Raw genomic sequence first — 72089 nt, 5'->3', positions numbered from 1 at the left:
AAAGAATCTAAAGAATCTAAAAAATCTAAAGAATTTAAAGAATCTAAAGAATCTAAAAAATCTAAAGAATCTAAAGAATCTAAAGAATCTAAAGAATCTAAAGAATCCAAAGAATCTAAAGAATCTAAAGGATCTAAAGAATCTAAAGAATCTAAACAATCTAAAGAATCTAAAGAATCTAAAGAATCTAAAGAATCTAAAGAATCTAAAGAATCTAAAGAATCTAAAGAATCTAAAGAATCTAAAGAATCTAAAGAATCTAAATAATCTAAAGAATCTAAAGAATCTAAAGAATCGAAAGAATCTAAAGAATCTAAAGAATCTAAAGAATCTAAAGAATCAAAAGAATCTAAAGAATCTAAAGAATCTAAAGAATCTAAAGAATCTAAAAAATCTAAAATATCTAAAGAATCTAAAGAATCTAAAAATTCTTAAGAATCTAAAGAATCTAAAGAATCTAAAGAATCTAAAGAATCTAAAGAATCTAAAGAATCTAAAGAATCTAAAGAATCTAAAGAATCTAAAGAATCTAAAGAATCTAAAGAATCTAAAGAATCTAAAGAATCTAAAGAATCTAAAGGATCTAAAGAATCTAAAGAATCTAAAGAATCTAAAGAATCTAAAGAATCTAAAGAATCTAAAGAATCTAAAGAATCTAAAGAATCTAAAGAATCTAAAGAATCTAAAGAATCTAAAGAATCTAAAGAATCTAAAGAATCTAAAGAATCTGAAGAATTTAAAGAATCTAAAGAATCTAAAAAATCTAAAGAATCTAAAGAATCTAAAGAATCTAAAGAATCTAAAGAATCTAAAGAATCTAAAGAATCTAAAGAATCTAAAGAATCTAAAGAATCTAAAGAATCTAAAGAATCTAAAGAATCTAAAGAATCTAAAGAATCTAAAGAATCTAAAGAATCTAAAGAATCTAAAGAATCTAAAGAATCTAAAGAATCTAAAGAATCTAAAGAATCTAAAGAATCTAAAGAATCTAAAGAATCTAAAAAATCTAAAGAATCTAAAGAATCTAAAGAATCTAAAAAATCTAAAGAATCTAAAGAATCTAAAGAATCTAAAGAATCTAAAGAATCCAAAGAATCTAAAGAATCTAAAGAATCTAAAGAATCTAAACAATCTAAAGAATCTAAAGAATCTAAAGAATCTAAAGAATCTAAAGAATCTAAAGAATCTAAAGAATCTAAAGAATCTAAAGAATCTAAAGAATCTAAAGAATCTAAAGAATCTAAAGAATCTAAAGAATCTAAAGAATCTAAAGAATCTAAAGAATCTAAAGAATCTAAAGAATCTAAAGAATCTAAAGAATCTAAAGAATCTAAAGAATCTAAATAATCTAAAGTATCTAAATAATCAAAAGAATCTAAATAATCTAAATAATCTAAAGAATCTAAAGAATCTAAAGAATCTAAAGAATCTACAAAATCTAAAGAATCTAAAGAATCTAAAGAATCTAAAGAATCTAAAGAATCTAAAGAATCTAAAGAATCTAAAGAATCTAAAGAATCTAAAGAATCTAAAGAATCTAAAGAATCTAAAGAATCTAAAGAATCTAAAGAATCTAAAGAATCTAAAGAACCTAAAGAATCTAAAGAATCTAAAGAATCTAAAGAATCTAAAGAATCTAAAGAATCTAAAGTATCTAAAGAATCTAAAGAATCTAAAGAATTTAAAGAATCTAAAGAATCTAAAGAATCTAAAGAATCTAAAGAATCTAAAGAATCTAAAGAACCTAAAGAATCTAAAGAATCTAAAGAATCTAAAGAATCTAAAGAATCTAAAGAATCTAAAGAATCTAAAGAATCTAAAGAATCTAGAGAATCTAAAGAATCTAAAGAATCTAAAGAATCTAAAGAATCTAAAGAATCTAAAGAATCTAAAGAATCTAAAGAATCTAAAGAATCTAAAGAATCTAAAGAATCTAAAGAATCTAAAAAATCTAAAGAATCTAAATAATCTAAATAATCTAAAGAATCTAAATAATCTAAATAATCTAAAGAATCTAAAGAATCTAAAGAATCTAAAGAATCTAAAGAATCTAAAGAATCTAAAGAATCTAGAGAATCTAAAGAATCTAAAGAATCTAAAGAATCTAAAGAATCTAAAGAATCTAAAGAATCTAAAGAATCTAAAGAATCTAAAGAATCTAAAGAATCTAAAGAATCTAAAGAATCTAAAGAATATAAAGAATCTAAAGAATCTAAAGAATCTAAAGAATCTAAAGATTCTAAAGAATCTAAAGAATCTAAAGAATCTCAAGAATCTAAAGAATCTAAAGAATCTAAAGAATCTAAAGAATCTAAAGAATCTAAAGAATCTAAAGAATCTAAAGAATCTAAAGAATCTAAAGAATCTAAAGAATCTAAAGAATCTAAAGAATCTAAAGAATCTAAAGAATCTAAAGAATCTAAGGAATCTAAAGAATCTAAAGAATCTAAAGGATCTAAAGGATCTAAAGAATCTAAAGAATCTAAAGAATCTAAAGAATCTAAAGAATCTAAAGAATCTAAAGAATCTAAAGAATCTAAAGAATCTAAAGAATCTGAAGAATTTAAAGAATCTAAAGAATCTAAAAAATCTAAAGAATCTAAAGAATCTAAAGAATCTAAAGAATCTAAAGAATCTAAAGAATCTAAAGAATCTAAAGAATCTAAAGAATCTAAAGAATCTAAAGAATCTAAAGAATCTAAAGAATCTAAAGAATCTAAAGAATCTAAAGAATCTAAAGAATCTAAAGAATCTAAAGAATCTAAAGAATCTAAAGAATCTAAAGAATCTAAAAAATCTAAAGAATCTAAAGAATCTAAAGAATCTAAAAAATCTAAAGAATCTAAAGAATCTAAAGAATCTAAAGAATCTAAAGAATCCAAAGAATCTAAAGAATCTAAAGAATCTAAAGAATCTAAACAATCTAAAGAATCTAAAGAATCTAAAGAATCTAAAGAATCTAAAGAATCTAAAGAATCTAAAGAATCTAAAGAATCTAAAGAATCTAAAGAATCTAAAGAATCTAAAGAATCTAAAGAATCTAAAGAATCTAAAGAATCTAAAGAATCTAAAGAATCTAAAGAATCTAAAGAATCTAAAGAATCTAAAGAATCTAAAGAATCTAAAGAATCTAAAGAATCAAAGAATCTAAAGAATCTAAATAATCTAAAGTATCTAAATAATCAAAAGAATCTAAATAATCTAAATAATCTAAAGAATCTAAAGAATCTAAAGAATCTAAAGAATCTACAAAATCTAAAGAATCTAAAGAATCTAAAGAATCTAAAGAATCTAAAGAATCTAAAGAATCTAAAGAATCTAAAGAATCTAAAGAATCTAAAGAATCTAAAGAATCTAAAGAATCTAAAGAATCTAAAGAATCTAAAGAACCTAAAGAATCTAAAGAATCTAAAGAATCTAAAGAATCTAAAGAATCTAAAGAATCTAAAGTATCTAAAGAATCTAAAGAATCTAAAGAATTTAAAGAATCTAAAGAATCTAAAGAATCTAAAGAATCTAAAGAATCTAAAGAATCTAAAGAACCTAAAGAATCTAAAGAATCTAAAGAATCTAAAGAATCTAAAGAATCTAAAGAATCTAAAGTATCTAAAGAATCTAAAGAATCTAAAGAATTTAAAGAATCTAAAGAATCTAAATAATCTAAATAATCTAAAGAATCTAAAGAATCTAAAGAATCTAAAAAATCTAAAGAATCTAAAGAATCTAAAGAATCTAAAGAATCTAAAGAATCTAAAGAATCTAAAGAATCTAAAGAATCTAAAGAATCTAAAGAATCTAAAGAATCTAAAGAATCTAAAGAATCTAAAGAATCTAAAGAATCTAAAGAATCTAAAGAATCTAAAAAATCTAAAGAATCTAAATAATCTAAATAATCTAAAGAATCTAAATAATCTAAATAATCTAAAGAATCTAAAGAATCTAAAGAATCTAAAGAATCTAAAGAATCTAAAGAATCTAAAGAATCTAAAGAATCTAGAGAATCTAAAGAATCTAAAGAATCTAAAGAATCTAAAGAATCTAAAGAATCTAAAGAATCTAAAGAATCTAAAGAATCTAAAGAATCTAAAGAATCTAAAGAATCTAAAGAATCTAAAGAATATAAAGAATCTAAAGAATCTAAAGAATCTAAAGATTCTAAAGGATCTAAAGAATCTAAAGAATCTCAAGAATCTAAAGAATCTAAAGAATCTAAAGAATCTAAAGAATCTAAAGAATCTAAAGAATCTAAAGAATCTAAAGAATCTAAAGAATCTAAAGAATCTAAAGAATCTAAAGAATCTAAAGAATCTAAAGAATCTAAGGAATCTAAAGAATCTAAAGAATCTAAAGGATCTAAAGGATCTAAAGAATCTAAAGAATCTAAAGATTCTAAAGTATCTAAAGAATCTAAAGAATCTAAAGAATCTAAAGAATCTAAAGAATCTAAAGAATCTAAAGAATCTAAAAAATCCAAAGAATCTAAAGAATCTAAAGAATCTAAAGAATCTAAAGAATCTAAAGAATCTAAAGAATCTAAAGAATCTAAAGAATCTAAAGAATCTAAAGAATCCAAAGAATCTAAAGAATCTAAAGAATCTAAAGAATCTAAAGAATCTAAAGAATCTAAAGAATCTAAAGGATCTAAAGAATCTAAAGGATCTGAAGAATCTGAAGAATCTAAAGAATCTAAAGAATCTAAAGAATCTAAATAATCTAAAGAATCTAAATAATCTAAAGAATCTAAAGAATCTAAAGAATCTAAAGAATCAAAAGAATCTAAAGAATCAAAAGAATCTAAAGAATCTAAAGAATCTAAAGAATCTAAAGAATCTAAAAAATCTAAAATATCTAAAGAATCTAAAGAATCTAAAGAATCTAAAAATTCTTAAGAATCTAAAGAACCTAAAGAATCTAAAGAATCTAAAGAAACTAAAGAATCTAAAGAATCTAAAGAATCTAAAGAATCTAAAGAATCTAAAGAATCTAAAGAATCTAAAGAATCTAAAGAATCTAAAGAATCTAAAGAATCTAAAGAATCTAAAGAATCTAAAGAATCTAAAGAATCTAAAGAATCTAAAGAATCTAAAGAATCTAAAGAATCTAAAGAATCTAAAGAATCTAAAGAATCTAAAGAATCTAAAGAATCTAAAGAATCTAAAGAATCCAAAGAATCTAAAGAATCTAAAGAATCTAAAGAATCTAAAGAATCTAAAGAATCTAAAGAATCTAAAGGATCTAAAGAATCTAAAGGATCTGAAGAATCTGAAGAATCTAAAGAATCTAAATAATCTAAAGAATCTAAATAATCTAAAGAATCTAAATAATCTAAAGAATCTAAAGAATCTAAAGAATCTAAAGAATCAAAAGAATCTAAAGAATCAAAAGAATCTAAAGAATCTAAAGAATCTAAAGAATCTAAAGAATCTAAAAAATCTAAAATATCTAAAGAATCTAAAGAATCTAAAGAATCTAAAAATTCTTAAGAATCTAAAGAACCTAAAGAATCTAAAGAATCTAAAGAAACTAAAGAATCTAAAGAATCTAAAGAATCTAAAGAATCTAAAGAATCTAAAGAATCTAAAGAATCTAAAGAATCTAAAGAATCTAAAGAATCTAAAGAATCTAAAGAATCTAAAGAATCTAAAGAATCTAAAGAATCTAAAGAATCTAAAGAATCTAAACAATCTAAAGAATCTAAAGAATCTAAAGAATCTAAAGAATCTAAAGAATCTAAAGAATCTAAAGAATCTAAAGAATCTAAAGAATCTAAAGAATCTAAAGAATCTAAAGAATCTAAAGAATCTAAAGAATCTAAAGAATCTAAAGAATCTAAAGAATCTAAAGAATCTAAAGAATCAAAGAATCTAAAGAATCTAAATAATCTAAAGTATCTAAATAATCAAAAAATCTAAATAATCTAAATAATCTAAAGAATCTAAAGAATCTAAAGTATCTAAAGAATCCACAAAATCTAAAGAATCTGAAGAATCTAAAGAATCTAAAGAATCTAAAGAATCTAAAGAATCTAAAGAATCTAAAGAATCTAAAGAATCTAAAGAATCTAAAGAATCTAAAGAATCTAAAGAATCTAAAGAATCTAAAGAATCTAAAGAATCTAAAGAACCTAAAGAATCTAAAGAATCTAAAGAATCTAAAGAATCTAAAGAATCTAAAGAATCTAAAGTATCTAAAGAATCTAAAGAATCTAAAGAATCTAAAGAATCTAAAGAATCTAAAGAATCTAAAGAATCTAAAGAATCTAAAGAATCTAAAGAATCTAAAGAATCTAAAGAATCTAAAGAATCTAAAGAATCTAAAGAATCTAAAGAATCTAAAGAATCTAAAGAATCTAAAGAATCTAAAGAATCTAAAGAATCTAAAGAATCTAAAGAATCTAAAGAATCTAAAGAATCTAAAGAATCTAAAGAATCTAAAGAATCTAAAGAATCTAAAGAATCTAAAGAATCTAAAGAATCTAAAGAATCTAAAGAATCTAAAGAATCTAAAGAATCTAAAGAATCTAAAGAATCTAAAGAATCTAAAGAATCTAAAGAATCTAAAGAATCTAAAGAATCAAAGAATCTAAAGAATCTAAATAATCTAAAGTATCTAAATAATCAAAAGAATCTAAATAATCTAAATAATCTAAAGAATCTAAAGAATCTAAAGAATCTAAAGAATCTACAAAATCTAAAGAATCTAAAGAATCTAAAGAATCTAAAGAATCTAAAGAATCTAAAGAATCTAAAGAATCTAAAGAATCTAAAGAATCTAAAGAATCTAAAGAATCTAAAGAATCTAAAGAATCTAAAGAATCTAAAGAATCTAAAGAATCTAAAGAATCTAAAGAATCTAAAGAATCTAAAGAATCTAAAGAATCTAAAAAATCTAAAGAATCTAAATAATCTAAATAATCTAAAGAATCTAAATAATCTAAATAATCTAAAGAATCTAAAGAATCGAAAGAATCTAAAGAATCTAAAGAATCTAAAGAATCTAAAGAATCTAAAGAATCTAAAGAATCTAAAGAATCTAAAGAATCTAAAGAATCTAAAGAATCTAAAGAATCTAAAGAATCTAAAGAATCTAAAGAATCTAAAGAATCTAAAGAATATAAAGAATCTAAAGAATCTAAAGAAACTAAAGATTCTAAAGAATCTAAAGAATCTAAAGAATCTCAAGAATCTAAAGAATCTAAAGAATCTAAAGAATCTAAAGAATCTAAAGAATCTAAAGAATCTAAAGAATCTAAAGAATCTAAAGAATCTAAAGAATCTAAAGAATCTAAAGAATCTAAAGAATCTAAGGAATCTAAAGAATCTAAAGAATCTAAAGGATCTAAAGGATCTAAAGAATCTAAAGAATCTAAAGATTCTAAAGTATCTAAAGAATCTAAAGAATCTAAAGAATCTAAAGAATCTAAAGAATCTAAAGAATCTAAAGAATCTAAAGAATCTAAAGAATCTAAAAAATCCAAAGAATCTAAAGAATCTAAAGAATCTAAAGAATCTAAAGAATCTAAAGAATCTAAAGAATCTAAAGAATCTAAAGAATCCAAAGAATCTAAAGAATCTAAAGAATCTAAAGAATCTAAAGAATCTAAAGAATCTAAAGAATCTAAAGGATCTAAAGAATCTAAAGGATCTGAAGAATCTGAAGAATCTAAAGAATCTAAAGAATCTAAAGAATCTAAATAATCTAAAGAATCTAAATAATCTAAAGAATCTAAAGAATCTAAAGAATCTAAAGAATCTAAAGAATCTAAAGAATCAAAAGAATCTAAAGAATCTAAAGAATCTAAAGAATCTAAAGAATCTAAAAAATCTAAAATATCTAAAGAATCTAAAGAATCTAAAGAATCTAAAAATTCTTAAGAATCTAAAGAATCTAAAGAATCTAAAGAATCTAAAGAATCTAAAGAATCTAAAGAATCTAAAGAATCTAAAGAATCTAAAGAATCTAAAGAATCTAAAGAATCTAAAGAATCTAAAGAATCTAAAGAATCTAAAGAATCTAAAGAATCTAAAGAATCTAAAGAATCTAAAGAATCTAAAGAATCTAAAGAATCTAAAGAATCTAAAGAATCTAAAGAATCTAAAGAATCTAAAGAATCTAAAGAATCTAAAGAATCTGAAGAATTTAAAGAATCTAAAGAATCTAAAAAATCAAAAGAATCTAAAGAATCTAAAGAATCTAAAGAATCTAAAGAATCTAAAGAATCTAAAGAATCTAAAGAATCTAAAGAATCTAAAGAATCTAAAGAATCTAAAGAATCTAAAGAATCTAAAGAATCTAAAGAATCTAAAGAATCTAAAGAATCTAAAGAATCTAAAGAATCTAAAGAATCTAAAGAATCTGAAGAATTTAAAGAATCTAAAGAATCTAAAAAATCAAAAGAATCTAAAGAATCTAAAGAATCTAAAGAATCTAAAGAATCTGAAGAATTTAAAGAATCTAAAGAATCTAAAAAATCAAAAGAATCTAAAGAATCTAAAGAATCTAAAGAATCTAAAGAATCTAAAGAATCTAAAGAATCTAAAGAATCTAAAGAATCTAAAGAATCTAAAGAATCTAAAGAATCTAAAGAATCTAAAGAATCTAAAGAATCTAAAGAATCTAAAGAATCTAAAGAATCTAAAGAATCTAAAGAATCTAAAGAATCTAAAGAATCTAAAGAATCTAAAGAATCTAAAGAATCTAAAGAATCTAAAGAATCTAAAGAATCTAAAAAATCTAAAGAATCTAAAGAGTCAAAGAATCTAAAGAATCTAAATAATCTAAAGTATCTAAATAATCAAAAGAATCTAAATAATCTAAATAATCTAAAGAATCTAAAGAATCTAAAGAATCTAAAGAATCTACAAAATCTAAAGAATCTAAAGAATCTAAAGAATCTAAAGAATCTAAAGAATCTAAAGAATCTAAAGAATCTAAAGAATCTAAAGAATCTAAAGAATCTAAAGAATCTAAAGAATCTAAAGAATCTAAAGAATCTAAAGAATCTAAAGAATCTAAAGAATCTAAAGAACCTAAAGAATCTAAAGAATCTAAAGAATCTAAAGAATCTAAAGAATCTAAAGAATCTAAAGAATCTAAAGTATCTAAAGAATCTAAAGAATCTAAAGAATCTAAAGAATCTAAAGAATCTAAAGAATCTAAAGAATCTAAAGAATCTAAAGAATCTAAAGAATCTAAAGAATCTAAAGAACCTAAAGAATCTAAAGAATCTAAAGAATCTAAAGAATCTAAAGAATCTAAAGAATCTAAAGAATCTAAAGAATCTAAAGAATCTAAAGAATCTAAAGAATCTAAAAAATCTAAAGAATTTAAAGAATCTAAAGAATCTAAAAAATCTAAAGAATCTAAAGAATCTAAAGAATCTAAAGAATCTAAAGAATCCAAAGAATCTAAAGAATCTAAAGGATCTAAAGAATCTAAAGAATCTAAACAATCTAAAGAATCTAAAGAATCTAAAGAATCTAAAGAATCTAAAGAATCTAAAGAATCTAAAGAATCTAAAGAATCTAAAAAATCTAAATAATCTAAAGAATCTAAAGAATCTAAAGAATCTAAAGAATCTAAAGAATCTAAAGAATCTAAAGAATCTAAAGAATCTAAAGAATCAAATGAATCTAAAGAATCTAAAGAATCTAAAGAATCTAAAGAATCTAAAGAATCTAAAAAATCTAAAATATCTAAAGAATCTAAAGAATCTAAAGAATCTAAAAATTCTTAAGAATCTAAAGAATCTAAAGAATCTAAAGAATCTAAAGAATCTAAAAATCTAAAGAATCTAAAGAATCTAAAGAATCTAAAGAATCTAAAGAATCTAAAGAATCTAAAGAATCTAAAGAATCTAAAGAATCTAAAGAATCTAAAGAATCTAAAGAATCTAAAGAATCTAAAGAATCTAAAGAATCTAAAGAATCTAAAGAATCTAAAGAATCTAAAGAATCTAAAGAATCTAAAGAATCTAAAGAATCTAAAGAATCTAAAGAATCTAAAGAATCTAAAGAATCTAAAGAATCTAAAGAATCTGAAGAATTTAAAGAATCTAAAGAATCTAAAAAATCTAAAGAATCTAAAGAATCTAAAGAATCTAAAGAATCTAAAGAATCTAAAGAATCTAAAGAATCTAAAGAATCTAAAGAATCTAAAGAATCTAAAGAATCTAAAGAATCTAAAGAATCTAAAGAATCTAAAGAATCTAAAGAATCTAAAGAATCTAAAGAATCTAAAGAATCTAAAGAATCTAAAGAATCTAAAGAATCTAAAGAATCTAAAGAATCTAAAGAATCTAAAGAATCTAAAGAATCTAAAGAATCTAAAGAATCTAAAGAATCTAAAGAATCTAAAAAATCTAAAGAATCTAAAGAATCTAAAGAATCTAAAAAATCTAAAGAATCTAAAGAATCTAAAGAATCTAAAGAATCTAAAGAATCCAAAGAATCTAAAGAATCTAAAGAATCTAAAGAATCTAAAGAATCTAAAGAATCTAAACAATCTAAAGAATCTAAAGAATCTAAAGAATCTAAAGAATCTAAAGAATCTAAAGAATCTAAAGAATCTAAAGAATCTAAAGAATCTAAAGAATTTAAAGAATCTAAAGAATCTAAAGAATCTAAAGAATCTAAAGAATCTAAAGAATCTAAAGAATCTAAAGAATCTAAAGAATCTAAAGAATCTAAAGAATCTAAAGAATCTAAAGAATCAAAGAATCTAAAGAATCTAAATAATCTAAAGTATCTAAATAATCAAAAGAATCTAAATAATCTAAATAATCTAAAGAATCTAAAGAATCTAAAGAATCTAAAGAATCTACAAAATCTAAAGAATCTAAAGAATCTAAAGAATCTAAAGAATCTAAAGAATCTAAAGAATCTAAAGAATCTAAAGAATCTAAAGAATCTAAAGAATCTAAAGAATCTAAAGAATCTAAAGAACCTAAAGAATCTAAAGAATCTAAAGAATCTAAAGAATCTAAAGAATCTAAAGAATCTAAAGAATCTAAAGAATCTAAAGAATCTAAAGTATCTAAAGAATCTAAAGAATCTAAAGAATCTAAAGAATCTAAAGAATCTAAATAATCTAAATAATCTAAAGAATCTAAAGAATCTAAAGAATCTAAAAAATCTAAAGAATCTAAAGAATCTAAAGAATCTAAAAAATCTAAAGAATCTAAAGAATCTAAAGAATCTAAAGAATCTAAAGAATCTAAAGAATCTAAAGAATCTAAAGAATCTAAAGAATCTAAAGAATCTAAAGAATCTAAAAAATCTAAAGAATCTAAATAATCTAAATAATCTAAAGAATCTAAAAATCTAAATAATCTAAAGAATCTAAAGAATCTAAAGAATCTAAAGAATCTAAAGAATCTAAAGAATCTAAAGAATCTAAAGAATCTAAAGAATCTAAAGAATCTAAAGAATCTAAAGAATCTAAAGAATCTAAAGAATCTAAAGAATCTAAAGAATCTAAAGAATCTAAAGAATCTAAAGAATCTAAAGAATCTAAAGAATCTAAAGAATCTAAAGAATCTAAAGAATCTAAAGAATCTAAAGAATCTAAAGAATCTAAAGAATCTAAAGAATCTAAAGAATCTAAAAAATCTAAAGAATTTAAAGAATCTAAAGAATCTAAAAAATCTAAAGAATCTAAAGAATCTAAAGAATCTAAAGAATCTAAAGAATCCAAAGAATCTAAAGAATCTAAAGGATCTAAAGAATCTAAAGAATCTAAACAATCTAAAGAATCTAAAGAATCTAAAGAATCTAAAGAATCTAAAGAATCTAAAGAATCTAAAGAATCTAAAGAATCTAAAAAATCTAAATAATCTAAAGAATCTAAAGAATCTAAAGAATCTAAAGAATCTAAAGAATCTAAAGAATCTAAAGAATCTAAAGAATCAAATGAATCTAAAGAATCTAAAGAATCTAAAGAATCTAAAGAATCTAAAGAATCTAAAGAATCTAAAGAATCTAAAGAATCTAAAGAATCTAAAGAATCTAAAGAATCTAAAGAATCTAAAGAATCTAAAAAATCTAAAGAATCTAAAGAATCTAAAGAATCTAAACAATCTAAAGAATCTAAAGAATCTAAAGAATCTAAAGAATCTAAAGAATCTAAAGAATCTAAAGAATCTAAAGAATCTAAAGAATCTAAAGAATCTAAAGAATCTAAAGAATCTAAAGAATCTAAAGAATCTAAAGAATCTAAAGAATCTAAAGAATCTAAAGAATCTAAAGAATCTAAAGAATCTAAAGAATCTAAAGAATCTAAAGAATCTAAAGAATCTAAAGAATCTAAAGAATCTAAAGAATCTAAAAAATCTAAAGAATCTAAAGAATCTAAAGAATCTAAAAAATCTAAAGAATCTAAAGAATCTAAAGAATCTAAAGAATCTAAAGAATCCAAAGAATCTAAAGAATCTAAAGAATCTAAAGAATCTAAAGAATCTAAAGAATCTAAACAATCTAAAGAATCTAAAGAATCTAAAGAATCTAAAGAATCTAAAGAATCTAAAGAATCTAAAGAATCTAAAGAATCTAAAGAATCTAAAGAATCTAAAGAATTTAAAGAATCTAAAGAATCTAAAGAATCTAAAGAATCTAAAGAATCTAAAGAATCTAAAGAATCTAAAGAATCTAAAGAATCTAAAGAATCTAAAGAATCTAAAGAATCTAAAGAATCAAAGAATCTAAAGAATCTAAATAATCTAAAGTATCTAAATAATCAAAAGAATCTAAATAATCTAAATAATCTAAAGAATCTAAAGAATCTAAAGAATCTAAAGAATCTACAAAATCTAAAGAATCTAAAGAATCTAAAGAATCTAAAGAATCTAAAGAATCTAAAGAATCTAAAGAATCTAAAGAATCTAAAGAATCTAAAGAATCTAAAGAATCTAAAGAATCTAAAGAACCTAAAGAATCTAAAGAATCTAAAGAATCTAAAGAATCTAAAGAATCTAAAGAATCTAAAGAATCTAAAGAATCTAAAGTATCTAAAGAATCTAAAGAATCTAAAGAATCTAAAGAATCTAAAGAATCTAAATAATCTAAATAATCTAAAGAATCTAAAGAATCTAAAGAATCTAAAAAATCTAAAGAATCTAAAGAATCTAAAGAATCTAAAGAATCTAAAGAATCTAAAGAATCTAAAGAATCTAAAGAATCTAAAGAATCTAAAGAATCTAAAGAATCTAAAGAATCTAAAGAATCTAAAGAATCTAAAAAATCTAAAGAATCTAAATAATCTAAATAATCTAAAGAATCTAAAAATCTAAATAATCTAAAGAATCTAAAGAATCTAAAGAATCTAAAGAATCTAAAGAATCTAAAGAATCTAAAGAATCTAAAGAATCTAAAGAATCTAAAGAATCCAAAGAATCTAAAGAATCTAAAGGATCTAAAGAATCTAAAGAATCTAAACAATCTAAAGAATCTAAAGAATCTAAAGAATCTAAAGAATCTAAAGAATCTAAAGAATCTAAAGAATCTAAAGAATCTAAAAAATCTAAATAATCTAAAGAATCTAAAGAATCTAAAGAATCTAAAGAATCTAAAGAATCTAAAGAATCTAAAGAATCTAAAGAATCAAATGAATCTAAAGAATCTAAAGAATCTAAAGAATCTAAAGAATCTAAAGAATCTAAAAAATCTAAAATATCTAAAGAATCTAAAGAATCTAAAGAATCTAAAAATTCTTAAGAATCTAAAGAATCTAAAGAATCTAAAGAATCTAAAGAATCTAAAGAATCTAAAGAATCTAAAGAATCTAAAGAATCTAAAGAATCTAAAGAATCTAAAGAATCTAAAGAATCTAAAGAATCTAAAGAATCTAAAGAATCTAAAGAATCTAAAGAATCTAAAGAATCTAAAGAATCTAAAGAATCTAAAGAATCTAAAGAATCTAAAGAATCTAAAGAATCTAAAGAATCTAAAGAATCTAAAGAATCTAAAGAATCTAAAGAATCTAAAGAATCTGAAGAATTTAAAGAATCTAAAGAATCTAAAAAATCTAAAGAATCTAAAGAATCTAAAGAATCTAAAGAATCTAAAGAATCTAAAGAATCTAAAGAATCTAAAGAATCTAAAGAATCTAAAGAATCTAAAGAATCTAAAGAATCTAAAGAATCTAAAGAATCTAAAGAATCTAAAGAATCTAAAGAATCTAAAGAATCTAAAGAATCTAAAGAATCTAAAGAATCTAAAGAATCTAAAGAATCTAAAGAATCTAAAGAATCTAAAGAATCTAAAGAATCTAAAGAATCTAAAGAATCTAAAAAATCTAAAGAATCTAAAGAATCTAAAGAATCTAAAAAATCTAAAGAATCTAAAGAATCTAAAGAATCTAAAGAATCTAAAGAATCCAAAGAATCTAAAGAATCTAAAGAATCTAAAGAATCTAAAGAATCTAAAGAATCTAAACAATCTAAAGAATCTAAAGAATCTAAAGAATCTAAAGAATCTAAAGAATCTAAAGAATCTAAAGAATCTAAAGAATCTAAAGAATCTAAAGAATCTAAAGAATCTAAAGAATTTAAAGAATCTAAAGAATCTAAAGAATCTAAAGAATCTAAAGAATCTAAAGAATCTAAAGAATCTAAAGAATCTAAAGAATCTAAAGAATCTAAAGAATCTAAAGAATCTAAAGAATCTAAAGAATCTAAAGAATCAAAGAATCTAAAGAATCTAAATAATCTAAAGTATCTAAATAATCAAAAGAATCTAAATAATCTAAATAATCTAAAGAATCTAAAGAATCTAAAGAATCTAAAGAATCTACAAAATCTAAAGAATCTAAAGAATCTAAAGAATCTAAAGAATCTAAAGAATCTAAAGAATCTAAAGAATCTAAAGAATCTAAAGAATCTAAAGAATCTAAAGAATCTAAAGAATCTAAAGAACCTAAAGAATCTAAAGAATCTAAAGAATCTAAAGAATCTAAAGAATCTAAAGAATCTAAAGAATCTAAAGAATCTAAAGAATCTAAAGTATCTAAAGAATCTAAAGAATCTAAAGAATCTAAAGAATCTAAAGAATCTAAATAATCTAAATAATCTAAAGAATCTAAAGAATCTAAAGAATCTAAAAAATCTAAAGAATCTAAAGAATCTAAAGAATCTAAAGAATCTAAAGAATCTAAAGAATCTAAAGAATCTAAAGAATCTAAAGAATCTAAAGAATCTAAAGAATCTAAAGAATCTAAAGAATCTAAAGAATCTAAAGAATCTAAAAAATCTAAAGAATCTAAATAATCTAAATAATCTAAAGAATCTAAAAATCTAAATAATCTAAAGAATCTAAAGAATCTAAAGAATCTAAAGAATCTAAAGAATCTAAAGAATCTAAAGAATCTAAAGAATCTAAAGAATCTAAAGAATCTAAAGAATCTAAAGAATCTAAAGAATCTAAAGAATCTAAAGAATCTAAAGAATCTAAAGAATATAAAGAATCTAAAGAATCTAAAGAATCTAAAGATTCTAAAGAATCTAAAGAATCTAAAGAATCTCAAGAATCTAAAGAATCTAAAGAATCTAAAGAATCTAAAGAATCTAAAGAATCTAAAGAATCTAAAGAATCTAAAGAATCTAAAGAATCTAAAGAATCTAAAGAATCTAAGGAATCTAAAGAATCTAAAGAATCTAAAGGATCTAAAGGATCTAAAGAATCTAAAGAATCTAAAGATTCTAAAGTATCTAAAGAATCTAAAGAATCTAAAGAATCTAAAGAATCTAAAGAATCTAAAAAATCCAAAGAATCTAAAGAATCTAAAGAATCTAAAGAATCTAAAGAATCTAAAGAATCTAAAGAATCCAAAGAATCTAAAGAATCTAAAGAATCTAAAGAATCTAAAGAATCTAAAGAATCTAAAGAATCTAAAGAATCTAAAGGATCTAAAGAATCTAAAGGATCTGAAGAATCTGAAGAATCTAAAGAATCTAAAGAATCTAAAGAATCTAAATAATCTAAAGAATCTAAATAATCTAAAGAATCTAAAGAATCTAAAGAATCTAAAGAATCTAAAGAATCTAAAGAATCAAAAGAATCTAAAGAATCTAAAGAATCTAAAGAATCTAAAAAATCTAAAGAATCTAAAAAATCTAAAATATCTAAAGAATCTAAAGAATCTAAAGAATCTAAAAATTCTTAAGAATCTAAAGAATCTAAAGAATCTAAAGAATCTAAAGAATCTAAAGAATCTAAAGAATCTAAAGAATCTAAAGAATCTAAAGAATCTAAAGAATCTAAAGAATCTAAAGAATCTAAAGCATCTAAAGAATCTAAAGAATCTAAAGAATCTAAAGAATCTAAAGAATCTAAAGAATCTAAAGAATCTAAAGAATCTAAAGAATCTAAAGAATCTAAAGAATCTGAAGAATTTAAAGAATCTAAAGAATCTAAAAAATCAAAAGAATCTAAAGAATCTAAAGAATCTAAAGAATCTAAAGAATCTAAAGAATCTAAAGAATCTAAAGAATCTAAAGAATCTAAAGAATCTAAAGAATCTAAAGAATCTAAAGAATCTAAAGAATCTAAAGAATCTAAAGAATCTAAAGAATCTAAAGAATCTAAAGAATCTAAAGAATCTAAAGAATCTAAAGAATCTAAAGAATCTAAAGAATCTAAAGAATCTAAAAAATCTAAAGAATCTAAAGAATCTAAAGAATCTAAAAAATCTAAAGAATCTAAAGAATCTAAAGAATCTAAAGAATCTAAAGAATCCAAAGAATCTAAAGAATCTAAAGAATCTAAAGAATCTAAAGAATCTAAACAATCTAAAGAATCTAAAGAATCTAAAGAATCTAAAGAATCTAAAGAATCTAAAGAATCTAAAGAATCTAAAGAATCTAAAGAATCTAAAGAATCTAAAGAATCTAAAGAATCTAAAGAATCTAAAGAATCTAAAGAATCTAAAGAATCTAAAGAATCTAAAGAATCTAAAGAATCTAAAGAATCAAAGAATCTAAAGAATCTAAATAATCTAAAGTATCTAAATAATCAAAAGAATCTAAATAATCTAAATAATCTAAAGAATCTAAAGAATCTAAAGAATCTAAAGAATCTACAAAATCTAAAGAATCTAAAGAATCTAAAGAATCTAAAGAATCTAAAGAATCTAAAGAATCTAAAGAATCTAAAGAATCTAAAGAATCTAAAGAATCTAAAGAATCTAAAGAATCTAAAGAATCTAAAGAATCTAAAGAATCTAAAGAACCTAAAGAATCTAAAGAATCTAAAGAATCTAAAGAATCTAAAGAATCTAAAGAATCTAAAGAATCTAAAGTATCTAAAGAATCTAAAGAATCTAAAGAATCTAAAGAATCTAAAGAATCTAAAGAATCTAAAGAATCTAAAGAATCTAAAGAATCTAAAGAATCTAAAGAATCTAAAGAATCTAAAGAATCTAAAGAATCTAAAGAATCTAAAGAATCTAAAGAATCTAAAGAATCTAAAGAATCTAAAGAATCTAAAGAATCTAAAGAATCTAAAGAATCTAAAGAATCTAAAGAATCTAAAAAATCTAAAGAATTTAAAGAATCTAAAGAATCTAAAAAATCTAAAGAATCTAAAGAATCTAAAGAATCTAAAGAATCTAAAGAATCCAAAGAATCTAAAGAATCTAAAGGATCTAAAGAATCTAAAGAATCTAAACAATCTAAAGAATCTAAAGAATCTAAAGAATCTAAAGAATCTAAAGAATCTAAAGAATCTAAAGAATCTAAAGAATCTAAAGAATCTAAAGAATCTAAAGAATCAAAGAATCTAAAGAATCTAAATAATCTAAAGTATCTAAATAATCAAAAGAATCTAAATAATCTAAATAATCTAAAGAATCTAAAGAATCTAAAGAATCTAAAGAATCTAAAAAATCTAAACAATCTAAAGAATCTAAAGAATCTAAAGAATCTAAAGAATCTAAAGAATCTAAAGGATCTAAGGAATCTAAAGAATCTAAAGAATCTAAAGAATCTAAAGAATCTAAAGAATCTAAAGAATCTAAAGAATCTAAAGAATCTAAAGAATCTAAAGAATCTAAAGAATCTAAAGAATCTAAAGAATCTAAAGAATCTAAAGAATCTAAAGGATCTAAAGAATCTAAAAAATCTAAAGTATCTAAAGAATCTAAAAAATCTAATGAATCTAAAGAATCTAAAGAATCTAAAGAATCTAAAGAATCTAAAGAATCTAAAGAATCTAAAGAAACTAAAGAATCTAAAGAATCTAAAGAATCCAAAGAATCTAAAGAATCTAAAGAATCTAAAGAATCTAAAGAATCTAAAGAATCTAAAGAATCTAAAGAATCTAAAGAATCTAAAGAATCTAAAGAATCTAAAGAATCTAAAGAATCTAAAGAATCTAAAGAATCTAAAGAATCTAAAGTATCTAAAGAATCTAAAGAATCAAAAGAATCTAAAGAATCTAAAGAATCTAAAGAAACTAAAGAATCTAAAGAATCTAAAGAATCTAAAGTATCTGAAGAATCTACAGGATCTAAAGAATCTAAAGAATCTAAATAATCTAAATAATCTAAAGAATCTAACAAATCTAAATAATCTAAAGAATCTAAAAAATCTAAAGAATTTAAATAATCTAAAGAATCTAAATAAACTAAATAATCTAAAGAATCTAAAGAATCTAAAGAATCTAAAGAATCTAAAGAATCTAAAGAATCTAAAGAATCTAAAGAACCTAAAGAATCTAAAGAATCCAAAGAATCTAAAGAATCTAAAGAACCTAAAGAATCTAAAGAATCTAAATAATCTAAAGAATCTAAAGAATCTAAAGAATCTAAAGAATCTAAAGAATCTAAAGAGTCTAAAGAATCTAAAGAATCTAAATAATCTAAATAAACTAAATAATCTAAAGAATCTAAAGAATCTAAAGAATCTAAAGAATCTAAAGAATCTAAAGAATCTAAAGAATCTAAAGAATCTAAAGAATCTAAAGAGTCTAAAGAATCTAAAGAATCTAAATAATCTAAATAATCTAAATAATCTAAATAATCTAAATAATCTAAAGAATCTAAAGAATCTAAAGAATCTAAAGAATCTAAAGAATCTAAAGAATCTAAAGAATCTAAAGAATCTAAAGAATCTAAAGAATCTAAAGAATCTAAAGAACCTAAAGAATCTAAAGAATCTAAAGAACCTAAAGAATCTAAAGAATCTAAAGAATCTAAAGAATCTAAAGAATCTAAAGAATCTAAAGAATCTAAAAAATCCAAAGAATCTAAAAAATCTAAAGAATCTAAAGAATCTAAGGAATCTAAAGAATCTAAAGAATCTAAAGAATCCAAAGAATCTAAAGAATCTAAAGAATCTAAAGAATCTAAAGAACCTAAAGAATCTAAAGAATCCAAAGAATCTAAAGAATCTAAAGAACCTAAAGAATCTAAAGAATCTAAATAATCTAAAGAATCTAAAGAATCTAAAGAATCTAAAGAATCTAAAGAATCTAAAGAATCAAAGAATGTAAAGAATCTAAATAATCTAAAGTATCTAAATAATCTAAAGAATCTAAAAAATCTAAAGAATCTAAATAATCTAAAGAATCTAAATAAACTAAATAATCTAAAGAATCTAAAGAATCTAAAGAATCTAAAGAATCTAAAGAATCTAAAGAATCTAAAGAATCTAAAGAATCTAAAGAATCTAAAGAATCTAAAGAATCTAAAGAATCTAAAGAATCTAAAGAATCTAAAGAATCTAAAGAATCCAAAGAATCTAAAGAATTTAAAGAATCTAAAGAATCTAAAGAATCTAAAAAATCTAAAGAATCTAACGAATCTAAAGAACCTAAAGAATCTAAAGAATCTAAAGAATCTAAAGAATCTAAAGAATCTAAAGAATCTAAAGAATCTAAAGAAGCTAAAGAATCCAAAGAATCTAAAGAATCTAAAGAATCTAAAGAATCTAAAGAATCTAAAAAATCTAAAGAATCTAAAGAATCTAAAGAACCTAAAGAATCTAAAGAATCTAAAGAATCTAAAGAATCTAAAGAATCTAAAGAATCTAAAGAATCTAAAGAATCTAAAGAATCTAAAGAATCTAAAGAATCAAAGAATCTAAAGAATCTAAATAATCTAAAGTATCTAAATAATCTAAAGAATCTAAAAAATCTAAAGAATCTAATTAATCTAAAGAATCTAAATAAACTAAATAATCTAAAGAATCTAAAGAATCTAAAGAATCTAAAGAATCTAAAGAATCTAAAGAATCTAAAGAATCTAAAGAATCTAAAAAATCTAAAGAATCTAAAGAATCTAAAGAATCTAAAAAATCTAAAGAATCTAAAGAATCTAAAGAATCTAAAGAATCTAAAGAATCTAAAGAATCTAAAGAATCCAAAGAATCTAAAGAATCTAAAGAATCTAAAGAATCTAAAGAATCTAAAGAATCTAAAGAATCTAAAGAATCTAAAGAATCTAAAGAATCTAAAGAATCTAAAGAATCTAAAGAATCTAAAGAATCTAAAGAATCTAAAGAATCTAAAGAATCTAAAGAATCTAAAGAATCTAAAGAATCTAAAGAATCTAAAGAATCTAAAGAATCTAAAGAATCTAAAGAATCTAAAGAATCTAAAGAATCAAAGAATCTAAAGAATCTAAATAATCTAAAGTATCTAAATAATCAAAAGAATCTAAATAATCTAAATAATCTAAAGAATCTAAAGAATCCAAAGAATCTAAAGAATCTAAAAAATCTAAAGAATCTAAAGAATCTAAAGAATCTAAAGAATCTAAAGAATCTAAAGAATCTAAAGAATCTAAAGAATCTAAAGAATCTAAAGAATCTAAAGAATCTAAAGGATCTAAAGAATCTAAAGAATCTAAAGAATCTAAAGAATCTAAAGAATCTAAAGAATCTAAAAAATCTAAAGAATCTAAAGAATCTAAAGAATCTAAAGAATCTAAAGAATCTAAAGAATCTAAAGAATCTAAAGAATCTAAAGAATTTAAAGAATTTAAAGAATCTAAAGAATCTAAAGAATCTAAAGAATCTAAAGAATCTAAAGAATCTAAAGAATCTAAAGAATCTAAAGAATCTAAAGAATCTAAAGAATCTAAAGAATCTAAAGAATCTAAAGAATCTAAAGAATCTAAAGAATCTAAAGAATCTAAAGAATCTAAAGAATCTAAAGAATCTAAAGAATCTAAAGAATCTAAAGAATCTAAAGAATCTAAAGAATCTAAAGAATCTAAAGAATCTAAAGAATCTAAAGAATCTAAAGAATCTAAAGAATCTAAAGAATCTAAAGAATCTAAAGAATATAAAGAATCTAAAAAATCTAAAGAATCTAAAGAATCTAAAGAATCTAAAGAATCTAAAGAATCTAAAGAATCTAAAGAATCTAAAGAATCTAAAGAATCTAAAAAATCTAAAGAATCTAAAGAATCTAAAGAATCTAAAGAATCTAAAGAATCTAAAGAATCTAAAGAATCTAAAGAATCTAAAGAATCTAAAGAATCTAAAGAATCTAAAGAATCTAAAGAATCTAAAGAATCTAAAGAATCTAAAGAATCTAAAGAATTTAAAGAATCTAAAGAATCTAAAGAATCTAAAGAATCTAAAGAATCTAAAGAATCTAAAGAATCTAAAGAATCTAAAGAATCTAAAGAATCTAAAGAATCTAAAGAATCAAAGTATCGAAAGAATCTAAATAATCTAAAGTATCTAAATAATCTAAAGAATCTAAATAATCTAAATAATCTAAAGAATCTAAAGAATCTAAAGAATCTAAAAAATCTAAAGAATCTAAATAATCTAAAGAATCTAAATAATCTAAATAATCTAAAGAATCTAAAGAATCTAAAAAATCTAAAGAATCTAAAAAATCTAAAGAATCTAAAGAATCTAAAAAATCTAAAGAATCTAAAAAATCTAAAGAATCTAAAGAATCTAAAGAATCTAAAGAATCTAAAGAATCTAAAGAATCTAAAGAATCTAAAGAATCTAAAGAATCTAAAGAATCTAAAGAATCTAAAGAATCTAAAGAATCTAAAGAATCTAAAGAATCTAAAGAATCTAAAGAATCTAAAGAATCTAAAGAATCTAAAGAATCTAAAGAATCTAAAGAATCTAAAGAATCTAAAGAATCTAAAGAATCTAAAGAATCTAAAGAATCTAAAGAATCTAAAGAATCTAAAGAATCTAAAGAATCTAAAGAATCTAAAGAATCTAAAGAATCTAAAGAATATAAAGAATCTAAAGAATCTAAAGAATCTAAAGAATCTCAAGAATCTAAAGAATCTAAAGAATCTCAAGAATCTAAAGAATCTAAAGAATCTAAAGAATCTAAAGAATCTAAAGAATCTAAAGAATCTAAAGAATCTAAAGAATCTAAAGAATCTAAAGAATCTAAGGAATCTAAAGAATCTAAAGAATCTAAAGGATCTAAAGGATCTAAAGAATCTAAAGAAACTAAAGATTCTAAAGTATCTAAAGAATCTAAAGAATCTAAAGAATCTAAAGAATCTAAAGAATCTAAAGAATCTAAAGAATCTAAAAAATCCAAAGAATCTAAAGAATCTAAAGAATCTAAAGAATCTAAAGAATCTAAAGAATCTAAAGAATCTAAAGAATCTAAAGAATCTAAAGAATCTAAAGAATCTAAAGAATCTAAAGAATCTAAAGAATCTAAAGAATCCAAAGAATCTAAAGAATCTAAAGAATCTAAAGAATGTAAAGAATCTAAAGAATCTAAAGGATCTAAAGAATCTAAAGGATCTGAAGAATCTGAAGAATCTAAAGAATCTAAAGAATCTAAAGAATCTAAATAATCTAAAGAATCTAAATAATCTAAAGAATCTAAAGAATCTAAAGAATCTAAAGAATCTAAAGAATCTAAAGAATCAAAAGAATCTAAAGAATCTAAAGAATCTAAAGAATCTAAAGAATCTAAAAAATTTAAAATATCTAAAGAATCTAAAGAATCTAAAGAATCTAAAAATTCTTAAGAATCTAAAGAATCTAAAGAATCTAAAGAATCTAAAGAATCTAAAGAATCTAAAGAATCTAAAGAATCTAAAGAATCTAAAGAATCTAAAGAATCTAAAGAATCTAAAGAATCTGAAGAATTTAAAGAATCTAAAGAATCTAAAGAATCTAAAGAATCTAAAGAATCTAAAGAATCTAAAGAATCTAAAGAATCTAAAGAATCTAAAGAATCTAAAGAATCTAAAGAATCTAAAGAATCTAAAGAATCTAAAGAATCTAAAGAATCTAAAGAATCTAAAGAATCTAAAGAATCTAAAGAATCTAAAGAATCTAAAGAATCTAAAGAATCTAAAGAATCTAAAGAATCTGAAGAATTTAAAGAATCTAAAGAATCTAAAGAATCTAAAAAATCTAAAGAATCTAAAGAATCTAAAGAATCTAAAGAATCTAAAGAATCCAAAGAATCTAAAGAATCTAAAGAATCTAAAGAATCTAAAGAATCTAAACAATCTAAAGAATCTAAAGAATCTAAAGAATCTAAAGAATCTAAAGAATCTAAAGAATCTAAAGAATCTAAAGAATCTAAAGAATCTAAAGAATCTAAAGAATCTAAAGAATCTAAAGAATCTAAAGAATCTAAAGAATCAAAGAATCTAAAGAATCTAAATAATCTAAAGTATCTAAATAATCAAAAGAATCTAAATAATCTAAATAATCTAAAGAATCTAAAGAATCTAAAGAATCTAAAGAATCTACAAAATCTAAAGAATCTAAAGAATCTAAAGAATCTAAAGAATCTAAAGAATCTAAAGAATCTAAAGAATCTAAAGAATCTAAAGAATCTAAAGAATCTAAAGAATCTAAAGAATCTAAAGAATCTAAAGAATCTAAAGAATCTAAAGAATCTAAAGAATCTAAAGAATCTAAAGAATCTAAAGAATCTAAAGTATCTAAAGAATCTAAAGAATCTAAAGAATCTAAAGAATCTAAAGAATCTAAAGAATCTAAAGAATCTAAAGAATCTAAAGAATCTAAAGAATCTAAAGAATCTAAAGAATCTAAAGAATCTAAAGAATCTAAAGAATCTAAAGAATCTAAAGAATCTAAAGAATCTAAAGAATCTAAAGAATCTAAAGAATCTAAAGAATCTAAAGAATCTAAAGAATCTAGAAAAACTAAAGAATTTAAAGAATCTAAAGAATCTAAAAAATCTAAAGAATCTAAAGAATCTAAAGAATCTAAAGAATCTAAAGAATCCAAAGAATCTAAAGAATCTAAAGAATCTAAAGAATCTAAAGACTCTAAACAATCTAAAGAATCTAAAGAATCTAAAGAATCTAAAGAATCTAAAGAATCTAAAGAATCTAAAGAATCTAAAGAATCTAAAGAATCTAAAGAACCAAAGAATCTAAAGAATCTAAATAATCTAAAGTATCTAAATAATCAAAAGAATCTAAATAATCTAAATAATCTAAAGAATCTAAAGAATCTAAAGAATCTAAAAAATCTAAAGAATCTAAAGAATCTAAAGAATCTAAAGAATCTAAAGAATCTAAAGAATCTAAAGAATCTAAAGAATCTAAAGAATCTAAAGAATCTAAGGAATCTAAAGAATCTAAAGAATCTAAAGAATCTAAAGAATCTAAAGAATCTAAAGAATCTAAAGAATCTAAAGAATCTAAAGAATCTAAAGAATCTAAAGAATCTAAAGAATCTAAAGAATCTAAAGAATCTAAAGAATCTAAAGAATCTAAAGAATCTAAAGAATCTAAAGAATCTAAAGAATCTAAAGAATCTAAAGAATCTAAAGAATCTAAAGAATCTAAAAAATCTAATGAATCTAAAGAATCTAAAGAATCTAAAGAATCTAAAGAATCTAAAGAATATAAAGAATCTAAAGAAACTAAAGAATCTAAAGAATCTAAAGAATCTAAAGAATCTAAAGAATCTAAAGAATCTAAAGAATCTAAAGAATCTAAAGAATCTAAAGAATCTAAAGAATCTAAAGAATCTAAAGAATCTAAAGAATCTAAAGAATCTAAAGAATTAAAAAAATCTAAAGAATCTAAAGAATCTAAAGAATCTAAAGAATCTAAAGAATCTAAAGAATCTAAAGAATCTAAAGAATCTAAAGTATCTAAAGAATCTAAAGAATCAAAAGAATCTATAGAATCTAAAGAATCTAAAGAAACTAAAGAATCTAAAGAATCTAAAGAATCTAAAGTATCTGAAGAATCTACAGGATCTAAAGAATCTAAAGAATCTAAGGGATCTAAAGAATCTAAAAAATCTAAAGTCTAAAGAATCTAAAGAATCTAAAGAATCTAAAGAATCTAAAGAATCTAAAGAATCTAAAGAATCTAAAGAATCTAAAGAATCTAAAGAATCTAAAGAATCTAAAGGATCTAAAGAATCTAAAGAATCTAAAGAATCTAAAGAATCTAAAGAATCTAAAGAATCTAAAGGATCTAAAGAATCTAAAAAATTTAAAGAATCTAAAGAATCTAAAGAAAGAATCTAAAGAATCTAAAGAATCTAAAGAATCTAAAGAATCCAAAGAATTTAAAGAATCTAAAGAATCTAAAGAATCTAAAGAATCTAAAGTATCTGAAGAATTTAAAGGATATTAAGAATTTAAAGAATCCAAGGTATCTAAAGAATCTAAAAAATCTAAAGAATCTAAAGAATTTAAACAATCTAAAGAATCTAAAGGATCTAAAGAATCTAAAAAATCTAAAGAATCTAAAGAATTTAAAGAATCTAATGAATCTAAAGAATCTAAAGAATCTAAAGAATCTAAAGAATCTAAAGAATCTAAAGAATCTAAAGAATCTAAAGAATCTAAAGAATCTAAAGAATCTAAAGAATCTAAAGAATCTAAAGAATCTAAAGAATCTAAAGAATCTAAAGAATCTAAAGAATCTAAAGAATCTAAAGAATCTAAAGAATCTAAAGAATCTAAAGAATCTAAAGAATCTAAAGAATCTAAAGAATCTAAAGAATCTAAAGAATCTAAAGAATCTAAAGAATCTAAAGAATCAAAGAATCTAAAGAATCTAAATAATCTAAAGTATCTAAATAATCTAAAGAATCTAAATAATCTAAATAATCTAAAGAATCTAAAAAATCTAAATGATCTAAAGAATCTAAAAAATCTAAAGAATTTAAATAATCTAAAGAATCTAAATAAACTAAATAATCTAAAGAATCTAAAGAATCTAAAGAATCTAAAGAATCTAAAGAATCTAAAGAATCTAAAGAATCTAAAGAGTCTAAAGAATCTAAAGAATCTAAAGAATCTAAATAATCTAAATAATCTAAATAATCTAAAGAATCTAAAGAATCTAAAGAATCTAAAGAATCTAAAGAATCTAAAGAATCTAAAGAATCTAAAGAATCTAAAGAATCTAAAGAACCTAAAGAATCTAAAGAATCTAAAGAACCTAAAGAATCTAAAGAATCTAAAGAATCTAAAGAATCTAAAGAATCTAAAGAATCTAAAAAATCCAAAGAATCTAAAAAATCTAAAGAATCTAAATAATCTAAAGAATCTAAAGAATCTAAAGAATCTAAAGAATCCAAAGAATCTAAAGAATCTAAATAATCTAAATAATCTAAAGAATCTAAAGAATCTAAAGAATCTAAAGAATCTAAAGAATCTAAAGAATCTAAAGAATCTAAAGAATCTAAAGAATCTAAAGAATCTAAATAATCTAAATAATCTAAATAATCTAAAGAATCTAAAGAATCTAAAGAATCTAAAGAATCTAAAGAATCTAAAGAACCTAAAGAATCTAAAGAATCTAAAGAATCTAAAAAATCCAAAGAATCTAAAAAATCTAAAGAATCTAAAGAATCTAAAGAATCTAAAGAATCTAAAGAACCTAAAGAATCTAAAGAATCTAAAGAATCTAAAAAATCCAAAGAATCTAAAAAATCTAAAGAATCTAAAGAATCTAAAGAATCTAAAGAATCTAAAGAATCTAAAGAATCCAAAGAATCTAAAGAATCTAAATAATCTAAATAATCTAAAGAATCTAAAGAATCTAAAGAATCTAAAGAATCTAAAGAATCTAAAGAATCTAAAGAATCCAAAGAATCTAAAGAATTTAAAGAATCTAAAGAATCAAAAGAATCTAAAAAATCTAAAGAATCTAACGAATCTAAAGAACCTAAAGAATCTAAAGAATCTAAAGAACCTAAAGAATCTAAAGAATCTAAAGAATCTAAAGAATCTAAAGAATCTAAAGTATCTAAAGAATCTAAAGAATCCAAAGAATCTAAAGAATCTAAAGAATCTAAAGAATCTAAAGAATCTAAAGAATCTAAAGAATCTAAAGAATCTAAAGAACCTAAAGAATCTAAAGAATCTAAAGAATCTAAAGAATCTAAAGAATCTAAAGAATCTAAAGAATCTAAAGAATCAAAAAATCTAAAGAATCTAAATAATCTAAAGTATCTAAATAATCTAAAGAATCTAAAAAATCTAAAGAATCTAAATAAACTAAATAATCTAAAGAATCTAAAGAATCTAAAGAATCTAAAGAATCTAAAGAATCTAAAGAATCTAAAGAATCTAAAGAATCTAAAGAATCTAAAGAATCTAAAAAATCTAAAGAATCTAAAGAATCTAAAGAATCTAAAGAATCTAAAGAATCTAAAAAATCTAAAGAATCTAAAGAATCTAAAGAATCTAAAGAATCTAAAGAATCCAAAGAATCTAAAGAATCTAAAGAATCTAAAGAATCTAAAGAATCTAAACAATCTAAAGAATCTAAAGAATCTAAAGAATCTAAAGAATCTAAAGAATCTAAAGAATCTAAAGAATCTAAAGAATCTAAAGAATCTAAAGAATCTAAAGAATCTAAAGAATCTAAAGAATCTAAAGAATCTAAAGAATCTAAAGAATCTAAAGAATCTAAAGAATCTAAAGAATCAAAGAATCTAAAGAATCTAAATAATCTAAAGTATCTAAAGAATCTAAATAATCTAAAGTATCTAAATAATCAAAAGAATCTAAAGAATCTAAAGAATCTAAAGAATCTAAAGAATCTAAAGAATCTAAAGAATCTAAAGAATCTAAAGAATCTAAAGAATCTAAAGAATCTAAAGAATCTAAAGAATCTAAAAAATCTAAAGAATCTAAAGAATCTAAAGAATCTAAAGAATCTAAAGAATCTAAAGAATCTAAAGAATCTAAAGAATCTAAAGAATCTAAAGAATCTAAAGAATCTAAAGAATCTAAAGAATCTAAAGAATCTAAAGAATCTAAAGAATCTAAAGAATCAAAGAATCTAAAGAATCTAAATAATCTAAAGTATCTAAATAATCTAAAGAATCTAAATAATCTAAATAATCTAAAGAATCTAAAAAATCTAAATAATCTAAAGAATCTAAAAAATCTAAAGAATTTAAATAATCTAAAGAATCTAAATAAACTAAATAATCTAAAGAATCTAAAGAATCTAAAGAATCTAAAGAATCTAAAGAATCTAAAGAATCTAAAGAATCTAAAGAATCTAAAGAGTCTAAGGAATCTAAAGAATCTAAAGAATCTAAATAATCTAAATAATCTAAATAATCTAAAGAATCTAAAGAATCTAAAGAATCTAAAGAATCTAAAGAATCTAAAGAATCTAAAGAATCTAAAGAATCTAAAGAGTCTAAAGAATCTAAAGAACCTAAAGAATCTAAAGAATCTAAAGAACCTAAAGAATCTAAAGAATCTAAAGAATCTAAAGAATCTAAAGAATCTAAAGAATCTAAAAAATCCAAAGAATCTAAAAAATCTAAAGAATCTAAAGAATCTAAAGAATCTAAAGAATCTAAAGAATCTAAAGAATCTAAAGAATCTAAAGAATCCAAAGAATCTAAAGAATCTAAATAATCTAAATAATCTAAAGAATCTAAAGAATCTAAAGAATCTAAAGAATCTAAAGAATCTAAAGAATCTAAAGAATCTAAAGAATCTAAAGAATCTAAAGAATCTAAATAATCTAAAGAATCTAAAGAATCTAAAGAATCTAAAGAATCTAAAGAATCTAAAGAATCTAAAGAATCTAAAGAATCTAAAGAATCTAAAGAACCTAAAGAATCTAAAGAATCTAAAGAATCCAAAGAATCTAAAGAACCTAAAGAATCTAAAGAATCTAAAGAATCTAAAGAATCTAAAGAATGTAAAGAATCTAAATAATCTAAAGTATCTAAATAATCTAAAGAATCTAAAAAATCTAAAAATTCTAAAGAATCTAAATAATCTAAAGAATCTAAATAAACTAAATAATCTAAAGAATCTAAAGAATCTAAAGAATCTAAAGAATCTAAAGAATCTAAAGAATCTAAAGAATCTAAAGAATCTAAAGAATCTAAAGAATCTAAAGAATCCAAAGAATCTAAAGAATTTAAAGAATCTAAAGAATCAAAAGAATCTAAAAAATCTAAAGAATCTAACGAATCTAAAGAACCTAAAGAATCTAAAGAATCTAAAGAACCTAAAGAATCTAAAGAATCTAAAGAATCTAAAGAATCTAAAGAATCTAAAGAATCTAAAGAATCCAAAGAATCTAAAGAATCTAAAGAATCTAAAGAATCTAAAGAATCTAAAGAATCTAAAGAATCTAAAGAATCTAAAGAACCTAAAGAATCTAAAGAATCTAAAGAATCTAAAGAATCTAAAGAATCTAAAGAATCTAAAGAATCAAAAAATCTAAAGAATCTAAATAATCTAAAGTATCTAAATAATCTAAAGAATCTAAAAAATCTAAAGAATCTAAATAAACTAAATAATCTAAAGAATCTAAAGAATCTAAAGAATCTAAAGAATCTAAAGAATCTAAAGAATCTAAAGAATCTAAAGAATCTAAAGAATCTAAAGAATCTAAAGAATCTAAAAAATCTAAAGAATCTAAAGAATCTAAAGAATCTAAAGAATCTAAAGAATCTAAAAAATCTAAAGAATCTAAAGAATCTAAAGAATCTAAAGAATCTAAAGAATCCAAAGAATCTAAAGAATCTAAAGAATCTAAAGAATCTAAAGAATCTAAACAATCTAAAGAATCTAAACAATCTAAAGAATCTAAAGAATCTAAAGAATCTAAAGAATCTAAAGAATCTAAAGAATCTAAAGAATCTAAAGAATCTAAAGAATCTAAAGAATCTAAAGAATCTAAAGAATCTAAAGAATCTAAAGAATCTAAAGAATCTAAAGAATCTAAAGAATCTAAAGAATCTAAAGAATCTAAAGAATCTAAAGAATCTAAAGAATCTAAAGAATCTAAAGAATCTAAAGAATCTAAAGAATCTAAAGAATCTAAAGAATCTAAATAATCTAAAGTATCTAAATAATCAAAAGAATCTAAAGAATCTAAAGAATCTAAAGAATCTAAAGAATCTAAAGAATCTAAAGAATCTAAAGAATCTAAAAAATCTAAAGAATCTAAAGAATCTAAAGAATCTAAAGAATCTAAAGAATCTAAAGAATCTAAAGAATCTAAAGAATCTAAAGAATCTAAAGAATCTAAAGAATCTAAAGAATCTAAAGAATCTAAAGAATCTAAAGAATCTAAAGAATCTAAAGAATCTAAAGAATCTAAAGAATCTAAAGAATCTAAAGAATCTAAAGAATCTAAAGAATCTAAAGAATCTAAAGAATCTAAAGAATCTAAAGAATCTAAAGAATCTAAAGAATCTAAAGAATCTAAAGAATCTAAAGAATCTAAAGAATCTAAAGAATCTAAAGAATCTAAAGAATCTAAAAAATCTAAAGTATCTAAAGAATCTAAAGAATCAAAAGAATCTAAAGAATCTAAAGAATCTAAAGAAACTAAAGAATCTAAAGAATCTAAAGAATCTAAAGTATCTGAAGAATCTACAGGATCTAAAGAATCTAAAGAATCTAAGGGATCTAAAGAATCTAAAAAATCTAAAGAGTCTAAAGAATCTAAAGAATCTAAAAAATCTAAAGAATCTAAAGAATCTAAAGAATCTAAAGAATCTAAAGAATATAAAGAATCTAAAGGATCTAAAGAATCTAAAGAATCTAAAGAATCTAAAGAATCTAAAGAATCTAAAGAATCTAAAGAATCTAAAGAAACTAAAGAATCTTAAGAATCTAAAGAATCTAAAGAATCTAAAGAATCTAAAGAATCTAAAGGATCTAAAGAATCTAAAAAATTTAAAGAATCTAAAGAATCTAAAGAAAGAATCTAAAGAATCTAAAGAATCTAAAGAATCTAAAGAATCCAAAGAATTTAAAGAATCTAAAGAATCTAAAGTATCTGAAGAATTTAAAGGATATTAAAAATTTAAAGAATCCAAGGGATCTAAAGAATCTAAAAAATCTAATGAATCTAAAGAATTTAAACAATCTAAAGAATCTAAATAATCTAAAGAATCTAAATAAACTAAATAATCTAAAGAATCTAAAGAATCTAAAGAATCTAAAGAATCTAATGAATCTAAAGAATCTAAAGAATCTAAAGAATCTAAAGAATCTAAAGAATCTAAAGAATCTAAAGAATCTAAAGAATCTAAAGAATCTAAAGAATCCAAAGAATCTAAAGAATTTAAAGAATCTAAAGAATCTAAAGAATCTAAAAAATCTAAAGAATCTAACGAATCTAAAGAACCTAAAGAATCTAAAGAATCTAAAGAATCTAAAGAATCTAAAGAATCTAAAGAATCTAAAGAATCTAAAAAATCTAAAAAATCTAATATATCTAAAAAATCTAAAGAATCTAAAGAATCTAAAGAATCTAAAGAATCTAAAGAATCTAAAGAATCTAAAGAATCTAAAGAATCTAAAGAATCTAAAGAATCTAAAGAATCTAAAGAATCTAAAGAATCTGAAGAATCTAAAGAATCTAAAGAATCTAAAGAATCTAAAGAATCTAAAGAATCTAAAGAATCTAAAGAATCTAAAGAATCTAAAGAATCTAAAGAATCTAAAGAATCTAAAGAATCTAAAGAATCTAAAGAATCCAAAGAATCTAAAGAATTTAAAGAATCTAAAGAATCTAAAGAATCTAAAGAATCTAAAGAATCTAAAGAATCTAAAGAATCTAAAGAATCTAAAGAATCTAAAGAATCTAAAGAATCTAAAGAATCTAAAGAATCTAAAGAATCTAAAGAATCTAAAGAATCTAAAGAATCTAAAGAATCTAAAGAATCTAAAGAATCTAAAGAATCTAAAGAATCTAAATAATCTAAAGAATCTAAAGAATCTAAAGAATCTAAAGACTCTAAACAATCTAAAGAATCTAAAGAATCTAAAGAATCTAAAGAATCTAAAGAATCTAAAGAATCTAAAGAATCTAAAGAATCTAAAGAATCTAAAGAATCTAAAGAATCTAAAGAATCTAAAGAATCTAAAGAATCTAAAGAATCTAAAGAATCTAAAGAATCTAAAGAATCTAAAGAATCTAAAGAATCTAAAGAACCTAAAATATCTAAAGAATCTAAAGAATCTAAAGAATCTAAAGAATCTAAAGAATCTAAAGAATCTAAAGAATCTAAAGAATCTAAAGAATCTAAAGAATCTAAAGAATCTAAAGAATCTAAAAAATCTAAAGAATCTAAAGAATCTAAAGAATCTAAAGAATCTAAAGAATCTAAAGAATCTAAAGAATCTAAAGAATCTAAAGAATCTAAAGAATCTAAAGAATCTAAAGAATCTAAAGAATCTAAAGAATCTAAAGAATCTAAAGAATCTAAAGAATCTAGAAAAACTAAAGAATTTAAAGAATCTAAAGAATCTAAAAAATCTAAAGAATCTAAAGAATCTAAAGAATCTAAAGAATCTAAAGAATCCAAAGAATCTAAAGAATCTAAAGAATCTAAAGAATCTAAAGACTCTAAACAATCTAAAGAATCTAAAGAATCTAAAGAATCTAAAGAATCTAAAGAATCTAAAGAATCTAAAGAATCTAAAGAATCTAAAGAATCTAAAGAATCTAAAGAATCTAAAGAATCAAAGAATCTAAAGAATCTAAATAATCTAAAGTATCTAAATAATCAAAAGAATCTAAATAATCTAAATAATCTAAAGAATCTAAAGAATCTAAAGAATCTAAAAAATCTAAAGAATCTAAAGAATCTAAAGAATCTAAAGAATCTAAAGAATCTAAAGAATCTAAAGAATCTAAAGAATCTAAAGAATCTAAAGAATCTAAGGAATCTAAAGAATCTAAAGAATCTAAAGAATCTAAAGAATCTAAAGAATCTAAAGAATCTAAAGAATCTAAAGAATCTAAAGAATCTAAAGAATCTAAAGAATCTAAAGAATCTAAAGAATCTAAAGAATCTAAAGAATCTAAAGAATCTAAAGAAACTAAAGAATCTAAAGAATCTAAAGAATCTAAAGAATCTAAAGAATCTAAAGAATCTAAAGAATCTAAAGAATCTAAAGAATCTAAAGAATCTAAAGAATCTAAAGAATCTAAAGAATCTAAAGAATCTAAAGAATCTAAAGAATCTAAAGAATTAAAAAAATCTAAAGAATCTAAAGAATCTAAAGAATCTAAAGAATCTAAAGAATCTAAAGAATCTAAAGAATCTAAAGAATCTAAAGTATCTAAAGAATCTAAAGAATCAAAAGATTCTAAAGAATCTAAAGAATCTAAAGAAACTAAAGAATCTAAAGAATCTAAAGAATCTAAAGTATCTGAAGAATCTACAGGATCTAAAGAATCTAAAGAATCTAAGGGATCTAAAGAATCTAAAAAATCTAAAGTCTAAAGAATCTAAAGAATCTAAAGAATCTAAAGAATCTAAAGAATCTAAAGAATCTAAAGAATCTAAAGAATCTAAAGAATCTAAAGAATCTAAAGAATCTAAAGAATCTAAAGGATCTAAAGAATCTAAAGAATCTAAAGAATCTAAAGAATCTAAAGAATCTAAAGAATCTAAAGAATCTAAAGAATCTAAAGGATCTAAAGAATCTAAAAAATTTAAAGAATCTAAAGAATCTAAAGAAAGAATCTAAAGAATCTAAAGAATCTAAAGAATCTAAAGAATCCAAAGAATTTAAAGAATCTAAAGAATCTAAAGAATCTAAAGAATCTAAAGTATCTGAAGAATTTAAAGGATATTAAGAATTTAAAGAATCCAAGGGATCTAAAGAATCTAAAAAATCTAAAGAATCTAAAGAATTTAAACAATCTAAAGAATCTATAGGATCTAAAGAATCTAAAAAATCTAAAGAATCTAAAGAATTTAAAGAATCTAATGAATCTAAAGAATCTAAAGAATCTAAAGAATCTAAAGAATCTAAAGAATCTAAAGAATCTAAAGAATCTAAAGAATCTAAAGAATCTAAAGAATCTAAAGAATCTAAAGAATCTAAAGAATCTAAAGAATCTAAAGAATCTAAAGAATCTAAAGAATCTAAAGAATCTAAAGAATCTAAAGAATCTAAAGAATCTAAAGAATCTAAAGAATCTAAAGAATCTAAAGAATCTAAAGAATCTAAAGAATCAAAGAATATAAAGAATCTAAATAATCTAAAGTATCTAAATAATCTAAAGAATCTAAATAATCTAAATAATCTAAAGAATCTAAAAAATCTAAATAATCTAAAGAATCTAAAAAATCTAAAGAATTTAAATAATCTAAAGAATCTAAATAAACTAAATAATCTAAAGAATCTAAAGAATCTAAAGAATCTAAAGAATCTAAAGAATCTAAAGAATCTAAAGAATCTAAAGAATCTAAAGAGTCTAAAGAATCTAAAGAATCTAAAGAATCTAAAGAATCTAAATAATCTAAATAATCTAAATAATCTAAAGAATCTAAAGAATCTAAAGAATCTAAAGAATCTAAAGAATCTAAAGAATCTAAAGAATCTAAAGAATCTAAAGAACCTAAAGAATCTAAAGAATCTAAAGAACCTAAAGAATCTAAAGAATCTAAAGAATCTAAAGAATCTAAAGAATCTAAAGAATCTAAAAAATCCAAAGAATCTAAAAAATCTAAAGAATCTAAAGAATCTAAAGAATCTAAAGAATCTAAAGAATCTAAAGAATCCAAAGAATCTAAAGAATCTAAATAATCTAAATAATCTAAAGAATCTAAAGAATCTAAAGAATCTAAAGAATCTAAAGAATCTAAAGAATCTAAAGAATCTAAAGAATCTAAAGAATCTAAAGAATCTAAAGAATCTAAATAATCTAAATAATCTAAATAATCTAAAGAATCTAAAGAATCTAAAGAATCTAAAGAATCTAAAGAATCTAAAGAACCTAAAGAATCTAAAGAATCTAAAGAATCTAAAAAATCCAAAGAATCTAAAAAATCTAAAGAATCTAAAGAATCTAAAGAATCTAAAGAATCTAAAGAATCTAAAGAATCTAAAGAATCTAAAAAATCCAAAGAATCTAAAAAATCTAAAGAATCTAAAGAATCTAAAGAATCTAAAGAATCTAAAGAATCTAAAGAATCCAAAGAATCTAAAGAATCTAAATAATCTAAATAATCTAAAGAATCTAAAGAATCTAAAGAATCTAAAGAATCTAAAGAATCTAAAGAATCTAAAGAATCCAAAGAATCTAAAGAATTTAAAGAATCTAAAGAATCAAAACAATCTAAAAAATCTAAAGAATCTAACGAATCTAAAGAACCTAAAGAATCTAAAGAATCTAAAGAACCTAAAGAATCTAAAGAATCTAAAGAATCTAAAGAATCTAAAGAATCTAAAGAATCTAAAGAATCCAAAGAATCTAAAGAATCTAAAGAATCTAAAGAATCTAAAGAATCTAAAGAATCTAAAGAATCTAAAGAATCTAAAGAACCTAAAGAATCTAAAGAATCTAAAGAATCTAAAGAATCTAAAGAATCTAAAGAATCTAAAGAATCTAAAGAATCAAAAAATCTAAAGAATCTAAATAATCTAAAGTATCTAAATAATCTAAAGAATCTAAAAAATCTAAAGAATCTAAATAAACTAAATAATCTAAAGAATCTAAAGAATCTAAAGAATCTAAAGAATCTAAAGAATCTAAAGAATCTAAAGAATCTAAAGAATCTAAAGAATCTAAAGAATCTAAAAAATCTAAAGAATCTAAAGAATCTAAAGAATCTAAAGAATCTAAAGAATCTAAAGAATCTAAAAAATCTAAAGAATCTAAAGAATCTAAAGAATCTAAAGAATCTAAAGAATCTAAAGAATCCAAAGAATCTAAAGAATCTAAAGAATCTAAAGAATCTAAAGAATCTAAACAATCTAAAGAATCTAAAGAATCTAAAGAATCTAAAGAATCTAAAGAATCTAAAGAATCTAAAGAATCTAAAGAATCTAATGAATCTAAAGAATCTAAAGAATCTAAAGAATCTAAAGAATCTAAAGAATCTAAAGAATCTAAAGAATCTAAAGAATCTAAAGAATCTAAAGAATCTAAAGAATCAAAGAATCTAAAGAATCTAAATAATCTAAAGTATCTAAAGAATCTAAATAATCTAAAGTATCTAAATAATCAAAAGAATCTAAAGAATCTAAAGAATCTAAAGAATCTAAAGAATCTAAAGAATCTAAAGAATCTAAAGAATCTAAAAAATCTAAAGAATCTAAAGAATCTAAAGAATCTAAAGAATCTAAAGAAACTAAAGAATCTAAAGAATCTAAAGAATCTAAAGAATCTAAAGAATCTAAAGAATCTAAAGAATCTAAAGAATCTAAAGAATCTAAAGAATCTAAAGAATCAAAGAATCTAAAGAATCTAAATAATCTAAAGTATCTAAATAATCTAAAGAATCTAAATAATCTAAATAATCTAAAGAATCTAAAAAATCTAAATAATCTAAAGAATCTAAAAAATCTAAAGAATTTAAATAATCTAAAGAATCTAAATAAACTAAATAATCTAAAGAATCTAAAGAATCTAAAGAATCTAAAGAATCTAAAGAATCTAAAGAATCTAAAGAATCTAAAGAGTCTAAAGAATCTAAAGAATCTAAAGAATCTAAATAATCTAAATAATCTAAATAATCTAAAGAATCTAAAGAATCTAAAGAATCTAAAGAATCTAAAGAATCTAAAGAATCTAAAGAATCTAAAGAATCTAAAGAATCTAAAGAACCTAAAGAATCTAAAGAATCTAAAGAACCTAAAGAATCTAAAGAATCTAAAGAATCTAAAGAATCTAAAGAATCTAAAGAATCTAAAAAATCCAAAGAATCTAAAAAATCTAAAGAATCTAAAGAATCTAAAGAATCTAAAGAATCTAAAGAATCTAAAGAATCTAAAGAATCCAAAGAATCTAAAGAATCTAAATAATCTAAATAATCTAAAGAATCTAAAGAATCTAAAGAATCTAAAGAATCTAAAGAATCTAAAGAATCTAAAGAATCTAAAGAATCTAAAGAATCTAAAGAATCTAAATAATCTAAATAATCTAAATAATCTAAAGAATCTAAAGAATCTAAAGAATCTAAAGAATCTAAAGAATCTAAAGAACCTAAAGAATCTAAAGAATCTAAAGAATCCAAAGAATCTAAAGAACCTAAAGAATCTAAAGAATCTAAAGAATCTAAAGAATCTAAAGAATCTAAAGAATCTAAAGAATCTAAAGAATGTAAAGAATCTAAATAATCTAAAGTATCTAAATAATCTAAAGAATCTAAAAAATCTAAAAATTCTAAAGAATCTAAATAATCTAAAGAATCTAAATAAACTAAATAATCTAAAGAATCTAAAGAATCTAAAGAATCTAAAGAATCTAAAGAATCTAAAGAATCTAAAGAATCTAAAGAATCTAAAGAATCTAAAGAATCTAAAGAATCTAAAGAATCCAAAGAATCTAAAGAATTTAAAGAAACTAAAGAATCAAAAGAATCTAAAAAATCTAAAGAATCTAACGAATCTAAAGAACCTAAAGAATCTAAAGAATCTAAAGAACCTAAAGAATCTAAAGAATCTAAAGAATCTAAAGAATCTAAAGAATCTAAAGAATCTAAAGAATCCAAAGAATCTAAAGAATCTAAAGAATCTAAAGAATCCAAAGAATCTAAAGAATCTAAAGAATCTAAAGAATCTAAAGAACCTAAAGAATCTAAAGAATCTAAAGAATCTAAAGAATCTAAAGAATCTAAAGAATCTAAAGAATCTAAAGAATCAAAAAATCTAAAGAATCTAAATAATCTAAAGTATCTAAATAATCTAAAGAATCTAAAAAATCTAAAGAATCTAAAGAATCTAAAGAATCTAAAGAATCTAAAGAATCTAAAGAATCAAAGAATCTAAAGAATCTAAATAATCTAAAGTATCTAAAGAATCTAAATAATCTAAAGAATCTAAAGAATCTAAAGAACCTAAAGAATCTAAAGAATCTAAAGAATCCAAAGAATCTAAAGAACCTAAAGAATCTAAAGAATCTAAAGAATGTAAAGAATCTAAAGAATCTAAAGAATCTAAACAATCTAAAGAATCTAAAGAATCTAAAGAATCTAAAGAATCTAAAGAATCTAAAGAATCTAAAGAATCTAAAGAATCTAAAGAATCTAAAGAATCTAAAGAATCTAAAGAATCTAAAGAATCTAAAGAATCTAAAGAATCTAAAGAATCTAAAGAATCTAAAGAATCAAAGAATCTAAAGAATCTAAATAATCTAAAGTATCTAAAGAATCTAAATAATCTAAAGTATCTAAATAATCAAAAGAATCTAATGAATCTAAAGAATCTAAAGAATCTAAAGAATCTAAAGAATCTAAAGAATCTAAAGAATCTAAAGAATCTAAAGAATCTAAAGAATCTAAAAAATCTAAAGAATCTAAAGAATCTAAAGAATCTAAAGAATCTAAAGAATCTAAAGAATCTAAAGAATCTAAAGAATCTAAAGAATCTAAAGAATCTAAAGAATCTAAAGAATCTAAAGAATCTAAAGAATCTAAAGAATCTAAAGAATCTAAAGAATCTAAAGAATCTAAAGAATCTAAAGAATCTAAAGAATCTAAAGAATCTAAAGAATCTAAAGAATCTAAAGAATCTAAAGAATCTAAAGAATCTAAAGAATCTAAAGAATCTAAAGAATCTAAAGAATCTAAAGAATCTAAAGAATCTAAAGAATCTAAAGAATCTAAAGTATCTAAAGAATCTAAAGAATCAAAAGAATCTAAAGAATCTAAAGAATCTAAAGAAACTAAAGAATCTAAAGAATCTAAAGAATCTAAAGTATCTGAAGAATCTACAGGATCTAAAGAATCTAAAGAATCTAAGGGATCTAAAGAATCTAAAAAATCTAAAGAGTCTAAAGAATCTAAAGAATCTAAAAAATCTAAAGAATCTAAAGAATCTAAAGAATCTAAAGAATCTAAAGAATATAAAGAATCTAAAGGATCTAAAGAATCTAAAGAATCTAAAGAATCTAAAGAATCTAAAGAATCTAAAGAATCTAAAGAATCTAAAGAAACTAAAGAATCTTAAGAATCTAAAGAATCTAAAGAATCTAAAGAATCTAAAGAATCTAAAGGATCTAAAGAATCTAAAAAATTTAAAGAATCTAAAGAATCTAAAGAAAGAATCTAAAGAATCTAAAGAATCCAAAGAATTTAAAGAATCTAAAGAATCTAAAGTATCTGAAGAATTTAAAGGATATTAAAAATTTAAAGAATCCAAGGGATCTAAAGAATCTAAAAAATCTAATGAATCTAAAGAATTTAAACAATCTAAAGAATCTAAAGGATCTAAAGAATCTAAAAAATCTAAAGAATCTAAAGAATTTAAAGAATCTAATGAATCTAAAGAATCTAAAGAATCTAAAGAATCTAAAGAATCTAAAGAATCTAAAGAATCTAAAGAATCTAAAGAATCTAAAGAATCTAAAGAATCTAAAGAATCTAAAGAATCTAAAGAATCTAAAGAATCTAAAGAATCTAAAGAATCTAAAGAATCTAAAGAATCTAAAGAATCTAAAGAATCTAAAGAATCTAAAGAATCTTAAGAATCTAAAGAATCTAAAGAATCTAAAGAATCTAAAGAATCTAAAGAAACTAAAGAATCTAATGAATCTAAAGAATCTAAAGAATCTAAAGAATCTAAAGAATCTAAAGAATCAAAGAATCTAAAGAATCTAAATAATCTAAAGTATCTAAATAATCTAAAGAATCTAAATAATCTAAATAATATAAATAATCTAAAGAATCTAAAAAATCTAAATAATCTAAAGAATCTAAAAAATCTAAAGAATCTAAATAATCTAAAGAATCTAAATAAACTAATTAATCTAAAGAATCTAAAGAATCTAAAGAATCTAAAGAATCTAATGAATCTAAAGAATCTAAAGAATCTAAAGAGTCTAAAAAATCTAAAGAATCTAAAGAATCTAAATAATCTAAATAATCTAAATAATCTAAATAATCTAAAGAATCTAAAGAATCTAAAGAATCTAAAGAATCTAAAGAATCTAAAAAATCTAAAGAATCTAAAGAATCTAAAGAACCTAAAGAATCTAAAGAATCTAAAGAACCTAAAGAATCTAAAGAATCTAAAGAATCTAAAGAATCTAAAGAATCTAAAGAATCTAAAGAATCCAAAGAATCTAAAGAATCTAAATAATCTAAATAATCTAAAGAATCTAAAGAATCTAAAGAATCTAAAGAATCTAAAGAATCTAAAGAATCTAAAGAATCTAAAGAATCTAAAGAATCTAAAGAATCTAAAAAATCTAAAGAATCTAAAGAATCTAAAGAATCTAAAGAATCTAAAGAATCCAAAGAATCTAAAGAATCTAAATAATCTAAATAATCTAAAGAATCTAAAGAATCTAACGAATCTAAAGAACCTAAAGAATCTAAAGAATCTAAAGAATCTAAAGAATCTAAAGAATCTAAAGAATCTAAAGAATCCAAAGAATCTAAAGAATTTAAAGAATCTAAAGAATCTAAAGAATCTAAAAAATCTAAAGAATCTAACGAATCTAAAGAACCTAAAGAATCTAAAGAATCTAAAGAATCTAAAGAATCTAAAGAATCTAAAGAATCTAAAGAATCTAAAGAATCTAAAGAATCTAAAAAATCTAAAAAATCTAATATATCTAAAAAATCTAAAGAATCTAAAGAATCTAAAGAATCTAAAGAATCTAAAGAATCTAAAGAATCTAAAGAATCTAAAGAATCTAAAGAATCTAAAGAATCTAAAGAATCTAAAGAATCTAAAGAATCTAAAGAATCTAAAGAATCTAAAGAATCTAAAGAATCAAAGAATCTAAAGAATCTAAATAATCTAAAGTATCTAAAGAATCTAAAGAATCTAAAGAATCTAAAGAATCTAAAGAATCTAAAGAATCTAAAGAATCTAAAGAATCTAAAGAATCTAAAGAATCAAAGAATCTAAAGAATCTAAATAATCTAAAGTATCTAAAGAATCTAAATAATCTAAAGTATCTAAATAATCAAAAGAATCTAAAGAATCTAAAGAATCTAAAGAATCTAAAGAATCTAAAGAATCTAAAGAATCTAAAGAATCTAAAAAATCTAAAGAATCTAAAGAATCTAAAGAATCTAAAGAATCTAAAGAAACTAAAGAATCTAAAGAATCTAAAGAATCTAAAGAATCTAAAGAATCTAAAGAATCTAAAGAATCTAAAGAATCTAAAGAATCTAAAGAATCTAAAGAATCAAAGAATCTAAAGAATCTAAATAATCTAAAGTATCTAAATAATCTAAAGAATCTAAATAATCTAAATAATCTAAAGAATCTAAAAAATCTAAATAATCTAAAGAATCTAAAAAATCTAAAGAATTTAAATAATCTAAAGAATCTAAATAAACTAAATAATCTAAAGAATCTAAAGAATCTAAAGAATCTAAAGAATCTAAAGAATCTAAAGAATCTAAAGAATCTAAAGAGTCTAAAGAATCTAAAGAATCTAAAGAATCTAAATAATCTAAATAATCTAAATAATCTAAAGAATCTAAAGAATCTAAAGAATCTAAAGAATCTAAAGAATCTAAAGAATCTAAAGAATCTAAAGAATCTAAAGAATCTAAAGAACCTAAAGAATCTAAAGAATCTAAAGAACCTAAAGAATCTAAAGAATCTAAAGAATCTAAAGAATCTAAAGAATCTAAAGAATCTAAAAAATCCAAAGAATCTAAAAAATCTAAAGAATCTAAAGAATCTAAAGAATCTAAAGAATCTAAAGAATCTAAAGAATCTAAAGAATCCAAAGAATCTAAAGAATCTAAATAATCTAAATAATCTAAAGAATCTAAAGAATCTAAAGAATCTAAAGAATCTAAAGAATCTAAAGAATCTAAAGAATCTAAAGAATCTAAAGAATCTAAAGAATCTAAATAATCTAAATAATCTAAATAATCTAAAGAATCTAAAGAATCTAAAGAATCTAAAGAATCTAAAGAATCTAAAGAACCTAAAGAATCTAAAGAATCTAAAGAATCCAAAGAATCTAAAGAACCTAAAGAATCTAAAGAATCTAAAGAATCTAAAGAATCTAAAGAATCTAAAGAATCTAAAGAATCTAAAGAATGTAAAGAATCTAAATAATCTAAAGTATCTAAATAATCTAAAGAATCTAAAAAATCTAAAAATTCTAAAGAATCTAAATAATCTAAAGAATCTAAATAAACTAAATAATCTAAAGAATCTAAAGAATCTAAAGAATCTAAAGAATCTAAAGAATCTAAAGAATCTAAAGAATCTAAAGAATCTAAAGAATCTAAAGAATCTAAAGAATCTAAAGAATCCAAAGAATCTAAAGAATTTAAAGAAACTAAAGAATCAAAAGAATCTAAAAAATCTAAAGAATCTAACGAATCTAAAGAACCTAAAGAATCTAAAGAATCTAAAGAACCTAAAGAATCTAAAGAATCTAAAGAATCTAAAGAATCTAAAGAATCTAAAGAATCTAAAGAATCCAAAGAATCTAAAGAATCTAAAGAATCTAAAGAATCCAAAGAATCTAAAGAATCTAAAGAATCTAAAGAATCTAAAGAACCTAAAGAATCTAAAGAATCTAAAGAATCTAAAGAATCTAAAGAATCTAAAGAATCTAAAGAATCTAAAGAATCAAAAAATCTAAAGAATCTAAATAATCTAAAGTATCTAAATAATCTAAAGAATCTAAAAAATCTAAAGAATCTAAAGAATCTAAAGAATCTAAAGAATCTAAAGAATCTAAAGAATCAAAGAATCTAAAGAATCTAAATAATCTAAAGTATCTAAAGAATCTAAATAATCTAAAGAATCTAAAGAATCTAAAGAACCTAAAGAATCTAAAGAATCTAAAGAATCCAAAGAATCTAAAGAACCTAAAGAATCTAAAGAATCTAAAGAATGTAAAGAATCTAAAGAATCTAAAGAATCTAAACAATCTAAAGAATCTAAAGAATCTAAAGAATCTAAAGAATCTAAAGAATCTAAAGAATCTAAAGAATCTAAAGAATCTAAAGAATCTAAAGAATCTAAAGAATCTAAAGAATCTAAAGAATCTAAAGAATCTAAAGAATCTAAAGAATCTAAAGAATCTAAAGAATCAAAGAATCTAAAGAATCTAAATAATCTAAAGTATCTAAAGAATCTAAATAATCTAAAGTATCTAAATAATCAAAAGAATCTAAAGAATCTAAAGAATCTAAAGAATCTAAAGAATCTAAAGAATCTAAAGAATCTAAAGAATCTAAAGAATCTAAAGAATCTAAAGAATCTAAAAAATCTAAAGAATCTAAAGAATCTAAAGAATCTAAAGAATCTAAAGAATCTAAAGAATCTAAAGAATCTAAAGAATCTAAAGAATCTAAAGAATCTAAAGAATCTAAAGAATCTAAAGAATCTAAAGAATCTAAAGAATCTAAAGAATCTAAAGAATCTAAAGAATCTAAAGAATCTAAAGAATCTAAAGAATCTAAAGAATCTAAAGAATCTAAAGAATCTAAAGAATCTAAAGAATCTAAAGAATCTAAAGAATCTAAAGAATCTAAAGAATCTAAAGAATCTAAAGAATCTAAAGAATCTAAAGAATCTAAAGAATCTAAAGAATCTAAAGAATCTAAAGAATCTAAAGAATCTAAAGTATCTAAAGAATCTAAAGAATCAAAAGAATCTAAAGAATCTAAAGAATCTAAAGAAACTAAAGAATCTAAAGAATCTAAAGAATCTAAAGTATCTGAAGAATCTACAGGATCTAAAGAATCTAAAGAATCTAAGGGATCTAAAGAATCTAAAAAATCTAAAGAGTCTAAAGAATCTAAAGAATCTAAAAAATCTAAAGAATCTAAAGAATCTAAAGAATCTAAAGAATCTAAAGAATATAAAGAATCTAAAGGATCTAAAGAATCTAAAGAATCTAAAGAATCTAAAGAATCTAAAGAATCTAAAGAATCTAAAGAATCTAAAGAAACTAAAGAATCTTAAGAATCTAAAGAATCTAAAGAATCTAAAGAATCTAAAGAATCTAAAGGATCTAAAGAATCTAAAAAATTTAAAGAATCTAAAGAATCTAAAGAAAGAATCTAAAGAATCTAAAGAATCCAAAGAATTTAAAGAATCTAAAGAATCTAAAGTATCTGAAGAATTTAAAGGATATTAAAAATTTAAAGAATCCAAGGGATCTAAAGAATCTAAAAAATCTAATGAATCTAAAGAATTTAAACAATCTAAAGAATCTAAAGGATCTAAAGAATCTAAAAAATCTAAAGAATCTAAAGAATTTAAAGAATCTAATGAATCTAAAGAATCTAAAGAATCTAAAGAATCTAAAGAATCTAAAGAATCTAAAGAATCTAAAGAATCTAAAGAATCTAAAGAATCTAAAGAATCTAAAGAATCTAAAGAATCTAAAGAATCTAAAGAATCTAAAGAATCTAAAGAATCTAAAGAATCTAAAGAATCTAAAGAATCTTAAGAATCTAAAGAATCTAAAGAATCTAAAGAATCTAAAGAATCTAAAGAAACTAAAGAATCTAATGAATCTAAAGAATCTAAAGAATCTAAAGAATCTAAAGAATCTAAAGAATCAAAGAATCTAAAGAATCTAAATAATCTAAAGTATCTAAATAATCTAAAGAATCTAAATAATCTAAATAATATAAATAATCTAAAGAATCTAAAAAATCTAAATAATCTAAAGAATCTAAAAAATCTAAAGAATCTAAATAATCTAAAGAATCTAAATAAACTAATTAATCTAAAGAATCTAAAGAATCTAAAGAATCTAAAGAATCTAATGAATCTAAAGAATCTAAAGAATCTAAAGAGTCTAAAAAATCTAAAGAATCTAAAGAATCTAAATAATCTAAATAATCTAAATAATCTAAATAATCTAAAGAATCTAAAGAATCTAAAGAATCTAAAGAATCTAAAGAATCTAAAAAATCTAAAGAATCTAAAGAATCTAAAGAACCTAAAGAATCTAAAGAATCTAAAGAACCTAAAGAATCTAAAGAATCTAAAGAATCTAAAGAATCTAAAGAATCTAAAGAATCTAAAGAATCTAAAGAATCTAAAAAATCTAAAGAATCTAAAGAATCTAAAGAATCTAAAGAATCTAAAGAATCCAAAGAATCTAAAGAATCTAAATAATCTAAATAATCTAAAGAATCTAAAGAATCTAAAGAATCTAAAGAATCTAAAGAATCTAAAGAATCTAAAGAATCTAAAGAATCTAAAGAATCTAAAGAATCTAAAAAATCTAAAGAATCTAAAGAATCTAAAGAATCTAAAGAATCTAAAGAATCCAAAGAATCTAAAGAATCTAAATAATCTAAATAATCTAAAGAATCTAAAGAATCTAACGAATCTAAAGAACCTAAAGAATCTAAAGAATCTAAAGAATCTAAAGAATCTAAAGAATCTAAAGAATCTAAAGAATCCAAAGAATCTAAAGAATTTAAAGAATCTAAAGAATCTAAAGAATCTAAAAAATCTAAAGAATCTAACGAATCTAAAGAACCTAAAGAATCTAAAGAATCTAAAGAATCTAAAGAATCTAAAGAATCTAAAGAATCTAAAGAATCTAAAGAATCTAAAAAATCTAAAAAATCTAATATATCTAAAAAATCTAAAGAATCTAAAGAATCTAAAGAATCTAAAGAATCTAAAGAATCTAAAGAATCTAAAGAATCTAAAGAATCTAAAGAATCTAAAGAATCTAAAGAATCTAAAGAATCTAAAGAATCTAAAGAATCTAAAGAATCTAAAGAATCTAAAGAATCTAAAGAATCTAAAGAATCTAAAGAATCTAAAGAATCTAAAGAATCTAAAGAATCTAAAGAATCTAAAGAATCTAAAGAATCTAAAGAATCTAAAGAATCTAAAGAATCTAAAGAATCCAAAGAATCTAAAGAATTTAAAGAATCTAAAGAATCTAAAGAATCTAAAGAATCTAAAGAATCTAAAGAATCCAAAGAATCTAAAGAATCTAAAGAATCTAAAGAATCTAAAGAATCTAAAGAACCTAAAATATCTAAAGAATCTAAAGAATCTAAAGAATCTAAAGAATCTAAAGAATCTAAAGAATCTAAAGAATCTAAAGAATCTAAAGAATCTAAATAATCTAAAGAATCTAAAGAATCTAAAGAATCTAAAGAATCTAAAGAATCTAAAGAATCTAAAGAATCTAAAGAATCTAAAGAATCTAAAGAATCTAAAGAATCTAAAGAATCTAAAGAATCTAAAGAATCCAAAGAATCTAAAGAATTTAAGGAATCTAAAGAATCTAAAGAATCTAAAAAATCTAAAGAATCTAAAGAATCTAAAGAATCTAAAGAATCTAAAGAATCCAACGAATCCAAAGAATCTAAAGAATCTAAAGAATCTAAAAGATCTAAAGTATCTAAAGAATCTAAGGAATCTAAAGAATCTAAAAAATCTAAAGAATCTAAAGTATCTAAAGAATCTAAAGAATCTAAAGAATCTAAAGAATCTAAAGAATCTAAAAAATCTAAAAAATCTAATATATCTAAAAAATCTAAAGAATCTAAAGAATCTAAAGAATCTAAAGAATCTAAAGAATCTAAAGAATCTAAAGAATCTAAAGAATCTAAAGAATCAAAGTATCTAAAGAATCTAAATAATCTAAAGTATCTAAAGAATCTAAAGGATCTAAAGAATCTAAAGAATCTAAAGAATCTAAAGAATCTAAAGAATCTAAAGAATCTAAAGAATCTAAAGAATCTAAAGAATCTAAAGAATCTAAAGAATCTAAAGAATCTAAAGAATCTAAAGAATCTAAAGAATCTAAAGAATCTAAAGAATCTAAAGAATCTAAAGAATCTAAAGAATCTAAAGAATCTAAAGAATCTAAAGAATCTAAAGAATCTAAAGAATCTAAAGAACCTAAAGAATCTAAAGAATCTAAAGAATCCAAAGAATCTAAAGAACCCAAAGAATCTAAAGAATCTAAAGAATCTAAAGAATCTAAAGAATCTAAAGAAGCTAAAGAATCTAAAGAATGTAAAGAATCTAAATAATCTAAAGTATCTAAATAATCTAAAGAATCTAAAAAATCTAAAAATTCTAAAGAATCTAAATAATCTAAAGAATCTAAAGAATCTAAAGAATCTAAAGAATCTAAAGAATCAAAGAATCTAAAGAATCTAAATAATCTAAAGTATCTAAATAATCTAAAGAATCTAAATAATCTAAATAATCTAAAGAATCTAAAAAATCTAAATAATCTAAAGAATCTAAAAAATCTAAAGAATTTAAATAATCTAAAGAATCTAAATAAACTAAATAATCTAAAGAATCTAAAGAATCTAAAGAATCTAAAGAATCTAAAGAATCTAAAGAATCTAAAGAATCTAAAGAATCTAAAGAATCTAAAGAATCTAAAGAATCTAAAGAATCTAAAGAGTCTAAAGAATCTAAAGAATCTAAAGAATCTAAATAATCTAAATAATCTAAATAATCTAAAGAATCTAAAGAATCTAAAGAATCTAAAGAATCTAAAGAATCTAAAGAATCTAAAGAATCTAAAAAATCTAAAGAACCTAAAGAATCTAAAGAATCTAAAGAACCTAAAAAATCTAAAGAATCTAAAGAATCTAAAGAATCTAAAGAATCTAAAAAATCCAAAGAATCTAAAAAATCTAAAGAATCTAAAGAATCTAAAGAATCTAAAGAATCTAAAGAATCCAAAGAATCTAAAGAATCTAAATAATCTAAATAATATAAAGAATCTAAAGAATCTAAAGAATCTAAAGAATCTAAAGAATCTAAAGAATCTAAAGAATCTAAAGAATCTAAAGAATCTAAATAATCTAAATAATCTAAATAATCTAAAGGATCTAAAGAATCTAAAGAATCTAAAGAATCTAAAGAATCTAAAGAACCTAAAGAATCTAAAGAATCTAAAGAATCCAAAGAATCTAAAGAACCTAAAGAATCTAAAGAATCTAAAGAATCTAAAGAATCTAAAGAATCTAAAGAATCTAAAGAATCTAAAGAATGTAAAGAATCTAAATAATCTAAAGTATCAAAATAATCTAAAGAATCTAAAAAATCTAAAAATTCTAAAGAATCTAAATAATCTAAAGAATCTAAATAAACTAAATAATCTAAAGAATCTAAAGAATCTAAAGAATCTAAAGAATCTAAAGAATCTAAAGAATCTAAAGAATCTAAAGAATCTAAAGAATCTAAAGAATCTAAAGAATCTAAAGAATCCAAAGAATCTAAAGAATTTAAAGAATCTAAAGAATCTAAAGAATCTAAAAAATCTAAAGAATCTAACGAATCTAAAGAACCTAAAGAATCTAAAGAATCTAAAGAACCTAAAGAATCTAAAGAATCTAAAGAATCTAAAGAATCTAAAGAATCTAAAGAATCCAAAGAATCTAAAGAATCTAAAGAATCTAAAGAATCTAAAGAATCTAAAGAATCTAAAGAATCTAAAGAATCTAAAGAATCTAAAGAACCTAAAGAATCTAAAGAATCTAAAGAATCTAAAGAATCTAAAGAATCTAAAGAATCTAAAGAATCTAAAGAATCAAAAAATCTAAAGAATCTAAATAATCTAAAGTATCTAAATAATCTAAAGAATCTAAAAAATCTAAAGAATCTAAATAAACTAAATAATCTAAAGAATCTAAAGAATCTAAAGAATCTAAAGAATCTAAAGAATCTAAAGAATCTAAAGAATCTAAAGAATCTAAAGAATCTAAAGAATCTAAAGAATCTAAAAAATCTAAAGAATCTAAAGAATCTAAAGAATCTAAAAAATCTAAAGAATCTAAAAAATCTAAAGAATCTAAAGAATCTAAAGAATCTAAAGAATCTAAAGAATCCAAAGAATCTAAAGAATCTAAAGAATCTAAAGAATCTAAAGAATCTAAACAATCTAAAGAATCTAAAGAATCTAAAGAATCTAAAGAATCTAAAGAATCTAAAGAATCTAAAGAATCTAAAGAATCTAAAGAATCTAAAGAATCTAAAGAATCTAAAGAATCTAAAGAATCTAAAGAATCTAAAGAATCTAAAGTATCTAAAGAATCTAAAGAATCTAAAGAATCTAAAGAATCAAAGAATCTAAAGAATCTAAATAATCTAAAGTATCTAAATAATCAATAGAATCTAAATAATCTAAATAATCTAAAGAATCTAAAGAATCTAAAGAATCTAAAGAATCTAAAAAATCTAAAGAATCTAAAGAATCTAAAGAATCTAAAGAATCTAAAGAATCTAAAGAATCTAAAGAATCTAAAGAATCTAAAGAATCTAAAGAATCTAAAGAATCTAAAGAATCTAAAGAATCTAAAGAATCTAAAGAATCTAAAGAATCTAAAGAATCTAAAGAATCTAAAGAATCTAAAGAATCCAAAGAATCTAAAGAATCTAAAGAATCTAAAGAATCTAAAGAATCTAAAGAATCTAAAGAATCTAAAGAATCTAAAGAATCTAAAGAATCTAAAGAATCTAAAGAATCTAAAGAATCTAAAGAATCTAAAGAATCTAAAGAATCTAAAGAATCTAAAGAATCTAAAGAATCTAAAGAATCTAAAGAATCTAAAGAATCTAAAGAATCTAAAGAATCTAAAGAATCTAAAGAATCTAAAGAATCTAAAGAATCTAAAGAATCTAAAGAATCTAAAGAATCTAAAGAATCTAAAGAATCTAAAGAATCTAAAGTATCTAAAGAATCTAAAGAATCAAAAGAATCTAAAGAATCTAAAGAATCTAAAGAAACTAAAGAATCTAAAGAATCTAAAGAATCTAAAGTATCTGAAGAATCTACAGGATCTAAAGAATCTAAAGAATCTAAGGGATCTAAAGAATCTAAAAAATCTAAAGAGTCTAAAGAATCTAAAGAATCTAAAGAATCTAAAGAATCTAAAGAATCTAAAGAATCTAAAGAATCTAAGGGATCTAAAGAATCTAAAAAATCTAAAGAGTCTAAAGAATCTAAAGAATCTAAAGAATCTAAAGAATCTAAAGAATCTAAAGAATCTAAAGAATCTAAAGAAACTAAAGAATCTTAAGAATCTAAAGAATCTAAAGAATCTAAAGAATCTAAAGAATCTAAAGAATCTAAAGAATCTAAAGAAACTAAAGAATCTTAAGAATCTAAAGAATCTAAAGAATCTAAAGAATCTAAAGAATCTAAAGAATCTAAAGGATCTAAAGAATCTAAAAAATTTAAAGAATCTAAAGAATCTAAAGAAAGAATCTAAAGAATCTAAAGAATCTAAAGAATCTAAAGAATCCAAAGAATTTAAAGAATCTAAAGAATCTAAAGAATCTAAAGAATCTAAAGAATCTAAAGAATCTAAAGAATCTAAAGAATCTAAAGAATCTAAAGAATCTAAAGAATCTAAAGAATCTAAAGAATCTAAAGAATCTAAAGAATCTAAAGAATCTAAAGAATCTAAAGAATCTAAAGAATCTAAAGAATCTAAAGAATCTAAAGAATCTAAAGAATCTAAAGAATCCAAAGAATCTAAAGAATTTAAAGAATCTAAAGAATCTAAAGAATCTAAAGAATCTAAAGAATCTAAAGAATCCAAAGAATCTAAAGAATCTAAAGAATCTAAAGAATCTAAAGAATCTAAAGAACCTAAAATATCTAAAGAATCTAAAGAATCTAAAGAATCTAAAGAATCTAAAGAATCTAAAGAATCTAAAGAATCTAAAGAATCTAAAGAATCTAAATAATCTAAAGAATCTAAAGAATCTAAAGAATCTAAAGAATCTAAAGAATCTAAAGAATCTAAAGAATCTAAAGAATCTAAAGAATCTAAAGAATCTAAAGAATCTAAAGAATCTAAAGAATCCAAAGAATCTAAAGAATTTAAGGAATCTAAAGAATCTAAAGAATCTAAAAAATCTAAAGAATCTAAAGAATCTAAAGAATCTAAAGAATCTAAAGAATCCAACGAATCCAAAGAATCTAAAGAATCTAAAGAATCTAAAAGATCTAAAGTATCTAAAGAATCTAAGGAATCTAAAGAATCTAAAAAATCTAAAGAATCTAAAGTATCTAAAGAATCTAAAGAATCTAAAGAATCTAAAGAATCTAAAGAATCTAAAGAATCTAAAAAATCTAAAAAATCTAATATATCTAAAAAATCTAAAGAATCTAAAGAATCTAAAGAATCTAAAGAATCTAAAGAATCTAAAGAATCTAAAGAATCTAAAGAATCTAAAGAATCTAAAGAATCAAAGTATCTAAAGAATCTAAATAATCTAAAGTATCTAAAGAATCTAAAGGATCTAAAGAATCTAAAGAATCTAAAGAATCTAAAGAATCTAAAGAATCTAAAGAATCTAAAGAATCTAAAGAATCTAAAGAATCTAAAGAATCTAAAGAATCTAAAGAATCTAAAGAATCTAAAGAATCTAAAGAATCTAAAGAATCTAAAGAATCTAAAGAATCTAAAGAATCTAAAGAATCTAAAGAATCTAAAGAATCTAAAGAATCTAAAGAATCTAAAGAACCTAAAGAATCTAAAGAATCTAAAGAATCCAAAGAATCTAAAGAACCCAAAGAATCTAAAGAATCTAAAGAATCTAAAGAATCTAAAGAATCTAAAGAAGCTAAAGAATCTAAAGAATGTAAAGAATCTAAATAATCTAAAGTATCTAAATAATCTAAAGAATCTAAAAAATCTAAAAATTCTAAAGAATCTAAATAATCTAAAGAATCTAAAGAATCTAAAGAATCTAAAGAATCTAAAGAATCTAAAGAATCAAAGAATCTAAAGAATCTAAATAATCTAAAGTATCTAAATAATCTAAAGAATCTAAATAATCTAAATAATCTAAAGAATCTAAAAAATCTAAATAATCTAAAGAATCTAAAAAATCTAAAGAATTTAAATAATCTAAAGAATCTAAATAAACTAAATAATCTAAAGAATCTAAAGAATCTAAAGAACCTAAAGAATCTAAAGAATCTAAAGAATCTAAAGAATCTAAAGAATCTAAAGAATCTAAAGAATCTAAAGAGTCTAAAGAATCTAAAGAATCTAAAGAATCTAAATAATCTAAATAATCTAAATAATCTAAATAATCTAAAGAATCTAAAGAATCTAAAGAATCTAAAGAATCTAAAGAATCTAAAGAATCTAAAGAATCTAAAAAATCTAAAGAACCTAAAGAATCTAAAGAATCTAAAGAACCTAAAAAATCTAAAGAATCTAAAGAATCTAAAGAATCTAAAGAATCTAAAAAATCCAAAGAATCTAAAAAATCTAAAGAATCTAAAGAATCTAAAGAATCTAAAGAATCTAAAGAATCCAAAGAATCTAAAGAATCTAAATAATCTAAATAATATAAAGAATCTAAAGAATCTAAAGAATCTAAAGAATCTAAAGAATCTAAAGAATCTAAAGAATCTAAAGAATCTAAAGAATCTAAATAATCTAAATAATCTAAATAATCTAAAGGATCTAAAGAATCTAAAGAATCTAAAGAATCTAAAGAATCTAAAGAACCTAAAGAATCTAAAGAATCTAAAGAATCCAAAGAATCTAAAGAACCTAAAGAATCTAAAGAATCTAAAGAATCTAAAGAATCTAAAGAATCTAAAGAATCTAAAGAATCTAAAGAATGTAAAGAATCTAAATAATCTAAAGTATCAAAATAATCTAAAGAATCTAAAAAATCTAAAAATTCTAAAGAATCTAAATAATCTAAAGAATCTAAATAAACTAAATAATCTAAAGAATCTAAAGAATCTAAAGAATCTAAAGAATCTAAAGAATCTAAAGAATCTAAAGAATCTAAAGAATCTAAAGAATCTAAAGAATCTAAAGAATCTAAAGAATCCAAAGAATCTAAAGAATTTAAAGAATCTAAAGAATCTAAAGAATCTAAAAAATCTAAAGAATCTAACGAATCTAAAGAACCTAAAGAATCTAAAGAATCTAAAGAACCTAAAGAATCTAAAGAATCTAAAGAATCTAAAGAATCTAAAGAATCTAAAGAATCCAAAGAATCTAAAGAATCTAAAGAATCTAAAGAATCTAAAGAATCTAAAGAATCTAAAGAATCTAAAGAATCTAAAGAATCTAAAGAACCTAAAGAATCTAAAGAATCTAAAGAATCTAAAGAATCTAAAGAATCTAAAGAATCTAAAGAATCTAAAGAATCAAAAAATCTAAAGAATCTAAATAATCTAAAGTATCTAAATAATCTAAAGAATCTAAAAAATCTAAAGAATCTAAATAAACTAAATAATCTAAAGAATCTAAAGAATCTAAAGAATCTAAAGAATCTAAAGAATCTAAAGAATCTAAAGAATCTAAAGAATCTAAAGAATCTAAAGAATCTAAAGAATCTAAAAAATCTAAAGAATCTAAAGAATCTAAAGAATCTAAAAAATCTAAAGAATCTAAAAAATCTAAAGAATCTAAAGAATCTAAAGAATCTAAAGAATCTAAAGAATCCAAAGAATCTAAAGAATCTAAAGAATCTAAAGAATCTAAAGAATCTAAACAATCTAAAGAATCTAAAGAATCTAAAGAATCTAAAGAATCTAAAGAATCTAAAGAATCTAAAGAATCTAAAGAATCTAAAGAATCTAAAGAATCTAAAGAATCTAAAGAATCTAAAGAATCTAAAGAATCTAAAGAATCTAAAGTATCTAAAGAATCTAAAGAATCTAAAGAATCTAAAGAATCTAAAGAATCAAAGAATCTAAAGAATCTAAATAATCTAAAGTATCTAAATAATCAATAGAATCTAAATAATCTAAATAATCTAAAGAATCTAAAGAATCTAAAGAATCTAAAGAATCTAAAAAATCTAAAGAATCTAAAGAATCTAAAGAATCTAAAGAATCTAAAGAATCTAAAGAATCTAAAGAATCTAAAGAATCTAAAGAATCTAAAGAATCTAAAGAATCTAAAGAATCTAAAGAATCTAAAGAATCTAAAGAATCTAAAGAATCTAAAGAATCTAAAGAATCTAAAGAATCTAAAGAATCTAAAGAATCTAAAGAATCTAAAGAATCTAAAGAATCTAAAGAATCTAAAGAATCTAAAGAATCTAAAGAATCTAAAGAATCTAAAGAATCTAAAGAATCTAAAGAATCTAAAGAATCTAAAGAATCTAAAGAATCTAAAGAATCTAAAGAATCTAAAGAATCTAAAGAATCTAAAGAATCTAAAGAATCTAAAGAATCTAAAGAATCTAAAGAATCTAAAGAATCTAAAGAATCTAAAGAATCTAAAGAATCTAAAGAATCTAAAGAATCTAAAGAATCTAAAGAATCTAAAGAATCTAAAGAATCTAAAGAATCTAAAGAATCTAAAGAATCTAAAGAATCTAAAGTATCTAAAGAATCTAAAGAATCAAAAGAATCTAAAGAATCTAAAGAATCTAAAGAAACTAAAGAATCTAAAGAATCTAAAGAATCTAAAGTATCTGAAGAATCTACAGGATCTAAAGAATCTAAAGAATCTAAGGGATCTAAAGAATCTAAAAAATCTAAAGAGTCTAAAGAATCTAAAGAATCTAAAGAATCTAAAGAATCTAAAGAATCTAAAGAATCTAAAGAATCTAAGGGATCTAAAGAATCTAAAAAATCTAAAGAGTCTAAAGAATCTAAAGAATCTAAAGAATCTAAAGAATCTAAAGAATCTAAAGAATCTAAAGAATCTAAAGAAACTAAAGAATCTTAAGAATCTAAAGAATCTAAAGAATCTAAAGAATCTAAAGAATCTAAAGAATCTAAAGAATCTAAAGAATCTAAAGAAACTAAAGAATCTTAAGAATCTAAAGAATCTAAAGAATCTAAAGAATCTAAAGAATCTAAAGAATCTAAAGGATCTAAAGAATCTAAAAAATTTAAAGAATCTAAAGAATCTAAAGAAAGAATCTAAAGAATCTAAAGAATCTAAAGAATCTAAAGAATCCAAAGAATTTAAAGAATCTAAAGAATCTAAAGTATCTGAAGAATTTAAAGGATATTAAAAATTTAAAGAATCCAAGGGATCTAAAGAATCTAAAAAATCTAATGAATCTAAAGAATTTAAACAACCTAAAGAATCTAAAGGAACTAAAGAATCTAAAAAATCTAAAGAATCTAAAGAATTTAAAGAATCTAATGAATCTAAAGAATCTAAAGAATCTAAAGAATCTAAAGAATCTAAAGAATCTTAAGAATCTAAAGAATCTAAAGAATCTAAAGAATCTAAAGAATCTAAAGAATCTAAAGAATCTAAAGAATCTAAAGAATCTAAAGAATCTAAAGAATCTAAAGAATCTAAAGAATCTAAAGAATCTAAAGAATCTAAAGAATCTAAAGAATCTTAAGAATCTAAAGAATCTAAAGAATCTAAAGAATCTAAAGAATCTAAAGAAACTAAAGAATCTAATGAATCTAAAGAATCTAAAGAATCTAAAGAATCTAAAGAATCTAAAGAATCAAAGAATCTAAAGAATCTAAATAATCTAAAGTATCTAAATAATCTAAAGAATCTAAATAATCTAAATAATCTAAATAATCTAAAGAATCTAAAAAATCTAAATAATCTAAAGAATCTAAAAAATCTAAAGAATCTAAATAATTTAAAGAATCTAAATAAACTAAATAATCTAAAGAATCTAAAGAATCTAAAGAATCTAAAGAATCTAAAGAATCTAAAGAATCTAAAGAGTCTAAAAAATCTAAAGAATCTAAAGAATCTAAATAATCTAAATAATCTAAATAATCTAAATAATCTAAAGAATCTAAAGAATCTAAAGAATCTAAAGAATCTAAAGAATCTAAAGAATCTAAAGAATCTAAAGAATCTAAAGAATCTAAAGAATCTAAAGAATCTAAAGAATCTAAAGAATCTAAAGAACCTAAAGAATCTAAAGAATCTAAAGAATCTAAAGAATCTAAAGAATCTAAAAAATCCAAAGAATCTAAAAAATCTAAAGAATCTAAAGAATCTAAAGAATCTAAAGAATCTAAAGAATCCAAAGAATCTAAAGAATCTAAATAATCTAAATAATCTAAAGAATCTAAAGAATCTAAAGAATCTAAAGAATCTAAAGAATCTAAAGAATCTAAAGAACCTAAAGAATCTAAAGAATCTAAAGAATCCAAAGAATCTAAAGAACCTAAAGAATCTAAAGAATCTAAAGAATCTAAAGAATCTAAAGAATCTAAAGAATCTAAAGAATCTAAAGAATGTAAAGAATCTAAATAATCTAAAGTATCTAAATAATCTAAAGAATCTAAACAATCTAAAGATTCTAAAGAATCTAAATAATCTAAAGAATCTAAATAAACTAAATAATCTAAAGAATCTAAAGAATCTAAAGAATCTAAAGAATCTAAAGAATCTAAAGAATCTAAAGAATCTAAAGAATCTAAAGAATCTAAAGAATCCAAAGAATCTAAAGAATTTAAAGAATCTAAAGAATCTAAAGAATCTAAAAAATCTACAGAATCTAACGAATCTAAAGAACCTAAAGAATCTAAAGAATCTAAAGAACCTAAAGAATCTAAAGAATCTAAAGAATCTAAAGAATCTAAAGAATCTAAAGAATCCAAAGAATCTAAAGAATCTAAAGAATCTAAAGAATCTAAAGAATCTAAAGAATCTAAAGAATCTAAAGAATCTAAAGAACCTAAAGAATCTAAAGAATCTAAAGAATCTAAAGAATCTAAAGAATCTAAAGAATCTAAAGAATCTAAAGGATCAAAAAATCTAAAGAATCTAAATAATCTAAAGTATCTAAATAATCTAAAGAATCTAAAAAATCTAAAGAATCTAAATAAACTAAATAATCTAAAGAATCTAAAGAATCTAAAGAATCTAAAGAATCTAAAGAATCTAAAGAATCTAAAGAATCTAAAGAATCTAAAGAATCTAAAGAATCTAAAGAATCTAAAGAATCTAAAAAATCTAAAGAATCTAAAGAATCTAAAGAATCTAAAGAATCTAAAGAATCTAAAGAATCTAAAAAATCTAAAGAATCTAAAGAATCTAAAGAATCTAAAGAATCTAAAGAATCTAAAGAATCTAAAGAATCTAAAGAATCTAAAGAATCTAAAGAATCTAAAGAATCTAAAGAATCTAAAGAATCTAAAGAATCTAAAGAATCTAAAGAATCTAAAGAATCTAAAGAATCTAAAGAATCTAAAGAATCTAAAGAATCTAAAGAATCTAAAGAATCTAAAGAATCTAAAGAATCTAAAGAATCTAAAGAATCTAAAGAATCTAAAGAATCTAAAGAATCTAAAGAATCTAAAGAATCTAAAGAATCTAAAGAATCTAAAGAATCTAAAGAATCTAAAGAATCTAAAGAATCTAAAGAATCTAAAGAATCTAAAGAATCTAAAGAATCTAAAGAATCTAAAGAATCTAAAGAATCTAAAGAATCTAAAGAATCTAAAGAATCTAAAGAATCTAAAGAATCTAAAGAATCTAAAGAATCTAAAGAATCTAAAGAATCTAAAGTATCTAAAGAATCTAAAGAATCAAAAGAATCTAAAGAATCTAAAGAATCTAAAGAAACTAAAGAATCTAAAGAATCTAAAGAATCTAAAGTATCTGAAGAATCTACAGGATCTAAAGAATCTAAAGAATCTAAGGGATCTAAAGAATCTAAAAAATCTAAAGAGTCTAAAGAATCTAAAGAATCTAAAGAATCTAAAGAATCTAAAGAATCTAAAGAATCTAAAGAATATAAAGAATCTAAAGGATCTAAAGAATCTAAAGAATCTAAAGAATCTAAAGAATCTAAAGAATCTAAAGAATCTAAAGAATCTAAAGAAACTAAAGAATCTTAAGAATCTAAAGAATCTAAAGAATCTAAAGAATCTAAAGAATCTAAAGAATCTAAAGGATCTAAAGAATCTAAAAAATTTAAAGAATCTAAAGAATCTAAAGAAAGAATCTAAAGAATCTAAAGAATCTAAAGAATCTAAAGAATCCAAAGAATTTAAAGAATCTAAAGTATCTGAAGAATTTAAAGGATATTAAAAATTTAAAGAATCCAAGGGATCTAAAGAATCTAAAAAATCTAATGAATCTAAAGAATTTAAACAATCTAAAGAATCTAAAGGATCTAAAGAATCTAAAAAATCTAAAGAATCTAAAGAATTTAAAGAATCTAATGAATCTAAAGAATCTAAAGAATCTAAAGAATCTAAAGAATCTAAAGAATCTAAAGAATCTAAAGAATCTAAAGAATCTAAAGAATCTAAAGAATCTAAAGAATCTAAAGAATCTAAAGAATCTAAAGAATCTAAAGAATCTAAAGAATCTAAAGAATCTAAAGAATCTAAAGAATCTTAAGAATCTAAAGAATCTAAAGAATCTAAAGAATCTAAAGAATCTAAAGAAACTAAAGAATCTAATGAATCTAAAGAATCTAAAGAATCTAAAGAATCTAAAGAATCTAAAGAATCAAAGAATCTAAAGAATCTAAATAATCTAAAGTATCTAAATAATCTAAAGAATCTAAATAATCTAAATAATCTAAATAATCTAAAGAATCTAAAAAATCTAAATAATCTAAAGAATCTAAAAAATCTAAAGAATTTAAATAATCTAAAGAATCTAAATAAACTAAATAATCTGAAGAATCTAAAGAATCTAAAGAATCTAAAGAATCTAAAGAATCTAAAGAATCTAAAGAATCTAAAGAATCTAAAGAGTCTAAAGAATCTAAAGAATCTAAAGAATCTAAATAATCTAAATAATCTAAATAATCTAAAGAATCTAAAGAATCTAAAGAATCTAAAGAATCTAAAGAATCTAAAGAATCTAAAGAATCTAAAGAACCTAAAGAATCTAAAGAATCTAAAGAACCTAAAGAATCTAAAGAATCTAAAGAATCTAAAGAATCTAAAGAATCTAAAAAATCCAAAAAATCTAAAAAATCTAAAGAATCTAAAGAATCTAAAGAATCTAAAGAATCTAAAGAATCTAAAGAATCCAAAGAATCTAAAGAATCTAAATAATCTAAATAATCTAAATAATCTAAAGAATCTAAAGAATCTAAAGAATCTAAAGAATCTAAAGAATCTAAAGAATCTAAAGAATCTAAAGAATCTAAATAATCTAAATAATCTAAATAATCTAAAGAATCTAAAGAATCTAAAGAATCTAAAGAATCTAAAGAATCTAAAGAACCTAAAGAATCTAAAGAATCTAAAGAATCCAAAGAATCTAAAGAACCTAAAGAATCTAAAGAATCTAAAGAATCTAAAGAATCTAAAGAATCTAAAGAATCTAAAGAATGTAAAGAATCTAAATAATCTAAAGTATCTAAATAATCTAAAGAATCTAAAAAATCTAAAAATTCTAAAGAATCTAAATAATCTAAAGAATCTAAATAAACTAAATAATCTAAAGAATCTAAAGAATCTAAAGAATCTAAAGAATCTAAAGAATCTAAAGAATCTAAAGAATCTAAAGAATCTAAAGAATCTAAAGAATCTAAAGAATCTAAAGAATCCAAAGAATCTAGAGAATTTAAAGAATCTAAAGAATCTAAAGAATCTAAAAAATCTAAAGAATCTAACGAATCTAAAGAATCTAAAGAATCTAAAGAATCAAAAAATCTAAAGAATCTAAATAATCTAAAGTATCTAAATAATCTAAAGAATCTAAAAAATCTAAAGAATCTCAAGAATCTAAAGAATCTAAAGAATCTAAAGAATCCAAAGAATCTAAAGAATCTAAAGAATCTAAAGAATCTAAAGAATCTAAACAATCTAAAGAATCTAAAGAATCTAAAGAATCTAAAGAATCTAAAGAATCTAAAGAATCTAAAGAATCTAAAGAATCTAAAGAATCTAAAGAATCTAAAGAATCTAAAGAATCTAAAGAATCTAAAGAATCTAAAGAATCTAAAGAATCTAAAGAATCTATAGAATCTAAAGAATCTAAAGAATCAAAGAATCTAAAGAATCTAAATAATCTAAAGTATCTAAATAATCAAAAGAATCTAAATAATCTAAATAATCTAAAGAATCTAAAGAATCTAAAGAATCTAAAGAATCTAAAGAATCTAAAGAATCTAAAGAATCTAAAAAATCTAAAGAATCTAAAGAATCTAAAGAATCTAAAGAATCTAAAGAATCTAAAGAATCTAAAGAATCTAAAGAATCTAAAGAATCTAAAGAATCTAAAGAATCTAAAGAATCTAAAGAATCTAAAGAATCTAAAGAATCTAAAGAATCTAAAGAATCTAAAGAATCTAAAGAATCTAAAGAATCTAAAGAATCTAAAGAATCTAAAGAATCTAAAGAATCTAAAGAATCTAAAGAATCTAAAGAATCTAAAGAATCTAAAGAATCTAAAGAATCTAAAGAATCTAAAGAATCTAAAGAATCTAAAGAATCTAAAGAATCTAAAGAATCTAAAGAATCTAAAGAATCTAAAGAATCTAAAGAATCTAAAGAATCTAAAGAATCTAAAGAATCTAAAGAATCTAAAGAATCTAAAGAATCTAAAGAATCTAAAAAATCTAAAGAATCTAAAGAATCTAAAAAATCTAAAGAATCTAAAGAATCTAAAGAATCTAAAGAATCTAAAGAATCTAAAGAATCTAAAGAATCTAAAGAATCTAAAGAATCTAAAGAATCTAAAGAATCTAAAGAATCTAAAGAATCTAAAGAATCTAAAGAATCTAAAGAATCTAAAGAATCTAAAGAATCTAAAGAATCTAAAGAATCTAAAGAATCTAAAGAATCTAAAGAATCTAAAGAATCTAAAGAATCTAAAGTATCTAAAGAATCTAAAGAATCAAAAGAATCTAAAGAATCTAGAGAATCTAAAGAAACTAAAGAATCTAAAGAATCTAAAGAATCTAAAGTATCTGAAGAATCTACAGGATCTAAAGAATCTAAAGAATCTAAGGGATCTAAAGAATCTAAAAAATCTAAAGAGTCTAAAGAATCTAAAGAATCTAAAGAATCTAAAGAATCTAAAGAATCTAAAGAATCTAAAGAATCTAAAGAATATAAAGAATCTAAAGGATCTAAAGAATCTAAAGAATCTAAAGAATCTAAAGAATCTAAAGAATCTAAAGAATCTAAAGAATCTAAAGAAACTAAAGAATCTTAAGAATCTAAAGAATCTAAAGAATCTAAAGAATCTAAAGAATCTAAAGGATCTAAAGAATCTAAAAAATTTAAAGAATCTAAAGAATCTAAAGAAAGAATCTAAAGAATCTAAAGAATCTAAAGAATCTAAAGAATCCAAAGAATTTAAAGAATCTAAAGAATCTAAAGTATCTGAAGAATTTAAAGGATATTAAAAATTTAAAGAATCCAAGGGATCTAAAGAATCTAAAAAATCTAATGAATCTAAAGAATTTAAACAATCTAAAGAATCTAAAGGATCTAAAGAATCTAAAAAATCTAAAAAATCTAAAGAATTTAAAGAATCTAATGAATCTAAAGAATCTAAAGAATCTAAAGAATCTAAAGAATCTAAAGAATCTAAAGAATCTAAAGAATCTAAAGAATCTAAAGAATCTAAAGAATCTAAAGAATCTAAAGAATCTAAAGAATCTAAAGAATCTAAAGAATCTAAAGAATCTAAAGAATCTAAAGAATCTAAAGAATCTAAAGAATCTAAAGAATCTAAAGAATCTAAAGAATCTTAAGAATCTAAAGAATCTAAAGAATCTAAAGAATCTAAAGAATCTAAAGAAACTAAAGAATCTAATGAATCTAAAGAATCTAAAGAATCTAAAGAATCTAAAGAATCTAAAGAATCAAAGAATCTAAAGAATCTAAATAATCTAAAGTATCTAAATAATCTAAAGAATCTAAATAATCTAAATAATCTAAATAATCTAAAGAATCTAAAAAATCTAAATAATCTAAAGAATCTAAAAAATCTAAAGAATCTAAATAATCTAAAGAATCTAAATAAACTAAATAATCTAAAGAATCTAAAGAATCTAAAGAATCTAAAGAATCTAAAGTATCTAAAGAATCTAAAGAATCTAAAGAGTCTAAAAAATCTAAAGAATCTAAAGAATCTAAATAATCTAAATAATCTAAATAATCTAAATAATCTAAATAATCTAAAGAATCTAAAGAATCTAAAGAATCTAAAGAATCTAAAGAATCTAAAGAATCTAAAGAATCTAAAGAACCTAAAGAATCTAAAGAATCTAAAGAACCTAAAGAATCTAAAGAATCTAAAGAATCTAAAGAATCTAAAGAATCTAAAGAATCTAAAGAATCTAAAGAATCTAAAAAATCTAAAGAATCTAAAGAATCTAAAGAATCTAAAGAATCTAAAGAATCCAAAGAATCTAAAGAATCTAAATAATCTAAATAATCTAAAGAATCTAAAGAATCTAAAGAATCTAAAGAATCTAAAGAATCTAAAGAATCTAAAGAATCTAAATAATTTAAATAATCTAAATAATCTAAAGAATCTAAAGAATCTAAAGAATCTAAAGAATCTAAAGAATCTAAAGAATCTAAAGAATCTAAAGAACCTAAAGAATCTAAAGAATCTAAAGAATCTAAAGAATCTAAAGAATCTAAAGAACCTAAAGAATCTAAAGAATCTAAAGAATCTAAAGAATCTAAAGAATCTAAAGAATCTAAAGAATCTAAAGAATCTAAAGAATCTAAAGAATCAAAGAATCTAAAGAATCTAAATAATCTAAAGTATCTAAATAATCTAAAGAATCTAAAAAATCCAAAGAATCTAAAGAATTTAAAGAATCTAAAGAATCTAAAGAATCTAAAAAATCTAAAGAATCTAACGAATCTAAAGAACCTAAAGAATCTAAAGAATCTAAAGAATCTAAAGAATCTAAAGAATCTAAAGAATCTAAAGAATCTAAAGAATCCAAAGAATCTAAAGAATTTAAAGAATCTAAAGAATCTAAAGAATCTAAAAAATCTAAAGAATCTAACGAATCTAAAGAACCTAAAGAATCTAAAGAATCCAAAGAATTTAAAGAATCTAAAGAACCTAAAGAATCTAAAGAATCTAAAGAATCTAAAGAATCTAAAGAATCTAAAGAATCTAAAGAATCTAAAGAATCTAAAGAATCTAAAGAATCCAAAGAATCTAAAGAATTTAAAGAATCTAAAGAATCTAAAGAATCTAAAAAATCTAAAGAATCTAACGAATCTAAAGAACCTAAAGAATCTAAAGAATCCAAAGAATTTAAAGAATCTAAAGAATCTAAAGTATCTAAATAATCTAAAGAATCTAAAGAATCCAAAGAATCTAAAGAATTTAAAGAATCTAAAGAATCTAAAGAATCTAAAAAATCTAAAGAATCTAACGAATCTAAAGAACCTAAAGAATCTAAAGAATCTAAAGAATCTAAAAAATCTAAAGAATCTAAAGAATCTAAAGAATCTAAAGAATCTAAAGAATCTAAAGAATCAAAGAATCTAAAGAATCTAAATAATCTAAAGTATCTAAATAATCTAAAGAATCTAAAAAATCCAAAGAATCTAAAGAATTTAAAGAATCTAAAGAATCTAAAGAATCTAAAGAATCTAAAGAATCTAAAGAATCTAAAGAATCTAAAGAATCTAAAGAATCCAAAGAATCTAAAGAATTTAAAGAATCTAAAGAATCTAAAGAATCTAAAAAATCTAAAGAATCTAACGAATCTAAAGAACCTAAAGAATCTAAAGAATCTAAAGAATCTAAAGAATCTAAAGAATCTAAAGAATCTAAAAAATCTAAAAAATCTAATATATCTAAAAAATCTAAAGAATCTAAAGAATCTAAAGAATCTAAAGAATCTAAAGAATCTAAAGAATCTAAAGAATCTAAAGAATCTATAGAATCTAAAAAATCTAAAGAATCTAAAGAATCTAAAGAATCTAAAGAATCTAAAGAATCTAAAGAATCTAAAGAATCTAAAGAATCTAAAGAATCTAAAGAATCTAAAGAATCTAAAGAATCTAAAGAATCTAAAGAATCCAAAGAATCTAAAGAATTTAAAGAATCTAAAGAATCTAAAGAATTTAAAGAATCTAAAGAATCTAAAGAATCTAAAGAATCTAAAGAATCTAAAGAATCTAAAGAATCTAAAAAATCTAAAGAATCTAAAGAATCTAAAGAACCTAAAATATCTAAAGAATCTAAAGAATCTAAAGAATCTAAAGAATCTAAAGAATCTAAAGAATCTAAAGAATCTAAAGAATCTAAAGAATCTAAATAATCTAAAGAATCTAAAGAATCTAAAGAATCTAAAGAATCTAAAGAATCTAAAGAATCTAAAGAATCTAAAGAATCTAAAGAATCTAAAGAATCTAAAGAATCTAAAGAATCTAAAGAATCTAAAGAATCTAAAGAATCCAAAGAATCTAAAGAATTTAAAGAATCTAAAGAATCTAAAGAATCTAAAAAATCTAAAGAATCTAAAGAATCTAAAGAATCTAAAGAATCCAACGAATCCAAAGAATCTAAAGAAAGAATCTAAAGAATCTAAAGAATCTAAAGAATCTAAAGGATCTAAAGAATCTAAAAAATTTAAAGAATCTAAAGAATCTAAAGAAAGAATCTAAAGAATCTAAAGAATCTAAAGAATCCAAAGAATTTAAAGAATCTAAAGAATCTAAAGTATCTGAAGAATTTAAAGGATATTAAAAATTTAAAGAATCCAAGGGATCTAAAGAATCTAAAAAATCTAATGAATCTAAAGAATTTAAACAATCTAAAGAATCTAAAGGATCTAAAGAATCTAATAAATCTAAAGAATCTAAAGAATTTAAAGAATCTAATGAATCTAAAGAATCTAAAGAATCTAAAGAATCTAAAGAATCTAAAGAATCTAAAGAATCTAAAGAATCTAAAGAATCTAAAGAATCTAAAAAATCTAAAGAATCTAAAGAATCTAAAGAATCTAAAGAATCTAAAGAATCTAAAGAATCTAAAGAATCTAAAGAATCTAAAGAATCTAAAGAATCTAAAGAATCTAAAGAATCTTAAGAATCTAAAGAATCTAAAGAATCTAAAGAATCTAAAGAATCTAAAGAAACTAAAGAATCTAATGAATCTAAAGAATCTAAAGAATCTAAAGAATCTAAAGAATCTAAAGAATCAAAGAATCTAAAGAATCTAAATAATCTAAAGTATCTAAATAATCTAAAGAATCTAAATAATCTAAATAATCTAAATAATCTAAAGAATCTAAAAAATCTAAATAATCTAAAGAATCTAAAAAATCTAAAGAATCTAAATAATCTAAAGAATCTAAATAAACTAAATAATCTAAAGAATCTAAAGAATCTAAAGAATCTAAAGAATCTAAAGTATCTAAAGAATCTAAAGAATCTAAAGAGTCTAAAAAATCTAAAGAATCTAAAGAATCTAAATAATCTAAATAATCTAAATAATCTAAATAATCTAAAGGATCTAAAGAATCTAAAGAATCTAAAGAATCTAAAGAATCTAAAGAATCTAAAGAATCTAAAGAACCTAAAGAATCTAAAGAATCTAAAGAACCTAAAGAATCTAAAGAATCTAAAGAATCTAAAGAATCTAAAGAATCTAAAGAATCTAAAGAATCTAAAGAATCTAAAAAATCTAAAGAATCTAAAGAATCTAAAGAATCTAAAGAATCTAAAGAATCCAAAGAATCTAAAGAATCTAAATAATCTAAATAATCTAAAGAATCTAAAGAATCTAAAGAATCTAAAGAATCTAAAGAATCTAAAGAATCTAAAGAATCTAAAGAATCTAAAGAATCTAAATAATTTAAATAATCTAAATAATCTAAAGAATCTAAAGAATCTAAAGAATCTAAAGAATCTAAAGAATCTAAAGAATCTAAAGAATCTAAAGAACCTAAAGAATCTAAAGAATCTAAAGAATCTAAAGAATCTAAAGAATCTAAAGAACCTAAAGAATCTAAAGAATCTAAAGAATCTAAAGAATCTAAAGAATCTAAAGAATCTAAAGAATCTAAAGAATCTAAAGAATCTAAAGAATCTAAAGAATCTAAAGAATCAAAGAATCTAAAGAATCTAAATAATCTAAAGTATCTAAATAATCTAAAGAATCTAAAAAATCTAAAGAATCTAAATAATCTAAAGAATCTAAATAAACTAAATAATCTAAAGAATCTAAAGAATCTAAAGAATCTAAAGAATCTAAAGAATCTAAAGAATCTAAAGAATCTAAAGAATCTAAAGAATCTAAAGAATCTAAAGAATCTAAAGAATCTAAAGAATCTAAAGAATCTAAAGAATCTAAAGAATCTAAAGAATCTAAAGAATCTAAAGAATCTAAAGAATCTAAAGAATCTAAAGAATCTAAAGAATCTAAAGAATCTAAAGAATCCAAAGAATCTAAAGAATTTAAAGAATCTAAAGAATCTAAAGAATCTAAAAAATCTAAAGAATCTAACGAATCTAAAGAACCTAAAGAATCTAAAGAATCTAAAGAATCCAAAGAATCTAAAGAATCTAAAGAATCTAAAGAATCTAAAGAATCCAAAGAATCTAAAGAATTTAAAGAATCTAAAGAATCTAAAGAATCTAAAAAATCTAAAGAATCTAACGAATCTAAAGAACCTAAAGAATCTAAAGAATCTAAAGAATCTAAAGAATCTAAAGAATCTAAAGAATCTAAAAAATCTAAAAAATCTAATATATCTAAAAAATCTAAAGAATCTAAAGAATCTAAAGAATCTAAAGAATCTAAAGAATCTAAAGAATCTAAAGAATCTAAAGAATCTAAAGAATCTAAAGAATCTAAAGAATCTAAAGAATCTAAAGAATCTAAAGAATCTAAAGAATCTAAAGAATCTAAAGAATCTAAAGAATCTAAAGAATCTAAAGAATCTAAAGAATCTAAAGAATCTAAAGAATCTAAAGAATCCAAAGAATCTAAAGAATTTAAAGAATCTAAAGAATCTAAAGAATCTAAAGAATCTAAAGAATCTAAAGAATCTAAAGAATCTAAAGAATCTAAAGAATCTAAAGAATCTAAAGAATCTAAAGAATCTAAAGAACCTAAAATATCTAAAGAATCTAAAGAATCTAAAGAATCTAAAGAATCTAAAGAATCTAAAGAATCTAAAGAATCTAAAGAATCTAAATAATCTAAAGAATCTAAAGAATCTAAAGAATCTAAAGAATCTAAAGAATCTAAAGAATCTAAAGAATCTAAAGAATCTAAAGAATCTAAAGAATCTAAAGAATCTAAAGAATCTAAAGAATCTAAAGAATCCAAAGAATCTAAAGAATTTAAAGAATCTAAAGAATCTAAAGAATCTAAAAAATCTAAAGAATCTAAAGAATCTAAAGAATCTAAAGAATCCAACGAATCCAAAGAATCTAAAGAATCTAAAGAATCTAAAAGATCTAAAGTATCTAAAGAATCTAAGGAATCTAAAGAATCTAAAAAATCTAAAGAATCTAAAGAATCTAAAGAATCTAAAGAATCTAAAGAATCTAAAGAATCTAAAAAATCTAAAAAATCTAATATATCTAAAAAATCTAAAGAATCTAAAGAATCTAAAGAATCTAAAGAATCTAAAGAATCTAAAGAATCTAAAGAATCTAAAGAATCTAAAGAATCTAAAGAATCAAAGTATCTAAAGAATCTAAATAATCTAAAGTATCTAAAGAATCTAAAGGATCTAAAGAATCTAAAGAATCTATAGAATCTAAAGAATCTAAAGAATCTAAAGAATCTAAAGAATCTAAAGAATCTAAAGAATCTAAAGAATCTAAAGAATCTAAAGAATCTAAAGAATCTAAAGAATCTAAAGAATCTAAAGAATCTAAAGAATCTAAAGAATCTAAAGAATCTAAGGAATCTAAAGAATCTAAAGAATCTAAAGAATCTAAAGAATCTAAAGAATCTAAAGAATCTAAAGAATCTAAAGAATCTAAAGAATCTAAAGAATCTAAAGAATCTAAAGAATCTAAAGAATCTAAAGAATCTAAAGAATCTAAAGAATCTAAAGAATCTAAAGAATCTAAAGAATCTAAAGAATCTAAAGAATCTAAAGAATCTAAAGAATCTAAAGAATCTAAAGAATCTAAAGAATCTAAAGAATCTAAAGAATCTAAAGAATCTAAAGAATCTAAAGAATATAAAGAATATAAAGAATCTAAAGAATCTAAAGAATCTAAAGGATCTGAAGAATCTAAAGGATCTGAAGAATCTGAAGAATCTAAAGAATCTAAAGAATCTAAAGAATCTAAAGAATCTGAAGAATATAAAGAATCTAAAGAATCTAAAGAATCTAAAGAATCTAAAGAATCTAAAGAATCTAAAGAATCTAAAGAATCTAAAGAATCTAAAGAATCCAAAGAATCTAAAGAATCTAAAGAATCTAAAGAATTTAAAGAATCTAAAGAATCTAAAAAATCTAAAGAATCTAAAGAGACTAAAGGATCTAAAGAATCTAAAGAATCTAAAGAATCTAAAGAATCTAAAGAATCTAAAGAATCTAAAGAATCTAAAGAATCTAAAGAATCTAAAGAATCTAAAGATTCTGAAGAATTTAAAGAATCTAAAGAATCTAAAAAATCTAAAGAATCTAAAGAATCTAAAGAATCTAAAGAATCTAAAGAATCTAAAGAATCTAAAGAATCTAAAGAATCTAAAGAATCTAAAGAATCTAAAGAATCTAAAGAATCTAAAGAATCTAAAGAATCTAAAGAATCTAAAGAATCTAAAGAATCTAAAGAATCTAAAGAATCTAAAGAATCTAAAGAATCTAAAGAATCTAAAGAATCTAAAGAATCAAAAGAATCTAAAGAATCTAAAGAATCTAAAGAATCTAAAGAATCTAAAGAATCTAAAGAATCTAAAGAATCTAAAGAATCTAAAGAATCTAAAGAATCTAAAGAATCTAAAGAATCTCAAGAATCTAAAGAATCTAAAGAATCTAAGGAATCTAAAGAATCTAAATAATCTAAAGAATCTAAAGAATCTAACGAATCTAAAGAATCTAAAGAATCTAAGGAATCTAAAGAATCTAAAGAATCTAAAGAATCTAAAGAATCTAAAGGATCTAAAGGATCTAAAGAATCTAAAGAATCTAAAGATTCTAAAGAATCTAAAGTATCTAAAGAATCTAAAGAATCTAAAGAATCTAAAGAATCTAAAGAATCTAAAAAATCTAAAGAATCTAAAAAATCTAAAGAATCTAAAGAATCTAAAGAATCTAAAGAATCTAAAGAATCTAAGGAATCTAAAGAATCTAAAGAATCTAAAGAATCTAAAGAATATAAAGAATCTAAAGAATCTAAAGAATCTAAAGGATCTAAAGAATCTAAAGGATCTGAAGAATCTGAAGAATCTAAAGAATCTAAAGAATCTAAAAAATCTAAAGAATCTAAAGAATCTAAAGAATCTAAATAATCTAAAGAATCTAAAGAATCTAAAGAATCTAAAGAATCTAAAGAATCTAAAGAATCTAAAGAATCTAAAGAATCTAAAGAATCTAAAGAATCTAAAGAATCTAAAGAATCTAAAGAATCTAAAAAATCTAAAATATCTAAAGAATCTAAAGAATCTAAAGAATCTATAAATTCTTAAGTATCTAAAGAATCTAAAGAATCTAAAGAATCTAAAGAATCTAAAGAATCTAAAGAATCTAAAGAATCTAAAGAATCTAAAGAATCTAAAGAATCTAAAGAATCTAAAGAATCTAAAGAATCTAAAGAATCTAAAGAATCTAAAGAATCTAAAGAATCTAAAGAATCTAAAGAATCTAAAGAATCTAAAGAATTTAAAGAATCTAAAGAATCTAAAGAATCTAAAGAATCTAAAGAATCTAATGAATCTAAAAAATCTAAAGAATCTAAAAAATCTAAAGAATCTAAAGAATCTGAAGAATTTAAAGAATCTAAAGAATCTAAAAAATCTAAAGAATCTAAAGATTCTAAAGAATCTAAAGAATCTAAAGAAACTAAAGAATATAAAGATTCTAAAGAATCTAAAGAATCTAAATAATCTAAAAAATCTAAAGAATCTAAAGAATCTATAGAATCTAAAGAATCTAAAGAATCTAAAGAATCTAAAGAATCTAAAGAATCTAAAGAATCTAAAGAATCTAAAGAATCTAAAGAATCTAAAGAATCTAATAAATCTAAAGAATCTAAAGAATCTAAATAATCTAAAGAATCTAAAGAATCTAAATAATCTAAAGAATCTAAAGAATCTAAAGAATCTAAAGAATCTAAAGAATCTAAAGAATCTAAAGAATCTAAAGAATCTAAAGAATCTAAAGAATCTAAAGAATCTAAAGAATCTAAAGAATCTAAAGAATCTAAAGAATCTAAAGAATCTAAAGAATCTAAAGAATCTAAAGAATCTAAAGAATCTAAAGAATCTAAAGAATCTAAAGAATCTAAAGAATCTAAAGAATCTAAAGAATCTAAAGAATCTAAAGAATCTAAGGAATCTAAAGAATCTAAAGAATCTAAAAAATCTAAAGAATCTAAAGAATCTAAAGAATCTAAAAAATCTAAAGAATCTAAAGAATCTAAAGAATCTAAAGAATCTAAAGAATCTAAAGAATCTAAAGAATCTAAAGAATCTAAAGAATCTAAAGAATCTAAAGAATCTAAAGAATCTAAAGAATCTAAAGAATCTAAAGAATCTAAAGAATCTAAAGAATCTAAAGAATCTAAAGAATCTAAAGAATCTAAAGAATCTAAAGAATCTAAAGAATCTAAAGAATCTAAAGAATCCAAAGAATCTAAAGAATCTAAAGATTCTAAAGAATCTAAAGTATCTAAAGAATCTAAAGAATCAAAGAATCTAAAGAATCTAAATAATCTAAAGTATCTAAATAATCAAAAGAATCTAAATAATCTAAATAATCTAAAGAATCTAAAGAATCTAAAGAATCTAAAGACTCTAAAGAATCTAAAAAATCTAAAGAATCTAAAGAATCTAAAGAATCTAAAGAATCTAAAGAATCTGAAGAATTTAAAGAATCTAAAGAATCTAAAAAATCTAAAGAATCTAAAGAATCTAAAGAATCTAAAGATTCTAAAGAATCTAAAGAATCTAAAGAAACTAAAGAATCTAAAGATTCTAAAGAATCTAAATAATCTAAAAAATCTAAAGTATCTAAAGAATCTATAGAATCTAAAGAATCTAAAGAATCTAAAGAATCTAAAGAATCTAAAGAATCTAAAGAATCTAAAGAATCTAAAAAATCTAAAGAATCTAAAGAATCTAAAGAATCTAAAGAATCTAAAGAATCTAAAGAATCTAAAGAATCTAAAGAATCTGAAGAATCTAAAGAATCTAAAGAATCTAAAGAATCTAAAGAATCTAAAGAATCTAAAGAATCTAAAGAATCTAAAGAATCTAAAGAATCTAAAGAATCTAAAGAATCTAAAGAATATAAAGAATCTAAAGAATCTAAAGAATCTAAAGAATCTAAAGAATCTAAAGAATCTAAAGAATCTAAAGAATCTAAAGAATCTAAAGAATCTAAAGAATCTAAAGAATCTAAAGAATCTAAAGAATCTAAAGAATCTAAAGAATCTAAAGAATCTAAAGAATCTAAAGAATCTAAAGAATCTAAAGAATCTAAAGAATCTAAAAAATCTAAAGAATCTAAAGAATCTAAAGAATCTAAAGAATCTAAAGAATCTAAAGAATCTAAAGAATCTAAAGAATCTAAAGAATCTAAAGAATCTAAAGAATCTAAAGAATCTAAAGAATCTAAAGAATCTAAAGAATCTAAAGAATCTAAAGAATCTAAAGAATCTAAAGAATCTAAAGAATCTAAAGAATCTAAAGAATCTAAAGAATCTAAAGAATCTAAAGAATCTAA

Source organism: Aethina tumida, chromosome 8 (assembly GCF_024364675.1).
Source record: "Aethina tumida isolate Nest 87 chromosome 8, icAetTumi1.1, whole genome shotgun sequence".
Lineage (NCBI taxonomy): Eukaryota > Metazoa > Arthropoda > Insecta > Coleoptera > Nitidulidae > Aethina > Aethina tumida.
The sequence above is the reverse complement of the archived record's forward strand: the minus strand, read 5'-3'. Positions refer to the sequence as shown.